The sequence below is a fragment of the Pongo pygmaeus genome, chromosome 10 (assembly GCF_028885625.2).
Source record: "Pongo pygmaeus isolate AG05252 chromosome 10, NHGRI_mPonPyg2-v2.0_pri, whole genome shotgun sequence".
Lineage (NCBI taxonomy): Eukaryota > Metazoa > Chordata > Mammalia > Primates > Hominidae > Pongo > Pongo pygmaeus.
Window position 1 is genome coordinate 67220763 of NC_072383.2, and position 60948 is coordinate 67281710.

General features: G+C 39.2%; 2 protein-coding genes across 3 annotated transcripts; both read left to right on the forward strand.

Moving 5' to 3' along the window:
• The first annotated feature begins 17005 nt into the window (after window positions 1-17005).
• On the forward strand, window positions 17006-22844 carry LYZ (lysozyme). The gene is made up of 4 exons (XM_054443435.1): window positions 17006-17175; window positions 18729-18893; window positions 20817-20895; window positions 21747-22844. Exons 1-4 carry the CDS (start codon window positions 17040-17042, stop codon window positions 21811-21813), a joined length of 447 nt encoding a protein of 148 aa, XP_054299410.1. The 5' UTR covers window positions 17006-17039; the 3' UTR covers window positions 21814-22844.
• A 5453-nt stretch (window positions 22845-28297) lies between these two features.
• YEATS4 (YEATS domain containing 4) lies at window positions 28298-58052 on the forward strand. 2 transcript variants are annotated; one of them, XM_054443230.2, is made up of 7 exons: window positions 28298-28631; window positions 31565-31684; window positions 34411-34477; window positions 34567-34661; window positions 39471-39563; window positions 39653-39740; window positions 57399-58052. In XM_054443230.2, the coding sequence occupies exons 1-7, from the start codon at window positions 28581-28583 to the stop codon at window positions 57566-57568; spliced, it is 684 nt and encodes a 227-aa protein (XP_054299205.1). In that variant the 5' UTR covers window positions 28298-28580; the 3' UTR covers window positions 57569-58052. The 2 variants fall into 2 exon arrangements, with proteins under 2 accessions (XP_054299205.1, XP_054299206.1); XM_054443231.2 differs by lacking the exons at window positions 34411-34477; window positions 34567-34661 and having other exon boundaries at window positions 28314-28631.
• Window positions 58053-60948: the final 2896 nt, after the last annotated feature.

A 60948-nucleotide genomic window follows, 5' to 3' on the forward strand; every position in this document is an offset into this window, starting at 1 on the left:
GTTTTCTCCTCCTTGCTCTTTTTAGGCTCTTCTGCGTGTAACAGAGCTAAGGCTGCTCTAATTAAAGCCTATAACGTTAAAGCTGTTACTGGGACCTGTTCCCTTTGCACATGTTAAGATTTCTCCCCATTTGTTCCCAGAGTTCTACGTCTAGCGTTCCTTCTTCCGGGAACCATGGGCTTGGGATCACAACAGTTTGCATTACAACAGTTTGTCTAGCACGGATGATTAGGTCCCTTAACTGAGCCTGTGAAACTGAGGCTCCGCTACCCTTAAGCAACTGTTTTAATCCTTTTATATAATGTTTCTGCTGTGCTAATAACTGTGGTCCCATGATGAAAACTCAGCTTGACCCAACTTCCCCCAGAACTTGGTAACCTTGAGTGGGCACCAATGACTTACTGATTACTCACTGACTTGACGGCGCGGTTCCTTTCTTCACCTTTGTTTTCCGGGGTGCCCGTTGCTTTTCCTTCACGCTTCCTTCGTAGCTTTCCTCATGAGGGCGGTCCTCACACTTCCTGGGCAGCTTGCCTCAGGGGGGGCTCCAACTGGGGGGAGTCTGTTTCTGCAGACCCCTGACTGGCCTCACACGGGTTTCCTCACAGGGCTTTCCTCACATGGGTTTCCTCACACAGGCCACCAGTTGAGGTATTGCTCCTCACACGTGAGGGCATTAGCTGCGGGGTCTGCCCTCAGACCCTGACCCAAACGACAGATGAATAAAACGTACACTGACACACAGATATTCTGTTTTGCCAGTCCAGCTGGAGTGCACACCTAGAGAGGTTTGTCACTGTGGCCGGCCCTGAGCAGCTCCAACTCCAGGTATTTATTTAGTATACAATTAACAACAGAAGCTTTGAGTAAACTTGAGTAAACACACTTTGAGTAAACTTGAGTAAACACACTTGTGGATAATTAACATGGTTAAGAGAGTAGTTCTAGGAATGATTAAAGCTCAGGTACCACGGTCTCAGGTAAATACTGTCAGGCCTCTGAGCCCAAGCTAAGCCAGATGGCCTGAAGCAACTGAGGATCCACAAAAGAAGTGAAAATAGCCTTAACTGATGACATTCCACCATTGTGATTTGTTTCTGCCCCACCCTAACTGATCAATGTACTTTGTAATCTCCCCGACCCTTAAGAAGGTTCTTTGTAGTTCTCCCCACCCTTGAGAATGTACTTTGTGAGATCCACCCCCTGCCTGCAAAACATTGCTCCTAACTCCACCACCTATCCCAAAACCTTTAAGAACTAATGATAATCCCACCACCCTTTGCTGACTCTCTTTTCAGACTTAGCCCGCCTGCACCCTGGTGAAATAAACAGCCTTGTTACTCACACAAAGCCTGTTTGGTGGTCTCTTCACAGGGACGCGCGTGACCATTAGGGGAGCAATATCCTTGGTCACCCTCTCCAGAGAAGGTTATCTGGCTCAAAGGTTAGTTCATTGAAGTTGGGTAAACAGACTTAACTGGGGAAGCCTCTGTTGTCCCTTGTATTTACCCTATGACCTAATGCTCTAAGGTAAGAACCAGCCGCCTTGGCCTGTTCAATTATTATAAGCTATGTAAACTTTCGGCTTTCTAAAAGGTTTGTGACTATTTCCTGTAACTTTCCCTAATATTTCCCTTTCCTCTTTCTGCCACCATCCTGAGTGAATCCCAACAGTTTCCTTGCAAAATGTACCACGTTCAAAAGTTTGAAGATCACTGTCTTTATTATCATCTTGCCTTTAATTTTGGCCTTCCTTCTCCAAACACGCACACACCCCCACACACACCAAATCACTTTAGTCTGTCTTACCAAAAAGTGATCTATGGTCCTTTTCAGCACACAAAAAAATACAATTGTGTCATTTCTTTTACTCAGAAGACTTCAGTTTTTACATTGCCTTCAGCAACGATTATTAACATATTTTAGGTACTTACACTTTTGAGAATAAACAATAAAGCTTTTTACTTTCTTCTGAGAAAAATATGCAATATAATTTTATATAATTTTGGAGGTTTAGCAACACCTCTGAAGCCTATCCATAGATCTAGGGATCCTTCACCTAACTTATACAATAAAAAAGGAATCTCCTGTTAATAGCATAAAAGATTCTTCATTTACCTAGCCAAGCTCTTCACTTCCACTTCCTACTTTGAAAGGAACTTCCACAGCATACCATGTTCTTTCTTATACCTTTTTTCCTTTCTTTTCTTTTCTTTTTTTTTTTTTTTTTTTGAGTCAGAGATTCCTTCTGCAAGCCAGGCTGGAGTGAGTGCAGTGGCACAATGACGGCTCTACCTCCTGAGCTCAGGTGATCCTCCTACCTCAGCTTCCAGAGTAGCTAGGACTACAGGCATGTAACATCATGCCTGGCCAATTTTTTTTTTAAGAGACAGAGTCTCACTATGTTGCCCAGGCAGTGTCTATTTTTAAATAAACTTTTAATTTCAGCATAGTTTGAGATTTACAAAAAAATCCTGAAGATAAGACAGTTCATTTCTGTATTCCCCACACCCACTTTCCCTTATTACTAACATCTTACATCAATAAGGTACCTTTGTTACAACTAATGAACCAATATTGATATGTTATTATTAGCTAAAGTTCATACTCTATTCAGATTTTTTAGTTTTTACCTAATGCCCCTTTTCTGTTACAGGATCCTATCCAGGGTGGCATATAACATTTTGTTGTTGTATCTCTTCTGGCTTCTCTTGGCTGTAACAGTTTCTCAGACTTTCCTTGTTTTGATGAGCTTGGCAGTTTTGAGTACTCATCAGGTATTTTGTAGAATAATCTTCAGTTGAGGTTTGTCTGATGTTTTTCTTATGGTGAGACTGGGGTTATATGTTTTGGAGAGAAAGACCACAGAGGCAAATACCATTTTCATCACATCATATCAAGGATGCATACTTATCAATGCGGCTTATCACTGTTGATGTTAACATTGATCTACTGACTGAAGTAGAATTTGTCAGGTTTCTCTTCTGTGAAATTATTCTTTTCCCTCGTTTCCATACTGTATTCTTTGGAAGGAAGTCACTATGCACAGCCTCAATACTTCCTTGAGGGCACAGTATCTACATAAAGTACTTGAAATTCTCCTGCATGGAAGATTTGTCTATTCTTCCTTTCTTTTATTTTTAAATATGTTTACCTCTACCTGGAATGCTGAAATAACACAATTTCAAAATTTCAGTAGCTTAACGTGCATTTTATTCCTTATTCATTCCAAAATGCCTATCACAGTTTAGCAAGTGGCTCTGCTCCACATAGTCACTCAGACACTTAGGCTGCCGGAGGTTCCACCATCAGGTAGCTACATTTTCTGAAACACACAACTTCATCAGTTGCCAAGGAAAAGTAAGAGCACTGGAGTGTTTTGCACCAGCAATTAAATGTTTCTGCTTAGAAATGACATTTCTACCCATAGCTCATTGCCTAGATTTAGCTACATCACTCTGCCTAACTCTACAAGGGGACAGGGAAGTATAATCCTCCCCTGTGCCTGGAAGGAGAGGGAACTAGATATGGGTGAGTATTGGAAGTTTCTACCACAAGTCTTCTAGCCCACTTGTCCACTAAACAAAATTCTATTCTTCCCCCAATTCTCATTCAGCTGAAATTCTATGAAGCATTCACCATCTCTTCCAGACAGACTTCAGGTTCCCTCCATGCTCCATCATCACTTTGTAGCTATCACCATTAAAACTATTACATTGGATTATAATTGTTGGTTTGCATGTTCTGTAGAAGAAAACAACCATGTTTTTTCACCTTGGTATCCTCAGCATCAATACAGTGCCTCTTACATAGAAAAATATTCAGTCAATTTTTATTATTGGCTGGGTGCAGTGGCTCACACCTGTAATCCCAGCACTTTGGGACGCTGAGATGGGAGGATTGCTTGAGCCCAGGAGTTTGAGACCAGTCTGGGCAACGTAGTGAGACCCTATCTCTACAAAAAATGAGAAATCAGCTGGGTGTGCTGGTGGTGCACCTGTAGTCCCAGCTACTCAGGAGGTTGAGGCAGGAGGATCCCTTGAGCCCAGGAGGTTGAGGCTGCAGTGAACTATGATCATGCCACTGTACTTCAGTCTGGGCAATAAAGCAAGACCCTGTCTCAATTAAAAAAAACTTTTATTATATTGAATTAATGAATAGATAAATTCTTAAACTTTGTAACCAAATGTTATATAGGACCTTATTCTATAATAAAATTATAGTGTTCTTAGCAATGAAAGTGGAATTTTTTTGTCCATATTAACTTTTTTTTTTTTTTTTTTGAGACAGGGTCTCACTGTGTCACCCTGGCTGGAGTGCAGTGGTACAATCTCAGCTCATTGCAACCTCTGTTCCTCCTGGGCTCAAGCAATCCTCTTGCCTCAGCCTCCCGAGTAGCTGGGACTAAGGCGCATGCCACCACACCCAGCTAATTATTTGTATTTTTTGTAGAGATGGGGTTTTGCCATGTTGCTCAGGCTGGTCTCGAACTCCTGGGCTTACATGATTTGCCCACCTCTGCCTCCCAAAGAGCTGGGATTACAGGTGTGAGCCATGGCACCCAATCCCTTATTAACTTTAAATGAAGTATTGAATCATACCTTCAACTAGTTTCTACCTAGATTGGTATGAGAAATCCTGTGCCTCAAACATATGGTCTTATTTCTAATGTATTCCAGAGGATTAAGTTAACTGTATTTTTAAAAATTATTCTCTCGGCCAGGCACAGTGGCTCACATGGTGGATCATACCTATAATCCCAGCACTTTGAGAGGCTGAGGTGGGCGGATCACTTGAGGTCAGGAGTTTGAGACCATCCTGGCCTGGTGAAACCCTGTCCCTACTAAAAATACAAAAATTAGCTGGGCATGGTGGTGGGCGCCTGTAATCCCAGCTACTCAGGGAGGTTGAGGCAGGAGAATTGCTTGAATCCAGGAGGCGGAAGTTGCAGTGAGCTGAGATTGTGCCACTGTATTCCAGCCTGGGTGACAGAGCAAGACTCCATCTCAAAAAAAAAAAAAAAAAAAAAAAAATTTAATTAAATAAATAAATAAAAACTATTCTCTCTCTCTCTTTTTTTTTAACTCTAAGCTATATTTTGTAATTATTTTCTAATAATAAAAAAAAATTCCTCTGTAGTTTGTGGTTGGCTTTTATTTAGAACTTTGTGTTACTTCATTGCATCATGTGTAATGTCAGAATCCTGTTTTAAAACACATGTTCAGAAGAGAAGAGCAACAATTTAATTGTAGGTGGGATGTATTTTTTATACAGTGACTTTACCAAATTTGTTGAGTGTCTACATTGTACAAGTGAAGGCTTCTTACTGGGAAGGCAGAAGCAAAGGTTTAAAGGAGCATAAGCCCTCGAAAAGCTCGTGATAGCAGTTATAAAGACAATACAACAGCAAACAACAATAATAGAAAATGAAGTCATGGATGATATGTAATGACATATGTGTGTTTTTAACATTAAGTCCTCTGAGTTCAAGAATGGCATGTTCTGGGTGTGGAGTGGGTCAGAAGAGAGAAAACCTGGATTTAAGGGGATTAGTAAGAAAGCCATGTACTAACATGAAGTTATCATGAAGTCCATACATGAAATTCAGGTCCCAAATAGATTCTACACTCCACAGAGGAGATTTAACTTGCAGTGTGATTGAATTCCTTACATAGATATGATAATTCTAAGTGTAGTTTTTATGTGTTTAGGTTTATTTTACTACCTTTTTTTCCCCACAAAAATTAGTAGTCAAGTGTGTGTATGTGTGTGTATAAACTTTTCTGTTTTAGAAGATAGCACATTTACCATGGAAACTTAAATATCTTTACTTCCTTAAATGTTAAAAAAATCCTTTTTTTTTTTTTTTTAGCAGATTAGGGTTTAGCATCCTATTTTTAAAATAACATTTCTAATTTACTGTTAGTTTTCAATTACATGTCAGTTTGAAACAGCAGTCAAGGAAATCATTTTCTAAAATAAATGTGTGATCTCAACACAGTGTTTCTGGAACTAAAAAAACCCACACAAAATAGATGTGTGAGACACTGATACCAGCCCTCAGCCTCTTTGGGTCAGGCTGACTTGATTGCAAGGCCTGGGTGTAAATGGCACTACATTTGTGAGTTCAGTTTCTACTTGACTGAGGTGGAAATAGAGTATTTCCATGCTGGCAACCAGCTACCTCACAGAGGTATTGAGTACTGGAGTTGGAAATAGAGTATTTCCATGCTGGCAAACAGCCACCTCACAGAGGTATTGTGTGCTAGAGTTGGGGGAGTGAGGGAGGAAAGAATAAGATAGTGTAGCTGCACCCAAAACAACTTAGAGTGATGCCAAAAAGGAGACCAGCATCATCTTCAAGTAAATGTGTGTATACAAATCATCGATAATAGGAAGTTAAGCATTTTAACTTATTTGCTTTCTAAGGGTTGCAGTAAAATGTTTGTCAAGAGGGAGTAAAATGCAACCCACATATATGACCCCATTATCCTATTTACAACAATTTCTTCCCTCTTTCATCAACACTTTGTGATGTTACCAGAGCTCATTTACAGGTTGAAATCACTAGTTCAGTGAGAGGGAATTTAATAAATATACAATTAGATAGGCACAAATGAAAAGATTATACAGAACCTAGCTTACAAAAACAAAATGGTAAAAATAAAAACAAAATTTTAAAAATACAAAATGAAAAGATTATACACAACTTATATCCAAAGATCTTATTTAATACAGAAATGAAATCAGAATGCCCTTCTAGAAAGAGGAAGTTAAAATGGGAACACTTCTGTTTCTTTGCAAACAAGACTGCATTTCATCACATCTGAAAAATCAGTTGATGATTTCATTATAATTTCTCAATGTTGAATGCCCAGTTATTGTGTAAATTAAGGAAAGATCTTTGTAACTTGACCAAAGTGGGAAGAAAAGTGTTTGTTTATAATGGGAAAGGGGGAAGTGAGATCCAGCCAAAGTTCTAATTACTTTGGCCTTGGAAGCTTAAAGATAATGGAAATAATAGAGCATTGAGAAAGAAATCAAAAGCCCTTCAGAATTATTTTATCAGTTGTTCAACACTGACAGCCTCTAAGCATTCAATGGCATTGCCTGCTGTTAGACCAACCTCTTAGAGAAAACTCACACCTTTAAAATAAATATATAAACCAGGTGTGGTGGTGTCTGGCCTACAGCCCCAACTGCTCTGGAGGCTGAGGTGAAAGGATCACTTGAGCCCAGGAGTTCAAGGCTGTAGCGTACTATACCCATGCCTGTGAATAACCACTGCACTCCAGCCTGGGCCACATAGCAAGACCCATCTACAAAATATAACAAAATAAAATAAAATTAAAAAGAATATAATGGGTTGACACAACTATATCAGGAACTGAAATCAATGTTATAGCTTGTCAAAGTGTGAGAATTGGGTCTTAACAGAATTTATTCCTTTTTCACTTCAATTTTTACAAGGTAGTATGGTAGACTGAAAAAAGGATGTAACTGAACCTGAATCCAAATCCCTGCTCTCACATTTATTAGCTATATTTCTTTACTTATTTGTAAAATTGAAATAATACTTATAAAATCCCTGTAAGAATTATAGGTAATGTTTATTAATGGACTAGCACTTTGTAAGTATGTGATAAACAAAAGCTAGTATTGTTTCCTTTCCCTTTTTTCTTAATCTCCAAACAGTCTGAGTAATCACCAGTTTAGGAGGCTGACTATTCAACCTCCTAAATATCTCTTGAGCTCTCTCAGTTCTCTCCATAGGCAATCATCACCTGCCATCTGGATTATTTGTCAGTTCTCTAGCAATTCTCTCTGAAGTCAATATGGAGTGATTTCTTTAAAAATTTTGAGGCTGTTACTCTCCACTTTAATACTCATGAATAGTTTCTCATTGTCTTTGGGATTAAATCCTAAATCCCACTGTCTTTGGGATTAAGTGCCTAGATGTGGCCCTGCCCCTGCCACCCTGACCTCAATCTCATTTCTCTTTGCCACTTTATCCAGTGGCAAATGTCTTTCACCAGACATTCTAGCACTTACAGACTTAAAGTCCAAATGTCTTTTTATTTTATTTTACTTTATTTTATTTTATTTTTGAGATGGAGTCTCGCTCTGTGGCCCAGGCTGGAGTGCAGTGGTGTGATCTCTGCTCACTGCAAGGTCCGCCTCCCGGGTTCACGCCATTCTCCTGCCTCAGCCTCCCAAGTAGCTGGGACTACAGGTGCCCGCCACCATGCCTGGCTAATTTTTTGTATTTTTTAGTAAAGACAGAGTTTCATCGTATTAGCCAGGATGGTCTCCATCTCCTGACCTCATGATCTGCCCGCCTCGGCCTCCCAGAGTGCTGGGATTACAGGCGTGAGCCACCACACCCAGCCAAGTCTAAATGTCTTTACCAGACATTCTAGCACTTCTTTCAGGGTCTTCATCAACCTGTTCTTGCCTCTTGCTTCTTGCCTCTGGGTTTTAGAACATGCTGTTTCAGCCCCACTCTCTCTCCACAATTTCCCTACCTTTCTCATTTGGCTAACTACAACTCATCATTCAGGTCTCAATTAGAACCTCCTAGACAGGTTTATCACTTTTGTTAATTTCTTCTATAAATACATTGCTTCTATTCTGAAGTACTCACCACACTTAAAATTGTTTTCAATCAGCATGACTTACTATTCTATAAACTCTATTAGGGCAAGGATGTTACCTGCCTAGTTCCTACCAGAACCTGAGTTCCTTGCACGGTGCTGCCTAGCAGATAGTAGCTGCTAGATAAACATTGTCAAACAAATTATTTCCCAATAAGTGCATGAGAGTATGGCACACGGCAAAGGCAACAACTGTAAGAAGCATATTAAAAGCAATTTAAGAGCATAAAAGCCAGGATGCCTTTACAAAAGTGTTTTTGAACTTTAAACATAACTCTGAAAGAGCCTTAACTCTAAATATCCCTTTAACAGAAATGTTGTTACTTTTTAAAAACTATTTTCAGTGATTCTTTCAGATATGGCCTACTCTCCTTGCTCTCTGCCTTTGCTTATATGACTTTCTCTATTTAGAACACTGCCCACCTAACTTCAATTCCTCCAGTCCCCTGGCTGGCTTGTACTTCTTGAAGACTTTGCAGAATTAAGAGGCTTTCCATAGGCAGAGTAGGTGGGGAAGGGCATAGGAGATTGAAGAAATAGCAAGAGAGAAGGCAAAGAACACAGTAAATGCACAGCAAATACCAGAAATGGTGAATTCTCCTCTGTGGGTGGAGGTAAAATGCATGGCAGAGCCTAGCAATACCCTTACTAGGCTAGTGCTACTTATTAGGCCAAGTGATCAAGTGACAGATTTTAAATACAGTAACATGTGGCTTTTGCTAGAGACTATTGTAGCACAGTATTGGCAATATAGTAGAAATAATTCCCTATTACCCAGTCCTCGGATATATGGTGAATAGTATTATTTCCTTTCAGAATTAACCAGTTATCTGACCCAAAATGCAGCAGCAGCAAGACCATAGCATAAATCAAAGTTCGATGATTTCTGGAGTTTGGATGGTGTCAGAAAACCTGGGAAGGAAATTATCTAGCTTGTTTGATCTATTTTGCAATGAGCAGGACCTCAAATTACAGGGATATTGAGTGCTAAAAGAACAGATTGCACGCCAGTCACAACGGGAAGAAAGAAGACAAAAAAAAACATGCTGTGATCACTAATCCTTGGGAAAAAACACACTAATCTGAATTAGCCAAGCCTAAATTAGTTACCATTTCCTAGCAACCCATGTGCTTCAGGAGCCAACGAAATGCCACCTTTGGATTGGGGTCAAGCCCTACTCCTCCTCCTCATAGGGACTGCTCCTACAGGAAGCCATTCTGACCCGTGGCCAGGCTCCTGGACTTGCAGGGGGCAGCTGGTAGGGGTGCTCGTCCTGTTTCACGAGACTGGTACACAGCAGCTCCACTAGTTGAGAGAGTAATTACTTCACTTTAACCTTTCAGCATCTAGTTTCCCCCAGAGAGTCAGAAGGTATTGCTCCCTACACCCCAACTCTCTCACTCCCTGCATATTCGGCTAGCAGCCATGCTGCCACAACAGAAATGAGACTAAGTCCTCTGCACCCCTAAGCCAAATCCCACAGGGCAGCCTCAGCTGAGTCATGAGTGAAATGCTGCTGTCCTAACCACAGTATCCCAATGTCCTCAATAACTTGGAGGAAGCAGCACTGCTTCACTACCAAGTGGTTATTTGCACACCCTGACAAAAGCCATGCCAATGCTTCTCTCCATTAATACAATTTAGATTTACCTGCATCAGTGACATTCTGAAGTTTTTTTAATTCATTTTTCTCAGATACTGACACAGGTAATATTTTAATTACTGAATACTAATAGCAAAAACAAGATTGCAGGAACAAAAAATATATAGTAGTGACATAAATTATAGTGAAACAAGATTATAAAGACAAGAGAGGTCTGTCTCACTAGTGTGAGCTATTGAAAATCCAAACACTGGCCGGGCATAGTGGTTCACACCTACAAGCTCAGCACTTTGGGAGGCCAAGGTGGGAAGCTCACTTGAGCCCAGGAGTTCGAGACCAGCCTGAGCAACAAAGTGAGACCCTGTCTATACAAAAATTAAAATAATTAGCCAGGTGTGTGGTACGTGCCTGTAGTCTCAGCTACTCCGGAGGCTGAGGCAGGAGGGTGGCTTGAGCCCAGGAGTTCACGGATGTAGTGAGTTATGTTGTGCCACTGCACTCCAGCCTGGGTGACAGAGTGAGAATCTGTCTCTAAAAAAAAAGAAAAAAAGAAAGAAAAAAAAAACGACCTAGGGTTACCTCTGGAGCTAACGGTGACCTAAATCATGACACCAACGAGCTAGTTTCAGGAAAATAGTTTAATCCCTAGAGCCCCCAGGAATCATCTCATTTTCTGCTTTCCAATCACATTCTAATCAGAGCAAGCAAGTCTATATCAAATAGTGTGGTTAGTATAGATCTGATATACTATAAATGGACGTAAGAAACATCACTTTGCTTTCTTCCCAAATCTAACAAAATATGTCTCTAAGCACCTCTTCCCCCGTGTGGTGAGGCAATGTTAGTTTTTGTTAAACTTTTCAAGCTGATCTCCTGTCCAGGAGTTTCCAGGAGTCTCAAAAAACTATGAAGTTCAGAAAACCTGGGGAAGACCTTAGAGCTTCAGCCTGTCGTGGTCATGCCTGAGCTATTCAGACAGTGGTTATTGCCCAAGCTGACGTGGTCATTCAAAGGCAGGAGGCTCCTTTTCCAAGCTTTGCTGATGCCCAAGGCAGGGCAATTTGTGTTCAATTTCTCCAGCAACTACATGCCATCCAAGAGACCTCTTGCCATTGCCCTGGACCCCATGTGGGAGTGAGATGCAGAGTGCTACCAGTCTTGGAATCTGCTACCACTATCACCCTAGATATGAGCAAATTTGCCTCGTTAATACCCAATGGCCTCAGAAAGTCCCTCCCCAGCCTATCCTCTCTCAGTGGAATTTGTTTCCCAAACAACAGCCTTGATAGGAGGTAGCATTCTGGAAGCACGGCAACTTGTGTTTCTTCCAGGAAACATAAATGCTATTCTTGCAAGAGTTTTAAATCTTTTTTTTTTTAAACGATGTAATAAAAGTGACCCTACCAAAAGAACACTGTACTGAGATATTCTTTCTAGTTACTTTTTACATGGCTTATATGTTATCTGAATGCTGCTCATGAAGCTCTGTGAAAATATTTCACTTATTACCATTGAAATTTAAGAGAACACAGATCAGGGTACAGATGAGCTGCAGAAGAAAGATGATTATAAAGGAACATGACTGCCTCAACAAATATGACAGAGTTCATATATGCAGATGAATGAGGAAGCCTTCAAAATAATCACCCTTACTTTAGTAATTCCACTATCGATTAAAATATTTTTGGAACTTCTCTCTTAGAGTTCCGAAACTTCAAGGCCTAAAACACACTCTTCTCTTTCTCCCTCCCTTTCTTTCTCTTATTTTCTCTTATCTCCCTGAGATATTCGTTATAGCTTATGTCTTATTTTGTTTTGCCTCAGTTTCCTTTGAGTTCTTCTTCTTGAAATGTTTCTTTTGATATTAATGTCACTCTGTCTTTCACAATAGTGTCTTTCATCAAGTATCCTCCACTGATTGTGTAAGAGTAACACAAAGCACCAAGGAGCTGAGCAGAAAATCTGTAAGCCAGCGTACGTCTCACCACAGGCAATTGATCAAGACTGGCCATTTCACTGTGGGCCCCAAATATTAATATCTATAGGTCTTTTCTCCTGGTTCAGACATTTACTCCAGAGAGGATCCTATTGGCTCCTGCCTGGGAGGTGGTTTTGGCAGCCAGACATTAAGGAGCTCAGTTCAGGCAGGTTGAGAGCTGGGTGACTGGCTTACTGCTCAGAATGCAGATTTGTATTTAATGCCCCTATTTTCATTATGGCATTATCCCCTGTCTTTAGTCATGCCTTGAGTCCTAAGTCCAGAGTCTCTGGTTCATCCTCTCCAAAGAGTGATCTTCTCATCCTTCTTCTAGGGTTGGGAAAAGACACCAACCTGGTTTCCTGGTCTGGGGGAGAAAATCTGGGGCTTAACTGTTCCGTATACAGATTTCCAACCTGTCTTCCTGTTTATAGCACTGCCGTGCAGTCCTGCCTTCAGAATTACTGAGTTTTTTCCCAGGATCTAGGGCACAAACTAGTTTGCTTTGTATTGATTTCCCTTTTTCCAGGCACTCAGGTGTCAGCTTTCTCCATTATCCTAAGTTAATTACTACTCAACCGCTCTGTATTATAGACTTTTATTGACATTTCTCATCTATTATCATCTCTTCTGCCTTTCCTTTGCCCTTATTGGTTTATACCTTTTCAAACTCCTTTTGTTGATACTTTAATGGAATTTGGAAAGTGAACGGAGAGAAACCTGTGTGCCCAACCCACCACTTTCAACAGAAGGCCTAGTGGCTTATGCTTGTAATCCCAGCACTTTGGGAGGCCAAGACAGGAGGATTGCTTGAGCCCAGGAATTCAAGACCAGCCTTGGCAACATAGCGAGACTCTGTCTCTACAAAAAATGAAAAATTAGCTGTGTGTGGTGGTACATGCCTGTAGGTGGGAGGATCACCTGAGCCTGAGAAATCAAAGCTGAAAAAACAGATTGCACTGCTTCACTCCAGTCTGGGCAACAGAGTGAGACCCTGTGATATAGTTTGGTTATTTGTGCCCATCCAAATCTCCTGTTGAATTATAATCCCCAGTGTTGGAGGTGGGGCCTGGTGGGAGGTGTTTGGGTCATGGGCGCAGATCCATCGTGGCTTGGTGCTATCCTGGTGATAGTGAGTGAGTTCTCACGAGATCTGGTTGTTGTAAAGTGTGGCACCCCCCCAACCCCTGGCAACTCTCTTGCTCCTGCTCCACCACGTGAAATACCTGTTCCTCCTTCACCTTCCTCCATAATTGTAAGCTCCCTGAGGCCTCTCCAGAAGCAGATGCTGATGCCATGCTTCCTGAACAGCCTGCAGAACCATGAGCCAATTAAATCTCTTTTCTTATAAATTTTCCAGTGTCAGGTATTTCTTTATAGCAACACAAGAATGGCCTAACAGAGCTGCGTGCAGTGGCTCCTGCTTGTAATCCAAGCATTTTGGGAGGCTGAGGCAGGAGGATTGCTTAAGTCCAAGAGTTCAAGACCAGCCTGGGCAACACAGCAAGACTGTGTTTCTACTAAAAATTTAAAAAGTTGGCCAGGTGTGGTGGCACACACCTGTGGTCCCAGCTACTCGCCTGTGGTCCCAGCTACTTGGAAGGCTGAGGCAGGAGGATTGCTTGAGCCCAGGAGTTCATGCTGCAGTGAGCCAAGATTGTGCCCCTGCACTGTAGCCTGGGCAACAGAGAAAGACCCTGTCTCCAAAAAAACAAAACAAAACAAAACTGACCCAACACCCTATCTAAAAACAAAACAAAACAGAGGGCTATAGCACATTCTTTAGAATATCTTAAATTATGGCAAATCTTCATCTTTTCAGGATGGTTTTAGTTTTGGGGAATAGTCAAAAGTGTGAGAAACCCTTGGTCAAATTCCCTTTCCTAGGCCTGAAGCCCCCAACACTCACCATAAATAATTATTTTTCTCTATCTTGAGAAACAAATAAGTTGAGTAAATCATGACTATTGCCCATTGTAATACAACAAAGTAATCTAGGGTCTGTAAGCAACTTTCCTAAAAAGATAAAATGCATACATTGCATCAAAAAGAACACGCAGTACATACAAAATTTCTGAGGAAGAAAAATTATCTCTGCCCTCAAATCATGCTTACTTGTTATTTTATTTTTAAATAGATTGCTCATTAAACCTACCTCAAATGGAATGACAGGATTATAAATGGATGTTATAACTGTCCTTAACTTCTTCCCCAGGGGAGATAATTAAGGGGATCAAAAACACTTCTTCCCTTTGCAGTAGTCACATGATAACATGCTATCACTTTGGTTCAGGTTGGCAAGCAAATATTTGCTTGTTCCACTTCCAAGAAAGTATAAAGTCATAACTATTTAAACATTTGAAAACAAAAATTAATCTTATCAGCATAAGGCTGAAACCAGCATATGTAATAACTGGCTGTTCTTTAGTATTGAGTTGGGAATGGCATAAAGGGGACCAAAGACTAACTCTTTTTTTTCTTCTTTCTTTTTTTTTTTTTTATTTTTGAGACACAGTCTCACTCTAGTTGCCCAGGCTGGAGTGCAGTGGCACGATCTCAGCTAACTGCAGCCTCAACCTCCTGGATTCAAGTGATCCTCTGACCCTCAACCTCCCGAGTAGCTGGGACTACAAGCACATTTTTTTATTTTTATTTTTATTTTTAGTAAAGGTAGGGTTTTGCCGTGTTGCCCAGGCTGGTCTCCAACTCCTGGTCTCAAGCAATCCTCCTGCCTCAGCCTCCCATAGTGCTGGAAATACAGGCATGAGCCACTGCGCCCAGCCAACACTAACTCTTTTAATTGGTTTCTGTCTCTTTGGGTCCTGAAAATCTGTCTCACTATTTATTATTATTATTATTATTATTATTATTTGAGACAGAGTCTCACTCTCTTGCCCAGGCTGGAGTGCAATGGCACAATCTCGGCTCACCGCAACCTCTGTCTCCTGGGTTCAAGCGATTCTCCTGCCTCAGCGTCCCAGGTAGCTGGGATTATAGGCACCCACCACCATGCCCAACTAATTTTTCTATTTTTAGTAGAGAGGGGGTTTCACCATGCTGGCCAGGCTGGTCTCAAACTCCTGACCTCAGGTGATCCGCCCGCCTCGGCCTTTCAAAGTGCTGGGATTACAGGCATGAGCCACTGCAGCCGGCCATTTTTTTTTCTTTCTTTCTTTTTTTTTTTTTTTTTTTTGAGACAGAGTCTCACTCTGTTGCCCAGGCTGGAGTGCAGTGGCGTGATCTCAGCTCACCACAACCTCCACCTCCCAGGTTCAAGTAATTCTCCTGCCTCAGCCTCCCAAGTAGCTGGAATTATAGGAGCACCACCACCCCCAGCTAATTTTGTATTTTTAGTAGAGATGGAGTTTCACCACGTTGGCCAGGCTGGTCTTGAACGCCTGACCTCAGGTGATCCACCCGCCTCGGCCTCCCAAAGTGCTGGGATTACAGGCATGAGCCACCGCACCTGGCCCTATTTATTATTGAAGAATCAAAATTAGGCCTAGCCTGAAAAATGAGATTTTTCTTGATTTTTGAACAGGGTCCTTGAACTGTCATTTAAAACCAAATCTGGTAATCTTTAGAGGCCATTGATGAAAAATAAGGGTAACTACAAAGTGATGGCACTTTGTGTGGCTCAGAATCTGTCCTCATAAGCAGATACAGAGGTGCAGTTCTTTTTGAGTTCTGGTAGCATTGTTTTAAAAGCTGTGCACAGCCTCCTGAGATTGCTATTTTCAAAGGTAGCATTTAGTTGGATATATGTTTGGGTAGGTTTTATTTTAAAAATGCTGTTGCTTTCTAATGACCCCTTGTGTTCTAATATGGAAATGGGAGGCAAAGTGTTGTGAAAAGTAGTTGGTAAAGTAGGCCAGATGTGGTGGCTCACACCTGTAATCCCAGCACTTTGGAAGGCCAAGGCGGGCGGATCACGAGGTCAAGAGATCCAGACCATCCTGGCCAACATGGTGAAACCCTGTCTCTACTAAAAATACAAAAATTAGCTGGGCATGGTGGCACGTGCCTGTAGTCCCAGCTACCTGGGAGGCTGAGGCAGGAGAATTGCTTGAACCCGGGAGGCAGAGGTTGCAATGAGCTGGGATTGCACCACTGCACTCCAGCCTGGCGACAGAGTAAGACTTTATCTCAAAAAAAAAAAAAAAAAAAAAAGGTAGTTGGTAAAGTTGTTCACATGAACCTTATTTATAATAGTAAAACACTGATTTATAATAATAAAAAATTTGCAATAGTAACAAAAGAGTCTAGAGTAAGAAACTAGCTGAGCAACGTGGTGTCACACTATACACCCATTAAGACAACAGGCACATGTGTCATGTCCATTTTGTGGAAAAGATATGTAAAATAATTTTAAGTAAAAAAGAAATATAAAAAAGTGAATGCATACAAAACAATTTCACAAAATTGAATGTTACTCAAAAATCACAGCTCATTTTAAGCTGTACAAAATAGTCATTTTTTCTTTATAATTGCTCAAATTCATAATCAAACAGAAGAAAGTTCCTGTCTTGGAAACAGTGCTACGCCCCAATTCTTCCAGAGCCAGTACTTTAAACAATTCCATTTCATTATTTTCCTGTAGACTAATTCTTAGGAAATCAATGTATCTCTCTTCAAGCATTAAAAAATCTCTTTAGAGTCAGTAGATCAATAGACAGTTTCTGTTTTCCACACAGCTGAAAGGGTGGAGCCCCCAAACCACAAGGGGAAGAAGGAAGTTAAAAGATGTTAAATACTGGGGCCAGCTCACCCTGGTCAGCCTAGCACTCTGACCTAGCAGTCAACATGAAGGCTCTCATTATTCTGGGGCTTGTCCTCCTTTCTGTTACAGTCCAGAGCAAGGTCTTTGAAAGGTGTGAGTTGGCCAGAACTCTGAAAAGATTGGGAATGGATGGCTACAGGGGAATCAGCCTAGCAAACTGTAAGTCTACTCTCCATACTTCCAGAGAATTAGCTACATATGGAACAGACACTAGGAGAGAAGGAAGAAGAAGAAGGGGCTTTGAGTGAATAGATGTTTTATTTCTTTGTGGGTTTGTATACTTACAATGGCTAAAAACATCAGTTTGGTTCTTTATAACCAGAGATACCTGATAAAGGAATAAGGGCATGGCAGGGGAAAATTCCATTCTAAGTAAAACAGGACCTGTTGTACTGTTCTAGTGCTAGGAAGTTTGCTGGGTGCCTGAGATTAAATGGCACATGTAAGCTGACTGAAAGATATATTTGAGGACCTGACAGAGCTCTCTCAAGTCCTTGGTATGTAACTCCAGTTATTTCCCATTTCGAACTTGGGCTCTGAGAGCCTAGAGTGATGCAGTATTTTTCTTGTCTTCAAGTCCCCTGCCGTGACGTGGGATTTTTTTTTTTTTTTTTTTTTTTTAAGACAGTCTCACTCTGTGGCCCAGGCTGGAGTGCAGTGGCATGATCTCAGCTCACTGCAACCTCTGCCTTCTGGGCTCAAGTGATTCTCGTGCTTCAGCCTTCTGAGTAGCTGTGACTACAGGTGTATACCACAGCACCCAGCTAATTTTTTGTATTTTCAGTAGAGATGGGGTTTCACCATGTTGGCCAGGCTGGTCTTGAACTCCTCGCCTCAAATGATCCGCCCACCTCAGCCTCCCAAAGTGGTAGGAATACAGGTGTGAACCACTGCACCCAGCCAACGTGGGATTTTTAACAGTGACGTTTTTAAAGAATATATTGAATTCCCTACACAAGGGCAGTAGGAACCTAGTTACCTTCAGTCACTCTTTGTTTAGGATCCCAGAAACTCAGCATGAAATGTTTTATTATTTTTATCTACTCTACTTGATTAACTATCTTTCATTTTCTCCCACACAATTCAAGATGTGCCATGAGGAAAAGTTATTTTACAGTTTAGTACATAGTTGTCAATGTAATAATCTCTGTAGTTTTCAGATTTAATTCAGACATTTCCCCTCAATAGCTATTTTTGAATGAATGAGTGAAGGGATGAAATCACAGAATAGTCTTGTTTTCAAGATTCTAACTTGATATCCAAATTCACCTTTAGATTTTATAAGAAAATTTCTCTCTGCCAGAAAATCCTTATGATTTTCTGATTAAAAAAAGCATTTTTCCATCAGCCTATGTATCTGCTATGAATTTACAAAATCTACTCAACAGCTCTGTTGATTATTCTGTTCTTGGCTGAATGTTGCCTGAGGGATGGGAGCACGGGAAGGGTAAAAGCAATGGAAGAAACATGTATTTTAATATTTTTAAAAGTATGTTATATTGTTCATTAGTGTTACAAGATGATTTGCATTACAAAAGGATTCTCTTACAAGTCCCTTATCTTAACACTAAAGTGCTAAGATATTTTATAAGTAAATCTTTATACTTATAAAACAAATCAGTAAAATAGAAGTAGCTAAGTAGAACTGATTTTGCTATAGAGTATAAGTCACTTAGTGTTGCTGTTTATTACTAAAAATAAGTTCTTTTCAGGGATGTGTTTGGCCAAATGGGAGAGTGGTTATAACACACGAGCTACAAACTACAATCCTGGAGACAGAAGCACTGATTATGGGATATTTCAGATCAATAGCCGCTACTGGTGTAATGATGGCAAAACCCCAGGAGCAGTTAATGCCTGTCATTTATCCTGCAGTGGTAAGACAAGCTAATATTTGACCAATCTGGTTATACTTACAAGAATTGAGATTCAATACAAATGAAAAAGCCTTGAAAGGTTCATGAGGGACCTAGAAAAACTACATCTCAACTTTCAGAAAGTCATTATTATTTTCCTCATAATTCCCTGAGTAAGAAATTAAAGAAGTGGTATCATAAAAGGTTGATGTTTTTTAATATACAGAAGTTTCTGGAATGACCTATTAATTTACTGTCAATGGCCTTACTGATGCTTTGTCCAGAACAATGCCATTGCTCCTGCTTACTTTGGGGAGGTTTAGGGATACTTTAGTTGTATTGTCCTTTTTCAATTGTTTTACTTTTTTTTTATGAAATGTTCTAAATGTATAGAAAATTAGAGACATTAGTATAATAAACAACCATATGCCCATTACGCACTTTAAAAATTGTTAACATTTTGCCATAGTTTCTTCTTCTATGTCTTTTTTTTTTGCTGAGAGTTTTTTGTTTTGTTTTGTTTTGTTTTGTTTTGAGACAGGGTCTCACTATCCCCCAGGCTGTAGTGCAGTGGCACCATCACAGCTCACTGCAGCCTCAAGTGATCATCCCACGACAGCCTCCCAAGTAGCTGGGACTACAGGTGTGCACCACCATGCCTGGCTCATTTTTGAAATTTTTAGTACAGGCAAATTCTGTGTTGCCCAGGCTGGTCTTGAACTCCTGAGCTCAAGCAATCTTCCCACCTCAGCCTCCTTAAGTGCTGGAAATCAGGCGTGAGCCACTGTACCTGGCTACTGCTGAGAGACTTTTAAGTGAATTAGGAACATGATGATATTCCATTTCTAAATTCTTTAGTTTACATCTTCAAAAAATACAGTTCCTGTAGAATTATTATTGTAAATAACAAATTAACTTAAGGATTTATTTATTTGGGGTGAAACAAATATTTTATTGAACTCATAAAAATAGAAATACCATGTGGAATCTTCAGTGTCAAAAATATTGCAGAAATCTTGCAAAGTTGATATTATTAAATTGTTAAATATTAAAATTCCCAATAGAGAACATTAATCTTATTTTTAAAATCCAGTTAATTAAAAAATTTATATTATATAATAATCTTTGGTCATTAAGTAAAAATTAGAAAATACAAATAAGAAAAATAACACCCATAATCTTACTACCCAGAGGTTTATAACCATGGGTAAATTCTGGTATATATTCTTCCAGAATGTATATCAGTCATGTGTATGAATGTTAAATCATATCATACACATATATACTCACATACAAACATGTAAATAATGTGGGCTTTTGCAAAAATTAAATTCTATTATACACACTGCTTTACAATTTGCTTCTTATCACACAAAATTATTTGCATGTCAGCAAATACAAATCGGTTTTTAATGATCTTTTGCTCCATTTTCCAGATGAGAAAAAAATACAAATCTGTATCATCATTTTAAAAGAATGACTAGAATTTTAATATATGAATATTCTATAATTTACTGATCCAACTGTTACTATTGAGCACTTAGGTTGTTTCCATTTTTCCCTCATAAATTGCTATGAATAGCTTTGTGTATACATCTTTGGGTGCATTTCTTATTTCTTTTGGATAAATTTTTAATAATAGAACTGCTGAGTAAAATATCACTAGGTGTTTTTTTACAGTGTCTAGTACAAAGAAGACCTTTAATCATTTCATTAATACTTCCAGCGCTTCCAATGACTTTGGTAAATGAAGAAAAAAATGCTTCATTTCATGCTGAATGGGAGAGAATGAAGACAGTTTTCCCCAACAATCACACATATATGGACTCATAGAAAATAATATCTTAGCATTCTTTCCACAGCCTAACAGAAAAAAGCTGGCTAAACCTAAATTTAAAATAAAATATCTATTCAAGTTTTTATTCCTTACCACCTGTCTTTCAGCTTTGCTGCAAGATAACATCGCTGATGCTGTAGCTTGTGCAAAGAGGGTTGTCCGTGATCCACAAGGCATTAGAGCATGGTATGTTTTAAGTGTTAAAAGGGAAAACTATTTTACTCTACTGTTGATACATACAACGAGAGCAGACTTTTAAAGACCAAAGTATGCTAATGACACCTAAAAATTGCAGCTTTTGGCTTATGCTAAATGATGTATTACCTACATCCTTGAAGAAACAATCTACTTTAACTGATCCAGAATCTTACTCTTTTACTCCTCAATTTATTTTAGGGGATTTCTAGAGTTTTAAGATGCTTCACACTCTATCAGTTCCTTGTCATATTTTGAAATTCCTTTTAGAATAAGTAAATGTGGGCCGGGCACGGTGGCACACGCCTGTAATCCCAGCACTTTGGGAGACTGAGGCAGATGGATCACCTGAGGTCAGGAGTTCGAGACCAGCCTGCCTAGCATGGCAAAACCCCATCTCTACTAAAAATACAAAAAATTAGCTGGGTGTGGTGGCAGGTGCCTGTAATCCCAGCTCGGGAGGCTGAGGCAGGAGACTTGCTTGAACCCGGGAGGTGGAGGTTGCAGAGGACTGCACCACTGCACTTCAGCCTGGGCAACAGAGTGAGACTCTGTCTCAGATAAATAAATAAATAAATAATGTGGAATTCACTTTGCAGTTGCTGCTGTACAACGCACATTACTCAATCTTTATGTTCAGCATTCTATGCTCTACTGAGAAATTCGGGTAGGAGTGAAGTATTTTGTATACATATCTTCATTTAATAAATAGCAATAGCTGGGTCTATCTTACTATTTTATCTATTGATAAAATATTTTGTTTCCCCAAGGAGTGTGAAGTATGTATATTACAATGAAGATATGTTTTAACCTTTCACCATTTGCTTCATCTTTTTCTACAGGGTGGCATGGAGAAATCGTTGTCAAAACAGAGATGTCCGTCAGTATGTTCAAGGTTGTGGAGTATAACTCCAGAATTTTCCTTCTTCAGCTCATTTTGTCTCTTTCTCACATTAAGGGAGTAGTAATTAAGTGAAAGGTCACACTACCATTATTTCCCCTTCAAACAAATAATATTTTTACAGAAGCAGGAGCAAAATATGGCCTTTCTTCTAAGAGACATAATGTTCACTAATGTGGTTATTTTATATTAAGCCTACAACATTTTTCAGTTTGCAAATAGAACTAATACTGGTGAAAATTTATCTAAAACCTTGGTTATCAAATACATCTCCAGTACATTCAGTTCTTTTTTTTTTTTTTTTTTTTTTTGAGACGGAGTCTCGCTCTGTCGCCCAGGCTGGAGTGCAATGGCGCAATCTTGGCTCACTGCAATCTCCACCTCCCAGGTTCATGCCATTTTCCTGCCTCAGCCTCCCGAGTAGTTGGGATTACGGGCGCCCGCCACCACGCCCGGCTAATTTTTTGTACTTTTAGTAGAGATGGGGTTTCACCGTGTTAGCCAGGATGGTCTCGATCTCCTGACCTTGTGATCCACCCACCTCGGCCTCCCAAAGTGCTGGGATTACAGGCGTGAGCCACCGCACCTGGCCACATTCAGTTCTTATCAAAGAAATAACCCAGACTTAATCTTGAATGATACAATTATGCCCAATATTAAGTAAAAAATATAAGAAAAGGTTATCTTAAATTGATCTTAGGCAAAATACCAGCTGATGAAGGCATCTGATGCCTCCATCTGTTCAGTCATCTCCAAAAACAGTAAAAATAACCACTTTTTGTTGGGCAATATGAAATTTTTAAAGGAGTAGAATACCAAATGATAGAAACAGACTGCCTGAGTTGAGAATTTTGATTTCTTAAAGTGTGTTTCTTTCTAAATTGCTGTTCCTTAATTTGATTAATTTAATTCATGTATTATGATTGAATCTGAGGCAGATGAGCTTATAAGTATTGAAATAATTACTAATTAATCACAAATGTGAAGTTATGCATGATGTAAAAAATACAAACATTCTAATTAAAGACTTTGCAACACATACCTTGTCTGTTTTTATTTAGACTCCTATAGTGTCTCTGAAGAAAAGAATACAGATATTTGAAAAAATATGATTTGGTGCTCTTAATATCTCTTATATCCTCACTTACCTCACTTAAATAGTCAGATATTGCTGGAGAAAAATCCATAAGCATGCTGACAGGTCTCACTTTAAATTCATAACCATAAATCTCAAATGAGCCCTCAAGTCTGCCTGACCATTTTAGTTACTTCTCTACAATCCTTCCATTTTTATGTCCCTAGTCTCCAAAATGACTGTTACTATTTTACTTTTCCTCTTCTCTCTTCAAAGCCTCAAGACACACATTCAGCCTCCTCCTCTGCCCCCTTATCCTCCACCCTCCTCTGCTCTCAGCAGATAACCTGGCCTCATATTACACTTATAAAACAAAAGCAACTTCATAGCAAGCTTTCCCCTCCACATCCCAAAGCAGCAGTCATACCTTCCCATAGGCCCATCCTTCCTTCCTTCCCTCCTATTATCAGGATGAAGAGCCTCTGCTCCTGCCAACAGCACTGACTCCACATGCAGTTTCCCTCCCATCCCTCTCACTACTCCAAGTTAGGCTGTTTCCTGCATCCCTAGTTTGTCCCTTTTAGCTGGATCACCTCCATCATTCTACAGTCTGCCCTAGTAACCTTCCATCTTACAACAAATACTCCACTGACCCTACATAATCCTCCAACTGCAACTCCATTCTCTGCTCCCTTTACAGCAAGACTTCTGGGGAAGGATGTCTGTACTTACCAATTCCATGACCTCACCTCCCATTGTCTTTTCAACCCTCTCTAATCCGGCTTCCATCCTCACCCAGCTGAAACTGCTCCTCCAGGATTTCTCCCATGACTCTTCAGTGCTAATTCCAGTGATCATCTTGTTCATCTCAGCAGCATTTGACAAAGTGAACCGCTTCATACTTTTAGCAGTTTTTTAATCCCTTGGCTTTTCCTTATTTACATCCTACCTCACTGACTGTTCTTTCTCAGTCCTTCTTGCTCACTCTTTCTCTGCTATTTAATTTCTAAATGTGAGAGTGCCTCAGGGCTCAAGTCTATAATAATTTTATATACTACATATTTTACTTATTTGTCTCTTCTCACCAAAATATAACTTCCGAAATGACAGAGGTTTTTCCATTTTTTAAAAAAACATTGAAATAATCTCAATCTTTCAAAAAATGTAAAAGTACTGTACAAAGATCTTTTATTTTTCGGAACTGTTTTGAGAGTAAATAGCCAACATGATACCCAATGGCCCTGATTATATCAGTGTGTAATTCCTATAATGACATTTTTCTACATAAAACCTCAAAACAATTATCCAAATTAGGAAATTAACACTGATACACTACTACCACCTAGTCATCAGATTCCACTCAATTTCATCGATTGTCCCAATAAGACCTTCATAACAAAAGCATCTAATTCAGAATCATGTTGTATTTGGTTGTCATGTTTTTTAAGTCTCTTTGAATCTGGATTATTTCCTCAGTTGTTTCTTTCTGGACTTTTATGACCTTGCCACTTTTGAAGACCACAGACTGGTTATGTTATAGAAAGTTCCGAAGGTTTTTCTGGTGTTCTCTCGATTCCATTAAGTTATGCATCTTTGGTAGGAATAACACAGAAGTGATGTTCTCACTGCATCCTTTGAGGTGGCATTCAGTTTTTGCAGTTTTGATTTGCCCCATTATTGATGATGTTCACTTGATCACTTGATTAAGGTGAGGCCTGCAAGCCATCTTCACTGTAAAGTATTTGGGGAGGAGGTGCCTTGAGACTACTGCTCATCAAATTTTCAGTTTGTTTGTTTATTTATTTAGAGGCAGGATTTCACTCTGTTGCCTAGGCTGGAGTGCAGTGGCGCGATCTCGGCTCACTGCAACCTCTGCCTCCCAGGCTCAAGCAATCCTCCCGCCTCAGCCTCCTGAGTAGCTGGGACTACTGGCACGCGTCACCATGCCTGGCTAATTTTTGTAATTTTAGTAGAGATGGGGTTTTGCCATGTTGCCCAGGCTTGTCTGGAACTCCTGAGCTCAAGCAATCTGCCTGCCTTGGCCTCCCAAGTGCTGGATTACAGGTGTGAACCACCGTGCCTGGTCATGCATTTATTTATTATATCAGTATGGACCCATGGCTTCTATTTTATTCAAATCATAAGGAGTTATAGTCCATTACTATTATTTATTTTGATGTTCACACTGTCCTCGATTTGGCCAGTGAGCCCCTGCAAGTTGTCTTCTGTGCCATTTCGACATATTTCCATCATTCTTCAAGCACTTTCTTGTTTTCTGGCAAAGATATTCTAAGGCTCACCTTGTTCCTTCCTTGCTTCCAAAAATGGAATAGGCATTTCTCCAAGGAGCCCTGATTCCTCAAAGTGCATAATAGTATTAAAAAACAGGATCTGGGCACTAGGGTATCCCTGTTCCCAGGCCCTATCAGTGAACAGAGCTGGAAGATATATGTATTTACACTATATTTATCTCTATATCTATCTATTTATATTGAAAATCATGAATCCACACCAATATTTCCAATTCTAATCTCACACCACAGGATTCACTCTAGTTTTCTTCTTTCGCATGTTTTAACTCTCTTCTCTGAGAGTAAGAAACTTAGCATCCATTATACTCATTATCCTTAAAATGTATCCTTAGTACATTTACATATTTGATGGGTTTGCCTGTATGTAACCAATTCCTGAACTCTGCCCAACATTGAGTGCTCTCCACTCAGGCTCTGACATCCCTCAGTGGGTTGCTTCCTTCCCCAACACCTGGACACCCTCCTTACCATGATACATCTCTGATTTTATAATATGCTGAACCACCGTCCTGATAGGAAGAATAGAAATTTTTCACTCATTCCACTTCTGTATTCTAAACACCTAGAAGAGTGACTAGAACATGGTACATGCTCAATCAATATCAGTTGATCGAATAAATCTCTCGCTAATTATTTAGTATGTTCCCTCCAAGATGAACATTCTAAGCTTTTTGTTTTTGAGACGGAGTCTCGCTCTGTCACCCAGGCTGGAGTGCAGTGGCGCGATCTCGGCTCACTGCAACGTCCGCCTCCCGGGTTCAAGCGATTCTCCTGCCTCAGCCTCCCGAGTAGTTGGGACTACAGGCACGCGCCACCACGCCTGGCTCATTTTTGTATTTTTAGTAGAGAGGGGGTTTCACCATGTCAGGAGGTCGATCTCCTGACCTCGTGATCCGCCCGCCTCGGCCTCCCAAAGTGCTGGGATTACAGGCGTGAGCCACCGCGCCCAGCCTTTTTTTTTTTTTTTTTTTTAATTAACTCTTCAAGGCCACATGATTCCAGTACAACAGCTTGCGGGGTTCCAAGCCATGTCTTGGCTATGTAAATGCAGCACATAGACTAGCCATGGGAGGGCAGCAGAGGGCCACTACATAGGTGCAACCTTAGGCTTCAAATTCTTGGACCATTCTGATGTGATTAAACTAAAAAAAAATGAGTTTATGCATATCGAGATACCCTGAGGTGTACTAAGGATGAGTCAAGGTAGGGGAGAGAGAGTTGAAGAGTGACAGCTGAGAAACAGAGATAGGACATGTCCAAGAAGTGCCAGGATAACCCAACAACACAGGCTGATTGAGGAAACTGCCAGAGATTAGACAAAGTAGACTGAAGAGAGAAAGCAATGTTTGTTGGAGATTTTGTTTTAGTTTTTGATAAATATTTCTTAGTCATACCAATTGTTTTAAATATAATTACGCCCCCAAACCAAATTTCTACTCTTATTCTGGCAACAGAATAAAAATCAATATCAACGTTTGATCATTTTCAAAGAAACTCGGTTCCTATCTTGGTTGAAATGCAGTGACATCCACATGGCAATTGAGCTCTTCATGTGGCACTAATATAACTAAGCCCTGAGCACATCCCTTGCACTTCTATTTAGTGAAGTCTTTTAAAAAATATTTTCTTAAGAGTTGTTAAATGGAATTACTAAAAATTACAATCAGCAGTATTTTCTACTCTTTTAGCTTATTTTTTTAAAATATTTACCTCCATGCTTTTCAATATTGCACTTACATTGCTTCTTCTTGATTTTTCCATTTTAAGATACTGACTTCCTACTATGGAAGTTAAAGATTAAGCTCTATTTCCTCCTCCTCCATCCCCATCAAGCATAGTACCCTTCTCCAAAGCCCATCCTTCCAAATATAATTCTTTTTTTGAGGGGGAGGGGGGATCAATACTCAGTTTTTTTTGTTGTTGTTTGTTTGTTTGTTTTTGAGACGGAGTCTCACTCTGTCACCCAGGCTGGAGTGCAGTGGTGCGATCTCGGCTCACTGCAAGCTCCGCCTCCCGGGTTCACGCCATTCTCCTGCCTCAGCTTCCCAAGTAGCTGGGACTACAGGCGCCCGCCACCACGCCCGGCTAATTTTTTTGTGTTTTTAGTAGAGACGGGGTTTCACCGTGTTAGCCAGGATGGTCTCGATCTCCTGACCTCGTGATCCGCCCACCTCGGCCTCGCAAAGTGCTGGCATTACAGGTGTGAGCCACCGCGCCCGGCCAATACTCAGTATTTATGTAACCATAAATACAATTACTTTCCTTTCTTGCACAAGATTTTGCTTTCCCTAGAATTAATAGCTGCATAATTCTTACAGCCGCTTAGTTTTCTGTGTACCTGTCATGAGTTAAACTCCAAACTCTTGGTCAAATCTCCTCTTGAGGATTCAACGCCAGCTGGAATTTTGTCAATTCCATCCTTTTGAAGCAGTGTCTCCCAAAGATTTCTGACCGAATCTAATCTGGATGCATTGCCGTCTATGCCCGTACACAGCTATTGTTCCCGGAGCTCTTTCAGTATCATCTTGGGATCTTACTATTTTCTGTGTTTGTTATTTATTGTATTTCCTGTATTTCATAATTTCCTCCTTGGATTATTCCCTCATTTTGGTGGATCAGATCTACAGGATCTTCCTGGAGGTACTGAGAAAAGTAAGATAGGTACTATTTTTTGTGTGTAGTGATTTAGCACGTCTGAAACTATTCACACACTAGATTGGTAGTTGGATGAGTATTGAAGACTAAATCGGAAGTAATTTTCCCTCAGAGTTTTGAAGACAGTACCGTATGGTTTCCTAGATTCTAACTGAGCAATCTGAAGCCACTCTGATTCTACAGTCTGTATAACCTGGAAGGGTGTGGGATCTCTTTTTCCTCGATGTTCAGAAAATTCACAATGATATGCCTTGACGTGGATGCTTTAATATTTGTGTTGGGTGCTTAGTAGGATCTTTCAGTGTGGAAACTCATCTCCTTAACATCTGGACAACTTTCTGAAGTCATTTATTGATTATTTCCTTCCCTTCATTTTTTTTTTTTTTGTTTGGAACTCCTGGACTGGTCCTGTGATGTGACTGCGGCCGCCAGGCGCGTGCGCAGTGTACACTGCGTGCGCATACGCTAGCCCGTTGCGCCTGCGCCTGGTGCCGCCGTCGCCCCTCCTTCCGCGGCGCTCTCCACCTGCGCGGGCCTGAATGGCCTTCAGGAGCGCAGTCGGCCTGAGGAGTTGACGGTTACTCAGCGCCGCGAGCCCTAGTAACTCGCCCTCCCTCGGCCAGAAACCCTCCGCCTGGGCCCGCGCGAGAGAAGCGCGGCCTCTGAGGGGAGCGGCGACCCCGCCAGCCCCGGTCTCTTTCCCTGGCGGCGGCGGCTTCTTCCGTGGGACAATATGTTCAAGAGAATGGCCGAATTTGGGCCTGACTCCGGCGGGAGAGTAAAGGTCAGTGCCCGGACCGCCCCTCTTCCGGGGTGGCTCTCCCGCCCCGGCTCCTCCCTGCGCGGCGCGGGGAGGGCCCACTGGGTTTCCTTTCGCGCCTTCTCTCCTCGGGTTTGAACCGTGGTTTCAGGGCGGAGAGCGAGTCAGAGCCAATGAGCGAAAAACCGGCGTTCATTGGGCCCCAACTTCCTCGCGTCACTGCCAACTCCCATCCCCGTCAAAAAACAAACAGATCAATGGTGGCTTGGGGAAACCCGGACGTGGCTGCCAGGGAAACGGGCGACTCCGAGGGCTGGGAAAGCTCAGCTTGGTGTACATTCGCTGCCAATCTAGGTTATTGGTGAAGCGGTGACGCCACCCTCCTGGTGTGAAGATAACAATAACTGTAGCAAACAGTTGCTGAGCGCTTACCCGCAGTATTTCCAAGTGCGGTAACTGAGGCACCGAGGCATACGAAAGCTAAGAAAATTTGCCGGAGTTCATGGTGTTCACAAAGCCGCAAAGCAAGAGCATAACACTGTGCCTGGCACATGGGGAACATTCAGTAAATGTCAACTTCTTTTGTTTTTGATGAAATTACCATAGAGCCCAGCGTAATGTTTGACATTGTGATATTTATTTCCCTCACACATCCCCTGGCACGTTAATTTTTTTTTTTTTTTTTTTTTTTTTTTTTTTTGTGACGAAGTGTCTCTCTTGTTGCCCAGGCTGGAGCGCAATGGCACGATCTCGGCTCACTGCAACCTCCGCCTCTTGGGTTCAAGCGATTCTCCTGCCTCAGCCCCTCTAGTAGCTGGGATTACAGGTGCCCGCCACCGCGCCCGGCTAATTTTTGTATATTTAGTAGAGACGGGGTTTCACCATGTTGACCAGCCTGGTCTTGAACTTCTGACCTCAGGTGATCCACCTTCCTCGGCCTTCCAAAGTGCTGGGATTACAGGCGTGAGCCACCTTTCCCGGCCTTGCACGTTAATTTTTAAGGCAGGACCCACTGGCTCCTGATAAAACAACTATTTGTACCCCTTCTGATTTTTATTTATAAAGGAAAGGAAATTTTTCTTTAAAAAGAATCAACCACGGCTGGGCGCGGTGGCTCACGCCTGTAATCCCAGCACTTTAGGAGGCCGAGATGGGTGGATCACCTGAGGTCAGGAGTTTGAGACCAGCCTGGTCAAGATGGGTGAAACCCCGTCTGTACTAAAGATACAAAAATTAGCCAGGTGTAGTGGTGGGCGCCTGTAATCCCAGCTACTCGGGAGGCTGAGGCAGGAGAGTCGCTTGAACCTGCGAGGCAGAAGTTGAAGTGAGCTGAGATCGCGCCACTGCACTCTAGCCTGGGCGACAGAGCAAGACTCTGTTTCTTTAAAAAAAATAATAATAATTAGTAGATTTTAAAAATACTTATCTGTGTGTGTGGTTTTTTTTGTTTTTGTTTTTGTTTTTGTTTTTGTTTGTTTTGAGACGGAGTTTTGCTCTTGTTGCCCAGGCTGGAGTGCAATAGCGCCATCTCGGCTCACCGCAACCTCCACCTCCTGGATTCAAGCGATTCTCCTGCCTCAGCCTCCTGAATAGCTGGAATTACAGGCACGCGCCACCATGCCCGACTAATTTTGTATTTTTAGTAGAGACGGGGGCTTCTCCGTGTTGGTCAGGCTGGTCTCGAACTCCCGACCTCAGGTGATCTGCCCGCCTCGGCCTCCCAAAGTGCTGGGATTACAGGCGTGAGCCACCGTGCCTGGCCGCTTTTCTTCATTTTTATTGTTGTTGGTTACATTCGCTCAGCACTTTTCACATGTGGTAAATCGTGCTCATTGTTCTTCAGATACATTTCTGTAACTGAGCCATTGGTTTCAGATTCATGTGCAACATTCAATATTTTCACTTCAATTGAAATTTTTTATCTTTCCAACATAATCTGTCAATACTCACTGCCTTTGCACTTATCAGATATAAGAAATATGTATGTTAAACTAAGGACAAATGTAGCAAACATGTCATCAGCTGCTATTTACCAAGCTTCAGTCATCCAAGTGACACTTGGCCATTTTTGCCATGTCTGAATTCAACTGTAATATTTATTGTAACATTTACATTTAAATCAATTTATTTTTTAAAAGCCTCTTTCTAAGCATTAACGTTTTTTAAATTGTAGGGTGTTTGTTTTTTTGTTATTTTTTTCCTTGGAGACAGAGTCTTGCTCTGTTGCCCAGGCTGGAGTGCAATGGTATGATCTCGGCTCACTGCAACCTCTGCCTCCTAGGTTCGAGCAATTCTCCTGCTTCAGCCTCCCAAGTAGCTGGGATTACAGATGCACACCACCAAGCCCAGCTAATTTTTGTATTTTTAGTAGAGACGGGGTTTCACCATCTTGGCCAGGCTGGTCTTGAACCTCTGACCTCAGGTGATCCACCTGCCTTGGTGAAATTGTAGGTTTTAATTTCTAGTTACAGTTATTACTATTTTTTAATACTGATTAAACACGTAAGTAAAAAAGTGAAAAATGTTTGACCTTTATTCTACCTCTCACAAATTACTCTTAATATTTATACTATACTTTGGGAAACACTGCCACAGGCTAGGTGATAAGGACATTACCACAGGTGATGCCAGTCACAATTGGCAATTTTTATTTCAATGCCTAGCTTTCAGGTGTTTAAGTAAAGGCCTTTTGCATTTCTTTTAACAACACTAAAAGCGCCTTACATGGTAATTTAAATAAAAGCATTTTCAAAGAGGGAACATTGTAATTATTCTGGTGTTTTTTGTGTTAATATGAAATGAGGATGTGTCTGAAATTGATTTGAGAGAAATCCGTAATATAAGCAAACTATAGATTGTTAGACTGCCATTCTTTAAAACAAGTTTTCAGAGCTCTTATTCTGCATATTTAGCTAATGGTACAATATTCATTTATTTTAAAATTATTTTTCTTTTAGGGTGTTACTATCGTTAAACCAATAGTTTACGGTAATGTTGCTCGGTATTTTGGAAAGAAAAGAGAAGAAGATGGGCACACTCATCAGTGGACAGTATATGTAAAACCATATAGAAATGAGGTAGGCACTCGTTTTTTCTGTAACTGTTTTGCTTAAAGTTGTCTGTAATTTGTTTTGCTTAAAGACAACCTGTAATTTTTTTTTTTTTTTTTTTTTTGAGACGGAGTCTTGCTCTGTCGCCCAGTCTGGAGTGCAGTGGCGCTATCTCGGCTCACTGCAAGCTCCGCCTCCCGGGTTCACGCCATTCTCCTGCCTCAGCCTCTCGAGTAGCTGGGACTACAGGCGCCCGCCACCACGCTCGGCTAATTTTTTGTATTTTTTGGTAGAGACGGGGTTTCACCGTGTTAGCCAGGATGGTCTCAATCTCCTGACCTCGTTATCTGCCCGCCTCGGCCTCCCAAAGTGCTGGGATTACAGGTGTGAGCCACCGCGCCTGGCCAACAACCTGTTATCTTTTATAGTAACTTTCTGATTATAAAATTGGTCCATTGTAGGAATGTTGTCAAAAAATGTTTGAAAAAATAGAGAACTGTCATCTTCATATAATACTAAAAATCAATTTTCCAAAAATGTTTCCTAATTAAAATTAAGATAACAAGAACTATTTATGCTATAAATACAGTACATCTTCCTAACATCATATCTAAGTTAATGTAGTATTTAATCAGGAGTTTCAGGAATAAGCAGCTAATTCTTAAAGTAATAATGTGGTAATAAGAATGTGAAAGACAGCTCTGCCGTGTCATCTGATTGCTAGTAATTTTGTTTCACTGCTGAATCTTCAATGCCTGGAACATAGCCAGTACATAGTAGGTATTTAACAGATATTTATTGAGTGAGTAAATTATTCCTCTATTTAAAACCCTTCAGAGTCTACCCAAAAACTTGCGTGTGAATATTGATACCAGTGTTATTCATAATAGCCAAAAAGTGGAAACAATTCATTTGTCTATCAACTGATGAATGGATAAATAAAATGTGGTATAGCCATACAATTGAATATTATCAAGCAATAAAAAGTAAAGTACTGATAAAGTAAAGATGCTACTACATGGATGAAACTTGAAAGCATTGTGCTAAGTAAAAGAAGCCAAATATTAAAAAGGCCACATATTATATGCTTTTATTTATATGAAATGTCCAGAAGGGGCAAATCCATAGACAAAGAAAATAGATAAGTGGTTGCTAGTGGGTGGGGGAGAAAGGGTATTGAGGTAAGTGCTAACGGATATGGCTTTCTTTTGTGTGATAAAAATGTTCTAAAATTGTAGTGATTCTTATGAGACTCTGTAAATATAACTAAAAACCATTGGCTAGGCAAAATGGCTCATTCCTGTAATCTCAGCACTTTGGGAGGCCCAAGCGGGAGGATTGCTTGAGCCCAGGAGTTTGAGACCAGACTGGCAACATAGTAAGACTCCATTTCTACAGAAAAAAAAAGGTATCATTATAGTAAGATTCCAGTTTATTTTGTAAATAATAAAGTTAGATATGAATGTAGATATAAGTAATTTAAAAATTCCTAAAAGTAAATTAAAAAGTTAATAAATGTTACTATTGAATGTGACTTATTGCTTTGCGTTTTTTTATTCTTCTATAATGAATTATATATTTTAAAAGCCACCTTTGCCAACAGAAGCCTTTTTATTTGCCATAACTAATGAATATGCTTCTGTACTTTTAAAATAAAGTTAAGAAAATGAGGAGTTTTTCTACTCAACAGTCTTAGATTGCTTTAAATTAGTTGTCCTTAGCTTTATGTAATATAATTTTTTGTTTGTTTGAGATGGAGTTTCTCTCTTATTGCCCAGGCTGGAATGCAATGGTGCGATCTCAGCTTACTGCAACCTCCGCCGCCTGGGTTTAAGCGATTCTCCTGCCTCAGCCTCCTGAGTAGCTGGGATTACAGGCTCCCACCACCATGCTTGGCTAATTTTTTGTATTTTTAGTAGAGATGGAGTTTCACCATGTTGGCCAGGCTGGTCTCGAACTCCTGACCCAGGTGATCCACCTGCCTTGGCCTCCCAAAGTGCTGGGATTACAGGCGTGAGCCACCGTGCCTGGCATATGTGATATAATTTTGTTCTTTGAAATTGACTATAGATTTGCCTTATATTTCTGTAACAGTACCAGATATGTACTGTTGTTTTAATGGAAAAAAATCAAAATTGATTTAGAATATTATCTATAGGGGTGTATTAAAACAAGATTTGCCAAAAAAAAAGTGAATTTGGGATGTGTATTTCTATATATTACAAATCATAAAAGAATTCAACACAGGCTTCCTTGGTTTTTGTTTTTGTTTTTTAAAAAAAGCAAAATAGGCCAGGTGTGGTGGCTCACGCCTGTAATTCCAGCACACTGGTAGGCCGAGGCAGGTGGATCACCTGAGGTCAAGAGTTCGAGACCAGCCTGGCCAACATGGTGAAACCCCCATCTCTACTAAAAATACAAAAAATTAGCCAGGCATGGTGGCAGCCGCCTGTAATCCCAGCTACTTAGGAGGCTGAGGCAGGAGAATTGCTTGAACCTGGATCAGGGAAGTTGCAGTGAGCCAAGATCATGCCACTGTACTCCAGCCTGGGCAACAAAGCGAGACTCCATCTCAGGAAAAAAAAAAAAAGCAAAATAACTTCCCAGGTATAATTCATGTTTTTTAGAAAATTAGATTCCATAAAATTTGAAGGGAAGTATGTTTTTTATAAAATTAAGTATATATGCTCAGTGTATTTTTTTCCTAGTTTTCATTTGTAGATCATGAAACTAATTAATTCCTTATATTTTAGGATATGTCAGCATATGTGAAGAAAATCCAGTTTAAATTACATGAAAGCTATGGCAATCCTTTAAGAGGTACAATATAGTCTTTTGAGTCACAATATCCAAAGTTAAAAATGGCTAGGAAACTAAACCGATAATTTACTTTTTTTTTCTGTCTTTAGTTGTTACTAAACCTCCATATGAAATTACTGAAACAGGATGGGGTGAATTCGAAATAATCATCAAAATATTTTTCATTGACCCTAATGAAAGACCTGTGAGTAGCATTAATCTTTGTAAATATAAAATAGATTTCTTAGTAAATGTGAACATGTAATAATACTTAATGAATAGTGTTCATTCAGATGTGTTTTATGTAAATTTATGGCACAATGTATCTTGCCATGAGTTAAGTTTTTCATTTTTAAATGTAGCGCCTTTCAAAATCCTTTTTTTTTCAAGTATGGAAAAAAACATATAATATGAACATATATTGGAAAGAAACCATGGAAATCAGATGATTACTGCAGCAAAAAAACTTAAAACTATTATTGTCATTCAGTTATTAATAATAAACAAGTTGAGCCCATATGCTGTGTAAAATGGTTTTTATAGTTTTTGGTAGTTAAACCCTAAGAAACAGTGTTTTTGCTTCTTTAAGCTGTCATCAGTACTAGCGCTTCATTTTATATCTTATTTATGAGTCTTTTTTTTATAGCCATTGGCTTTTTCATCTTTTGATCTCTTCTTATCAGATTGTTGCTTGATAATGTAAAAAAAAATCCCTCCAGGCTTTTGCTTTGATCCTTCAGCAACTTTGTTAGGTTGTGATACCCTCATTTTAGAGATCAGGATACCAAGGCTCAGAGGTCAAGTCACTGCTCAAAAACACTCAGTTAATTATGGTAGAGCTAGTTTTTGAACCCAGATATTTGCATTCATACCTTTTTCTAGTATTTTTTCTTTTGAGTAAAACCACTAGGCCTTTTTTTTCTTAAGCCTGCAGGGTCAAAACTCAGTAATGGCTCTCACATTCCACATATGTGGCTGGGGTTTAACTCCAGTTTCAAGGCTTTCACATTCATCACCATTTTATCTTGTTAGAATCACGTCATTCTTTTAGCACCAAACATTTACATTTTAATTATCAGATTATATTTTTTAAACTCTGTGTGTATTTTTAAAGGAGCTGAGTGTCACCTGGACCAGTATTTCAGCAAACCGGTTCCTAACTGGCTGCATCAGAAACACCTGAGGTGCTTGCTTATTTATTTATTAATTTTTGTGAGGTGCTTTTTAAAAATTCAAGTTCCTAGGCCTCACCTTTTGGAGAGTCTGATTCAGTAGGTTGGGAATGGGGCCAGCACCCTCGGTGATTTTGATGCACAGTGGGATTTGGGACCCAATGGCGTAGACTTACTCTTTTCTTCCTACGTAGGAATTTATTTAGGCAATCTCTCAAATGAGAATCTAGTTTGGGCTTGCATATCTCCAATATGGAGAATTAACTTATGTCACTAAGTAAAACATCGTATTCAAGGTTGGGGTAGTTTTAGTTTTAAGAAAGCTGTACTTCGTTACGCTTCCCTGAACTTTTTACTGATTACTATTCCTACCTTAGTTTTCTTTTCTCGTGAGTAAGCATCCATAGCTCATTTAAACATTTTTTGTGTTTTCATGTGATGAAGTTTTTAGATCTCCTACCATCTGTGTTGCTCTTCAGGGAAACACACTCATGTTATATTTTGTTTGGCAATAATTTTTTTTTTCTTTTGAGACAGAGTTACACTCTGCTGCCCAGGCTGGAGTACAGTGGCATAAACACAACTCACTGCAGCCTCCACCTCCTGGCCTCAAACAGTCCTCTGCCTCAGCCTCCCCGGTAGATGGGACCACAGATGCATGCCACCATGCTGAGTTAATTTTTTATTTTCTGTAGAGATGGGGGCTCACCATGTTGCCCAGGCTGATCTCAAACTCCTGAGCTCAAGCATTCCTCTCGCCTTGCCCTCCCAAGGTGCTGGGATTACAGGCATGAGCCACCATGACTGGCCAAGAAATTATTAAATATTATAGCTGCTATTTGCAAGATATTGTTTAAGGGATTGAGAAGGATACAAAAATGAGACACTGACCTTAATGAGAATAGTTTATTAGGGAAAAGAGAGCATAGAATTTAGCAGATGTTGAGAGGGAGGAGAGAAGCAGCCCATATGTTACTAGAGTAGAAGCTCTTTTTAACTTTGTAAGATTGCTGGGTTTTCATTTTTATTTTGAGAATACGCTGCCTTACCTCCTTGTCTCCTCATCTGTTACCCCTTATCCCCAGTTGGAAAATAAATCTATGAAAGAAATCATTGTATCCTGTAACCTCATTATGAGACAGCTCTTGAAGTCACTCTTAGAAAGGTATAACCTATTGCACTGCTGTAGTAATTAATCTGTTGAATAGATTCCCATATAGATTTACATAGGCCTGAATTTTATTCTCTAAAAAGTATTATAGGGTTTTTTAGTATTATTAAACTATTGTACTTTTTCAGTAGTTGGCTCTTACAGAAAATGTCCAGTGAAGGTTTATTTAAAATATCTAAGAAAGACAACTTGGTTGGAAGGTAACTTGTGATTTACTTCTGCTACCCAGTAACCTATTATACAGATCAAGCCACTATAAAAACAATGGTTGTTTCTAAAAGCAAAATGTCAAATTGAGTTTTCATTCCTAGAAATAGGGATTTCTAGGCAAGTATAGGCAGTTTCATTGTTCTAAGAATTTTCAAACACCACTCAAAATTACAGACATCTGTCTTGAAATGTTTTTATTGCCTATATCTGCATGAATGCCTCTGGAAGTCTGAATAATAAATTTAGGGAAGGACAGTTTTACGATGTAATTGTAAGAATTTTTTAATTGTGAAAGTCAGATGTGCACATGGTTTTAAGAGAAGATTTTTGAAATAAGTATAAGTCTTCTGTATTAGTTTTCTGGTACCATAAACTGGGTGGATTAAAACAACAGAAATTTATTCCCACAGATCTGGAGGCTAGAAGTCCGAAATCAAGGTGTTGGCCATGATTTTTCCAAAGCCTTTAGGGGAGCATCTTTCCTTGCCTCTTCCAGCCCCAGATGTTCCTTGGCTTTTGGCAACATATCTCTAATATCTTCCTCCATTGTCACATGGACTTATCTTTCTCCCTGGTCTCTGTGTCTTCTTCTCTTAGAAGGACACCAGTCATATTGGATTGTGGTCCACCCTAATGACTTCATTGTAATTACACCTGCGAAGACCCTGTTTCCAAATAATGTCACATCCACAGGTACTGAGAATTAGGGCTTCATATCTTTTGCCTGCATTTATAGTCCCAGTTACTTGGGAGGCTGAGGCAGGAGTATCATTTGAGATCAGGAATTCAAGACCAGCCTGGGCAACATAGTAAGACCCCATCTCAAACAAAATACACCTTTTGCAGGGAGGTCACAATTAGCCAATAACATCTTTATCCCATCTTTGACCTCTTTTCCAAGAAAACTGCTTTTTAACAGTTACCTGTTTTCAATTCCTCTAGAAATTACTCACTCCCATGCATCTCATATATTTAAATCCCTAATATTGGATTTCTCAGCTTCAGATAGTATCTTTCAGTGCCTAATGATTGATTATAGGTGATCCTTTTTCTTCCTCTTTCCAAGTTTCTTTTTTTCATTTTGCTGAAGGAATTTTTTCAGAAAGGATGCCTGAGAAATAAACTTTCAGAGATATTGCCCATCTGAAATGTCCTTATTTTTTCTTCATACTTCATTGTTGGGGAGAAAAATTCTAGGCATTAAAGGTAGATATGCTTTCTTGTCTATGAGTGGAGAGAGAAGGGAAGGTCAAGAGGCCCAGCTACCCCATAGCATTCTTGACTTTGATACTTGCCAGTTCTGAGCTTGGAGCACTGTAGGGCTCTTGGGAGCTCTGGCTCACACCTCTGAGGCAGTTTTCTTAAGTTTTCAGGTTGTGGTTTTTCTCCGTTATTGTTTATTATCCTTCTTGGTAGACTCACCTGCTTTCTGTCTGTTCCAGAAATTTGTTAAATTATTTGCTTTAAATAATTTGATATGTAATTCATGCTCTCTTATTTTGCTGTTATTTTAGTAGAATTCTGTGCATTTCCCTCCTCCCCTTTCTACATTCTTAGTGCATCATCTTGAGCCTGGAAGATGTCCTTTAAGTAGGATATTTCCACTTGCTGAGCCATGTCCAGGGAAATCTGACATTCTGTTAATTGAGCTAGATTGTCTTTAGGGGGAGTTGATGGTGCTTGTTTAAATTCAGTTGCAAGAAATTTTATATTTTCTGACTTTTTCAGTGTACCCTTCCTTGCTCCCTATTTCATGACTTTTTTGAAGAGTAGCATTCTCTTACAATTATGCTAGCTAACTTTTTGGAAAATTATTTGAGGTCTGGTTTTCAGAACTTCAACATGAACTCTGATGTTTTCCCAACTAGATTTTATTTTGCTAAAATAATCACACGTTGTGCTGCAAAGCTTTTCCCTTGATGTCTTACTATACCTGTTTTTAAGTATTTGAAGACATGTTGCTCTTCCCAAAGTGAATTATTACTGACCAACTTGTTATTTATTTATTATGTCATTTATGTAATAATTGTATAGATCCCCAAAGAAATTATCTTTCCCTCGCTGAACTTTTTCATTCCCCACAGTAAATTTGTAAACTCTAATCTTCAAAGCAGTCACAATCCACTTGTGTAAGTAAAAGAATTCATGTTTTAGTGATTTCTCAGTTTAATTTGTATAGCTTTATCTTGTGTTATTTTTAGTTTCCTCTCTAGAGATTCTTGGACAGATTCTTAATTACCCTCTAAAGAGTGTTCATGTTAGGTAGATATGATTGGATCTAATAGGAAAATAAAGGTACAGAAAATTTGGGTGATTTACTGCAATAAGTTGCGGTTGAAACAAGATCATGAATTTGACATGTATATACTTATTCCAGTCTCTATTTCAGTTAAAAAAAATGCCAGTGTCTTGTGATGATAAAAACCATTGCACAGATTTGACATCTGTTTTTATTTCACAGGTAACCCTGTATCATTTGCTAAAGCTGTTTCAATCAGACACCAATGCAATGCTGGGGAAAAAGACAGTGGTTTCAGAGTTCTATGATGAAATGGTAAGAAGATTTTATAATGATAGTTTTAAAAGCATTTGAAGTTGGAGAACTTTGAAGTTATTGGGTTTTTGTTCATTCTATCCCATTAGATATTTCAAGACCCAACAGCAATGATGCAACAATTATTGACAACATCTCGTCAGCTAACATTAGGAGCCTATAAGCATGAAACAGAATGTAAGTGCTATGCATTCATAATTCTGAAAAATAATATATTCTGTAATAGTGAAAGGGTTGTAAGATTAGTGCCTTTTACACTTTAAAAAAAATGATATAGGTAAGTTTTTTAGGTGTTAAAAAACACAGTTTGTATTACAGTAGAACATGTAAAAAGGATGTTTTAAATTGTTCCCAAGTAGGCCTGCTTTCAAGAAGGGTGAAAGACAGCCTCTCACATTCTCTGAAATACTGTTTGTCTGTTTTATTCCCTAATTACATTTAAGTGTAGTTTTTTATTAGTCTTGCTTAGCCTATCATTTTCTGTTTACTAGTCTTTGCTAACAAAATCTGTGTGAAGAACCTTGCAAACCATAATTATACTTTTATGTACTGTGAGCTAGTTTATCTTGTATTTTTGCTGATGTCATTTTACATAGTTTCAGATTAATGCTCAAGTGTTGACTACCTGAATGCCACATTGATAATCGGTCATGTTGTATTTTCTCTCTAAGCTGACATGGTCTCAGAATCCTGTACGCATTAATCTGTGCATCTATTCTCAGTCATTTACAATTGGCATTTAATATGAAATCTATTTGACATCCCTGTGTTAACACTGATGTTACTGTTCAGTCATTTCTTTGATTATTCATTCGTTACAATATATAGTGAGTACCAGTTAATGCCAACCATTGTTCTAGGTGCTAGCTGCTGAGGTTAGAGCAGTGCCTGAATCAGACAAAAAGCCCTATCCTCATGGGCCCTACATTCTAGTGGGAGGAAAACAGGTATTAAATAAACAGAACAAGGAAGTATAAGGTAGTGATTAGGTGCTATAGAGACAAAGTGGGGCAGGGAGCATCTTTGGTGGGAGGAGATGGTTGGAGTTTTAAATACTGATATCAAAATATCAGTCAGGAAATGCTTTCTGAGCATTTGGAGACCTAAAGGGGTAAAGGAGTGATCTAAGGGAAGGATATTATATGTAGAGGGAGCAGTGAGGACAAAGGCCCTCAGGTAAGTGCATGGCTGAAAAACAGCAAGAAGTCCAGTGTGACTAGAGTAGAGTGAACAAGAGGATGAGGAGTGGGAGATGAGATCAGAGAAGTTAATAGGGGACTAGGTCATATAGGGACTTGTGGGTAACTATGAGGACTTCAGATTATTAAACTGAGGTGTGAAGTCATTTATCAGTTTTGATCAAAGGAATGACATCAGATTTAACTTATTTAAAATGTTTAATTTTGTGGGTATATAGTAGGTATATATATTTACTGGGTACATGGGATATTTTGATACAGGCGTACAATGTCTAAAAATTACATCCAGGAAATGAGATATCTATCACCTCAAGCATTTACACTTTTTGTTACAAATAATCCAAATATACTCTTTTAGTTATTTTTAAATGTACAATTACATTATTATTGACTATAGTCACCCTGTTGTGCTATCAAATACTTAATTTATTCATTCTTTCTATTTTTTGTACCAATAATCATCTTTCACCCACCTACCCACTACCCTTCCTACCCTCTGGTAACCGTCATTCTACTCTGTTTTCTCTATCATCTGAGTTCAGTTTTTTTTTGTTTTGTGTTGTTTTTTTTGAGACAGAACCTCGCTCTATTGGCCTGGCTGGAGGGCAGTGGCATGATCTCGGCTCACTGCAACCTCTGTCTCCCAGGCTCAAGTGATTCTCCTCCCTCAGCCTCCCGAGTAGCTGGGATTACAGGTGTGTACCACCACACCTGGCTAATTTTTTTTATATTTTTAGTAGAGACAGGGTTTCACCATGTTGGCCAAGCTGGTCTCGAACTCCTGACCTCAGGTAATCCACCCACCTTGGCCTCCCAAAGTACTAGGATTACAGGCATGAGCCACCACGCCCGGCCTAGTTGTTTTAATTTTTAGCTCCCACAAATGAGTGAGAATATATGATGTTTATCTTTCTGTGCCTGGCTTACTTCACTTAATATAATGACCTTCAGTTCCATCCATGTTGTTTGGAATGACAGGATTTCATTCCTTTTTTATGGCTGAATAGTACTCTGTTGTGTATATGTACCATATTTTCTTTATCCATTCATCTGTTGATGGACACTTGGGTTGCTTTCAAATCTTGGCTATTGTGAATAGTACTGCAATAACATAAACATGGAAGTGCAGATATCTTTTTGATATACTGACTTATTTTCTTTTGGATATATACCTAGCAGTGGGATTGCTGGATCATATAGCTCTCTTTTTAGTTTTTTGAGGAATCTCCAAACTGTTGGTCATAGTGGTTTTACTAATTTACATTCCCACCAACAGTATATAAGGGTTCCCTTTTCTCTGCATCCTCACCTGCATTTGTTGTTGCCTGTCTTTTTGATAACAGCCATTTTAACAGGCATGAGATGACATCTCATTGTAGTTTTAATTTGCATTTTTCTGATGATCAGTGATGTTGAGCACCTTTTCATATACCTGTTTGCCATTTGTATGTCATCTTTTGATAAATGTCTATTCAGATCTTTTGCCCATTTTAAAATCAGATTCTTAAGGAGTTGTTTGAGCTCCTTATATATTCTGATTATTAATTCTTTGACAGATGGGTAGTTTGCAGATATTTTCTCCCATTCTGTGTGTTGTCTCTTCACTTTGTTAATTGTTTCCTTTGTGGTACAGAAGTTTTTTAACTTGATGTGATCCCATTAATCCATTTTTGCCTTGGTTGCCTGTGTTTATAGGGTATTACACAAGAAATCTTTGCCCAGTCCAATGTCCTAGAGAGTTTCCCCAATGTTTTCTTTTAGTAGTTTAATAGTTTGAGATCTTAGATTTAAGTCTTTAATCCATTTTAATTTCATTTTTGTATATGGCGAGAGATAGGAGTCTAGTTTCATTCTTCTGCATATAGATATACAGATTTCCTGGCATTATTTATTGAAGAGACCATTTTTTCCTCAAGTATATGTTCTTGGCACCTTTGTCAAAAATGAATTCCCCGTAAGTGTGTGGATTTGTTTTTGGGTTCTGTAGTCTGTTCCGTTGGTTTATGTGTCTCTTTTTCTGCAAGTACCATGCTGTTGTGGTTACTATAGCTCTATAGTATAATTTGAAGTCAGGTGATTCCTCCAGTTTTGTTCTTTTTGCTGAGGATAACTTAGGCTATTCTGGATCTTTTGTGGTTCCACATAAATTTTAGGTTTTTTTTTTTTTTTTTTTTCTATTTCTGTGAAGAATGTCATTTGTATTTTGATAGGGATTGCAGTGAATCTGTAGATTGCTTTGGGAAGTATGGGCATTTTAACAATATTGATTTTCCAGTTCATGAACATGGAATATCTTTCCTTTTCTGTGTGTTCTCTTCCATTTCTTTCATTACTGTTTTATATTTCTCATTGTACATATCTTTCACTTCTTTGGTTAATTCCTAGTTATTTAATTTGTAGCTGTGGTAAATGAGATTACTTTCTTGATTTCTTTTTCAGATTGTTCACTGTTGGCATATAGAGATGCTACTGATTTTTTTGTATGTTGATTTTGTGTCCTGCAACTTTACTGAATTTGTTTATCAACTCTTAATAGCTTTTTTGGTGGAGCCTTTAGGTTTTTCCAAATATAATATCATCTACAGGCTGGGCGTGGTGGCTCATGCCTGTAATCCCAGCACTTTGGGAGGCCAAGGCAGACGGATCACCTGAGGTCAGGAGTTGAAGACCAGCCTGGCCAACATGGCGAAACCCTGTCTCTACTAAAACTACAAAAATCAGCCAAGCGTGGTGGCATGTGCCTGTAATCCCAGCTACTCGGGTGGCAGAGGCAGGAGAATTGCTTGAACCTGGGAGGCGGAGGTTGCAATGAGCCGAGATTGCACCACTGCACTCCAGCCTAGGCAACAGAGTGAGACTCTGTCTCAAAATAAATAAATAAATAATGATAATATCATCTACAAACAAGGCTAATTTGACTTCTGCTGAATTTTATCAGGTCCTTTTTCAGCATCAATTGAAATGATCATATGGTTTTTGTCCATTATTCTGTTGATATGATGTATCACATTGATTTGCTCATGTTGAGCGATTCTTACATCCCTGGGATAAATCCCGCTTGGTCATGATGAATGATCTTTTTAAGGTGTTGTTGAATTCTTTTTGCTAGTGTTTTGTTATGAATTTTTGCATCAATGTTCATCGGGGATATTGGCCTGTGGTTTTCTTTTTTTGATGTGCCTTTGGTTTTGGTGTCTAGGTAATACTGGCCTCATAGAATGAGTTTGGAAGTATTATTTTCTCAATTTTTTGGAATAGTTTGAGTAGGGTTGGTATTAGTTCTTCTTCAAATGTTTGGTAAAATTCAACAGTGAAGCCATTGGGTCCTGGGCTTTTCTTTGCTGGGAGACTTTTTACTACAGCTTCAATCTTGTTGCTTGTTACTGGTCTGTTCAGGTTTTGGATTTCTTCATGATTCAATCTTGGTAGGTTGTATGTGTCTAGGAATTTATCCATTTCTTCTAGATTTTCCAATTTATTGGCATATAATTGCTCATAGTGGCCACTAATGATCCTTTGAATTTCTGCACTATCAGTTTTAATGTCTCCTTTTTCATCCTTTATTTTGAGTTTTCTCTTTTTTCTTAATCTGGCTAAAAATTTGTCAGTTTTGTTTATCTTTTCAGAAAACCAACTTCTGGTTTCATTGGGCTTGTATTTTTTCTTCATTTCAATTTTATTTATTTTTACTCTGATCTTTTTTCTTCTACTAACTTTGGGTTTGGTTTGCTCTTGCTTTTCTCATTTTTTACAATACATCGTTAGATATTTTATTTGAAGTTTTTCCTCTATTTTGCTACAGACATTTAAAGCTACACATTTCCCTCTTAGTACTGCTTTTGCCGTGTTGTGTTTCCATTATGTTTCAATAAATTTTTCAGTTTCCGTCTTTCCTTCCTTCCTTCCTTCTTTTCTTTCTAACTTTTTTGGAGTTGGGGATCTCGCTGTGTTTACCAGGCTGGTCTTGAACTCTTGCCCTCAAGCGATCCTCCCATCTCAGCCTCCCAAAATGCTGGGATTACAGGTGTGAGCCTCCGCACCTGACCCAATTTTTCAATTCTTAATCTCTTCATTGACCCACTGGTCATTCAAAAGCATATTGTTTAAATTCCATGTGTGTGTATAGTTTCCAGAATTCCTCTTGTTATTGATTTCTAATTTTATTCCATTGTAGTCAGAGAAGATACTTCACATTACTTGTTTTTTTTTAAAAAATGTTTTATGACTTGTTTTGTGGCCTAACATATGGTCTTTATCCTTGAGAATGATCCATGAGGTCAGGAGAAGTATGTGTATTCTGTAGCCATTTGATGAAATGTTCTGTAAATGCCTATTAGGTCCATTTGGCCTATTTTGCAGATTAAGTCCAATGGTATTTTTTGTTGATTTTCTGTCTGGATGATCTGTTCAGTGCTGAAAGTTGGATGTTGAAGATGCCAGGTATTGCTGTATTGGGGTCTATCTCTCTTAAACTCTAATATTATTTGCTTTATGTATCTGACTGCTCCACTGTTGGGTGCATATATGTTTACAATTGTTATATCCTCTTGCTGAATTGACTCCTTTATCATTATATAACGACCCTGTCTCTTTTTATAGTTTTTGTTTTGCAATCTGTTTGTCTGATATCAGTATTGCTACTCCTGCTCTTTTTTGATTTTGCATGCAATATCTTTTTTTTTTCATTTGCACACAATATCTTTTTCCATCCCTTTATTTTCAGTCTATGTGTGTCTTTATAGGTGAAGTGTGTTTCTTGGAGGCAGTACATCATTGGGTCTTGTTTTTTCATCCATTCAGCCACTCTATGTCTTTTGATTGGAGACTTTAGTCTATTTACATTCATTGATATTGATATTTACATTCATTAGTATTGATAAGTAAGGACTTCTGCCATTTTATTTTTCTGATTGTTTGATGGTCTTCTCTTTCTTCTTTCCTTCCTTCCTGTTTTCCTTTTAGTGAAGGTGATTTTCTCTGGTGGTATATTTTAATTTCTTTTTATTTTTTGTGTTTCTCTTTTATGTTTCTAGGTTTGAGCTTACCATGAAGCTTGCAAATAATATCCTATAACCCATTGTTTTAAACTGCTGACAGCTTAACACTGATTGCATAAACAAGCAAGCAAAAAGAAAGCAATAAACACTTTATATTTTAACTTCATCTCCCCACTTTTAACTTTTTGTTTCTATTTATATCTTATTGCTATCTATGTCTTGAAAAATTGTAGTTACTATTTTTGATCGGTTCATCTTTTCATATTTCCACCTAAGACTTGTGTAGTTTACAAACTGCAATTACAATGTAATAATATTCTTTGTTTTTCTCTTTACTTGCCAGTGAGTTTTGTATCTTCAGATGATTTCACATTACTTATCAACATGCTTTTCTTTCAGATTGAAGAACTCTTCAGCATTTCTTGTAGGGCAGCTCTGGTGTTGATGAAATCTCTCAGCTTTTGTTTGGGAAAGTATTTCTCCATGTTCGAAGGCTATTTTCACCAGATGTACTATTCTAGGACAAAAGGCTTTTTTTCCTTCAGCACTTTAAATGTCATGCCACTTTCTACTGGCCTATAAAGTTTCCACTGAAAAGTCCACTACGAGATGTATTAGAGCTCCATTGTATGTTACTTCTTTTTGTGTTTATTTTCTCTTGTTGTTTTTAGGATCCTTTCTTTATCCTTGAGATTTATGAGTTTGATTATAAACTGCCTTGAGGTAGTCTTCTTTGTGTTAAATCTCCTTGGTGTTCTATAACCATCTTTTACTTGAATACTGATATTTTTCCCTGAGTTTAGGAAGTTCTCTATTATTATCGCTTTGAATAAACTTTCTACTCCTATCTCTGTCTATCTCCTCTTTAATTAAGGTCAATAACTCTAAGATTCTACCCCCACCCTGCCTTTTTATTTTGAGACAGGTCCTGACTTTGTTGCCCAGGCTGGAGTGCAGTGGCATGATCTTGGCTCACTGCAACCTCCACCTCCTGGGTTCAAGCACTCCTCTCACCTCAGCCTCCTGAGTAGCTGGGACCCACAGGCACATGCCACCACTATGCCCAGCTAATTTTTATTTTTTTTTTGGTGGAGATGGTGTTTTGCCACGTTGCCCAGGCTAGTCTTGAACTCCTGGGCTCAAGCAGTCCTCCATCCTTGGCCTCCCAAAGTGCTGGGATCATAGGTGTGAGCTGCTGCACCTGGCCTGGATTTCCCCTTTTCTAGGTTATTTTCTAGAACTTGTAGATGTGCTTCATTTTCTCTTGTCTCATCTCACTGTGAATTTGCAAATAGCCTGTCTTCAAGCCCACTAATTCTGTGTTCTGCTTGATCAGTTCTGCTATTAAGTGACTGATGCATTCTTCCGTATGTCAGTGGTGTTTTCAACTCCAGAATTTCTGCTCAATTCTTTTAATTTCCATTTATTTATTAAATTTATGTGATAGGATTCTAAATTCTTTATCTGTGTTATCTTGAATTTCTTTTGAGTTTCCTCAAAACAGCTATTTTGAGTTATCTTTCTGAAAGGTCACATATCTCTGTCTGTTAGAGATTGGTCACTGATGCCTTGTTTAGCTCGTTTGGTGAGGTCATGTTTTCTGGATGGTCTTGATACTTGTTGATATTCATCAATGTCTGGGCATTGCAGAGTTAGGTTTTTGTTGTAGTCTTTGTAATCTAGGCTTGTTTGTACCTGTCCTTGGGTAGGCTTTCCAGGTATTTGAAGGAACTTAGGTGCTGTCATCTGAATTTTTGGTCACTGCAGCCATATCTGCATTAGGGGATACCCCAAGGCCCAGTAATGCTGTGGTTCTTGCAGATTTGTAGGGTACCACTTTGGTGGTCTTGGATAAGATCCAGAAGAATCCTCTGGATTAGCAGGCAGAGACTCTTGTTCTCATCCCTTACTTTCTCCCAAACAAACGGAGTTTCTGTTTCTGTGCTGAACTGCCTGGACCTGAGAAGGGATGACACAAGCACCCCTTTGGCCACCACCACTGGGACTGCCTTAGGTCAGACTTGAAGCCAGCACAGCACTGGGTCTTGCCCAAGGCCCACTGTAACCGCTGCCTGGCTGCCACCTATGTTTGCATGAGGCCCTAAGGCTCTATAATCAGCAGGTGATGAAGTCAGCCAGTATCGGGAAATTCAGCCAGATATCGGGCGAAATTCACCCCCAATATTTCACGTAGGTTCTTTTCTATTTTCCCTAAGTGTCAGCCGGTCTGAGAAATAAAGGGACAGAGTACAAAAGAGAGAAATTTTAAAGCTGGGTGTCCAGGGGAGACATCACATGTCGGCAGGTTCCGTGATGCCCCACAAGCCGCAAAACCAGCAAGTTTTTATTAGTGATTTTCGAAAGGGGAGGGAGTGTATGAATAGGGTGTGGGTCACAGAGATCACGTGCTTCACAAGGTAATAGAATATCACAAGGCAAATGGAGGCAGGGCGAGATCACAGGACCACAGGACCGGGGCGAAATTAAAATTGCTAATGAAGTTTTGGGCACACATTGTCATTGATAACATCTTATCAGGAGACAGGGTTTGAGAGCAGGCAGCCGGTCTGACCAAAATTTATTAGGTGGGAATTTCCTAGTCCTAATAAGCCTGGGAGTGCTACGGGAGACTGGAGCTTATTTCATCCCTACAGCTGCGACCGTGAAAGACAGCCGCCCCTGAAGTGGCCATTTCAGAGACCTACCCTCAGGGATGCATTCTCTTTCTCAGGGATGTTCCTTGCTGAGAAAAAGAATTCAGCGATATTTCTGCCATTTGCTTTTGAAAGAAGAGAAATATGGCTCTGTTCTGCCCGGCTCACCGGCAGTCAGAGTTTAAGGTTATCTCTCTTGTTCCTTGAACATTGCTGTTATCCTGTTCTTTTTTCAAGGTGCCCAGATTTCATATTGTTCAAACACACATGCTCTACAAACAATTTGTGCAGTTAATGCAATCATCACAGGGTCCTGAGGCGACATACATCCTCCTCAGCTTACGAAGATGACAGGATTAAGAGATTAAAGTAAAGACAGGCATAGGAAATCACAAGGGTATTGATTGGGGAAGTGATAAGTGTCCATGAAATCTTCACAGTTTATGTTTAGAGATTGTAGTAAAGACAGGTGTAAGAAATTATAAAAGTATTAATTTGGGGAACTAATAAATGTCCATGAAATCTTCACAATTTATGTTCTTCTGCCATGGCTTCAGCCGTTCCCTCCATTCGGGGTGCCTGACTTCCTGCAACATCTCTCCCTTTCTTTGTATATAAATGTGCCATGGTGATGAAGGCTTGTTCATTCTCTTGATTTTTACGCAGGATTCTTTGACTGGTCTGGCACACTAAAAACAAGCCGATTAAACAGAGAAACATAATTCCAAAATTTACTACAGTGGAGCCCCCAATAGACTTAATCCAAGTCGTGGAGTTTAATCCATAAAGATTTTCTGCCACCTGATCTAACGCCTCAGTTCCAGGCACAATGGATAAGTGAGCTTGAGAGGCTTCAAAAATTTGTTTCTTTAGTTTAGTTATGTCAGTGATAAATTATCTTCCCTACCCAGAAGGTGTCCTTTGACCATTTCCCATGAATGATCAGTCTCATTATAGGAATATGGGGTGATACAGAAATCCAAAGTATTCCAGTTGCACTGCATTTGCATGCGATGTTCGAGACTCACCACCCAATCTCCAAGCCAAATAACAGACTGTCTTAAATCATTCATTTGATTAGCTTGTGTCCATCCCTTAAGGGCACTGAGTTTCCCTGGGCCGCAGGTAGGTCCAGAGATTCTGTCCAGGAGCCAGGGCCTGGAGTTGGAAACCTTAGGAATAATCCTGGTGCTCTGTTTTACTGTGGCCGAGCTGGCACCCAAGCTACAAGACAGCATCCTTCCCATTCTTCCCTCCCCTTTTTCCAGGCAGATATTCTTTCCCTGTGTCCACCACTACCATAGGCCCACGAGGAGTTCTGTCAGGGTACCACCAATATTTACTTAAGGCCCAAGGGCTCCTCAGTCAGCTTGTGTTGAATACTGCCAGGCCTGGGACTTTCCCTTCAGGGCAGTGGGCTCCTCTCTGGCCTAGGTAGGTCCAGAGATGCTATCCAAGGGCCAAGGCATGGAATTGGGGAGTTGGTACCAAAGCTTAAGACGAAGTCCCCTTTACTCTTTCCTGTGTGTGGAGGCTGTCCCAATAATTCAGATTTGGTAGAATGGTGGCTTGGACCAGAGTGATAGCAATGGGAGAAGACATTAGATTTTGGACCTGTTTTGAAAATAGGTACAGTAGGATTTGTTGATGCTTTGAATAATGAGGTATTGGAGAAAGAAAAGCAAAGGATGACTTACATGGTTTTGGGCCTGAGGAACTCCAAAAAAGTCATTGCTTTTTACACAGGTGGGAAGTCTTGGAGGAACAGGTTTTTGCAATTCAGAGTACAGCTTTGGCTGGCCAGGTGTGATGGCTCATGCCTATAATCGCAGCACTTTAGGGGGGCCAGGATGGGAGGATTGCCTGAGCCCAGGACTTCAAGACTAGCCTGAGCAATGTAGCAAGACCCCATCTCTACAAAAAAAATTTTTTTAATTTTCTGGGTGTGGTGGCACATTCGTGTAGTACCAGCTACTCAGGAGGCTGAGGTGGGGGGATTACTGGAGCCCAGGAGGGCAAGGCTTTAATGAGCTGTTATCATGCGACTGCACACCAGACTGAGCAATACAACAAGATTCTGTCTCAAAAAAAAAAAAGTGCAAGTTTGGACATGATGGGTGTGGGATGTCTGTAAGACATGTAAGTTGAGATGTTGAGAAGGATGTTGCACCCTGGCATTCAAAGAGAGGAGAGGTCTAGGCTGGAGACATAAATTTGAAAGTTAATACAATTATAAATTATGAGACCAAATGGTATCATCAAAGGAGTAAGTGAAGATAGAAAAGAGGTCCAAAGACTGAGAGACCTGGGCACTCCAAAATTTAAAGATTGAGGAGATAACCAGCAAAGGGAATGAAGAACAAACAGCAAATATGGAGGGAGAAAAATTAGGTGCATGTAATGTCCTCATAGCCAAGTGAAAAAAGTGTATCAGGAACTAGAGAGTGTCTAATACTCCTGATAGGTCAAGTAAGATGAGGGCCCAGTAATTGGATAGAGTAAGATGGAGCTTCTTGATGACTTTAACAGGAGCAGTGTAAGGAGAACAGTAAGGTCAGAAGATCACTTACTATATTCTTATAGTAAGGTCAGAAGTGGATAAGAGAACATCAGATAAGATAAATTGGAGACAGACACTGTAGACAACTCTGTCTTGAAGCCTGGCTGTAAAGGGGAGCAGTAATCTTTGAAGCAGTAGCAGAAGGAAGATACGGGGTCAAGAGGGTATTGTTTTCAGGGGGAAATAAACTAGTATATTTGTAGGCTGAAAGGGAGTGATTCAATAAAAGAAGAGATGGAGGGATGGTAATGAAGTGGGGAGGGAATTGCTGTTTAACAATTAGTGGTTATAGAAGTGTTTTGTTTATATTTTCATAAAACACTTGATTAGGACTTAAAAGATCTGGGTACTAATTATAATTTTGTGACTTAGGTAGTCATTGAAAATTTGTATGCTTTAATTTCTTTATCTGCAAAAATGTTATGAACATAAAACAGTTAAGTATATGATCACTTTGAAAAGGTAAAAAGCACTACTGTGCTTCATTATTGATCACTCTCTTCTTTCTCTCATACCGTGAAATGTGCCCATTCATGGCAGAAAATTCTCTTAAAATTCAAGTGCTCACATTTTTGTTTTTAACAAAACTATCATCATTTATTTATGTATAACAAGTAGGTATAAATAATGTGTTTTGTGAAAAGGCTATAAATCTGTTTCAATGTGTTAAATCTTATGTATGGAGCTGTATAACCTTGGGAAGTTTTTATCAATAAATTACGTTTTCTGTGTGATCTTTAGTTCATTTTCTTAACAGTACCAAATCAATAAGGAAGAAAAGTCTAATTCCATAAATGGTGTTGGCATAATTGGTAAGCTTTTGGGAAGAAAACTTAATTTTGATCATCACTTCATAGTACTTACCAAAACAAATTCCAGTTTAGTTAAAGATATTTAAATGTTTTTTTGAAAATCAGTCAGCCTGTTTTTTGAAAAATTAGATTACTGGCTATCCTGGCTAGGAAGGACTTTCTATATTTAAAGTGTTAGGAAAAATCACATTAAAATAAGGATAGACTTTATTAAGTATATTTAATTTCTGCATTTCCAAAAGGCAAAGAAGAAAAGTTTGCAGAAAATATGGCAAAGAATTCATGTTTTTTTAAATGCTAAAATTGATAAATAGAAAAACATGTTAAACCTCAGTAGATAAATGGGCAGAAGATATGGACAGACAGATAGAATAAGAGATCACCAGTAAATAAAATGGTAAAATATCTGGCCCTGCTAATAATTTTAAAAATGCAAACCAAACAGTAGTGAATGACTATATTTGTCCTATTAAATTAGCAAAAGCATTTTTTTTTCCCTTAGAGACAGGGTCTCGCTCTGTCACTCAGGCTGGGTTGCAGTGGCATGATCATAGCTCACTGCAGCCTCAAACTTGTGGGCTCACATGATCCTCCTGCCTTGGCCCCCTAACAGTAGCTAGGACTACAGGTATGTGCCACCATGTCTGGCTAATTTTTTTTTTTTTTTTTTTAGAGGCAGGTTTCTCCCACCTCAGACTCCCAAAGTACTGGTATTACAGGCATGAATCACCATGCCAGCCAGGAATTTTAAATAGTTGTACCGATTAAGAATATAGTAAACTTTGCATTCTCATGAATTGTTTTGTGAGTATAAATTTAGCTCTTTAGGAAAGGTATCTGGGAATATTAATCAAAGGTCTAAAAAATGTATGTGTAGTTTTAATAATTTGAGGGCATATGATAATCAATATTTAGTAATAATAAAATGCCAGACTTATTCAGTGCTTTACTATTTGTGCTCTTCTGAGTCTGTACATGTATAAACTCACTTAATTCTATAACAACTTTATTAGGTAATATTTAGAAAAGGAAACCGAGGTATAAGGAGGTTAAGAAACTTGCCCAGGGTCACACAGCTAGTTAGTAGTAGAATCAGAACTTGATCCCTGGCAGTCCTCAGAACTTAGGCTCCAAAAATTTAATAGTAGTTTTATAGAGAGAATATTTATTATGGAGTATATTGGAAGTTTAAGCACTAATGATCTAGCTTTTTAGTTGCTTCTTCAAGAAATAGTAAAAATGATAGTGAACACTTACTGAGAGCTTACTATGTACCTGACAAGCACTTTCCATTTCTTAACTTATTGAATACTCTAAATAACCCTAGGAGGAAGATACTATGATTAGCACCATTTTGTAGGTAAATACTCTAGAAAGATTTGATAACTTGCCCAAAATTACCCAGTAGAGCCTGCATTTTAAACCCAGAATCTGTCCACTTAACTAATAAGTTGTAAAAAGCCTGATAGTCTGTCTCCTAACCAGTACGTTGAACTGACTTTATAAAAGTAGTTAATTCTTTGGATTTGTTTTCTCAAAATTGAGACTTCATTGGGAAATTAAAAACAGAAACTTTTCTTTTTTGGTATAAGCATTTAACACATAGGGAGCAGAACACTGGAACAAGCTAAAAGAAGTTTTAAAATGTTTTCCCCCAGTATCTCATTGCTAATTAACTCATGTCTTCTTCCAAACATTTAGTGCCCTTCGCAGTCTTACAAGTTGTCAAAAATAAAAGTATCATGAATCAAACAACATGAATCTATGTTATATGTACAGTGAATGCTGTCCTTCTGACAATTGAGTTAATAAGGTCTCCCTGGCTAGTTTTAAAACTACTGCTTACAGCTATACAGTACTCCTGGTTTTTATGCTGCTTCCTGGGCCTGTATGCCCACTTCATTTACCTAACTCCTTTCTCATTGTTTAAAATTCAGTTTAGATGTTACTACTACCAAGAAGCCCTCCTTCATAAAACTCACCCTTTCTACTTGATTTGAATCCAGTCTACTCTTGTCGTTCCCTATGATTACCTCATAACATTAGTCCATTTTTTTCTTACCTGTTTCCTGCCTCTGTACCCCAGCATCTAACAAAGCGCATATCATTCAGTGTGTTTTTTAAATTGATGTGGGGAAAGAGGGTATAGGGGAATACAAATTTCTGCATAGTAAAAAGCACTGGGAACAAAGTCGAAAGACTGACAAGCCATAGAAAAATGTACTCATGTCACAAATGACTAGTTTCTTAACATGCAGTAGGCCCCTTTATCTGGAGAGGACACATTCCAAGAACCCCAGTGGATGCCTAAAACTACAGATAGTACCAAGCCCTATACACTGTTTTTTCCTATACATATATACCTATGATAAAGTTTAATTTATAAATTAGGCACAATAAAAGATTAACAATAATTAATAAAATAGAACAATTATAACAATGAACTCTAATAAAAGTTATGTAAATGTGTGCTCTTTCCCCACCCCACCCCCCAAAAAAATCTTATTCTACTTTTTACTCACCTATTTTCAGACCGCTATTGACAGTGGCTAACTGTAAGCATGGAAAATGAAACCATGGATGAGGGGGGACTACTGTATAAAGCTGTATATAGCTCCTACAAATCAATAAGAAAGGCCAATAACCCAATAGGAAAATTAGCAAAAGGAAAACAGATCATTTGTAGAAAGGGAGGAATGTCTCAAACATTATAAAAAAGACGAGTCAGCCCCAATAGTAATAAGATGAATGCGAATTACACTGAAATACTGTTTTTAACCTTTCAGGTTAGGTAAGACCAAAAAGTTGATGCAGTAGGGAAACAGACACAATGCTAATGGGATTATAAATTGGTAGATCCTTTTGAGTTGCTTGACGTTCTTCCAGAATTACAAGTACATATATATTCTGTAACAATTCCACTTCCGGGAATTTATCCTACAAATATACTAAAATGATTATTCACAGCATACACATTATTGCATTGTTTGTAAAAGGAAAAAAATGGAGATACTCTGAGTGTACATCAGTAGGGGGCAGACTAAATGAATTTTGTATATCCATTCAATTAGGTCCTCTGTAGTAATTAAAAAGAATGAGACAGCTCTGTGTTATAGGATGAGCTTCCAGATATAATGTTAAGTGAAACAGCAAGGTGCAAAACAATGTGTATAGAATGATACCACTTGTGTTGAGAAGAAGAAGCAACTGCACTTGGGTGTATGCTTTGTATATCAGCAGACTATTTCTGGGAAGATATCAGAGAACACAACAGTGATTATCTCTGGGAAGAAGCACTGATTGGTCGTGGCAGGCTGGGGAACAAGTGTAGTAGAAGGGCATATTTTTTCACTGTCTACTCTGTAATCTTTTAATTTGTAATCTTGTGTGTACTACCTATGCATAAAAATAATTTTTAAAAGAATGGAAAGAATTACAAAGTAAAATATGAATTGTTTTGGCAATCACAAAAAGCAAGTCACCAGCAATGAGCAAAATAAGGAAAGAACTCATTAATATTCATTGAATTTTTTTTTGAGACAGAGTCTCGCTCTGTCACCCAGACTGGATGGAGTGCAGTGGCGCGATCTCGTCTCACTGCAAGCTCCGCCTCCTGCGTTCACGCCATTCTCCCGCCTCAGCCTCCCGCGTAGCTGGGACTACAGGCGCCCGCCAGCATGCCCAGCTAATTTTTTGTATTTTTAGTAGAGACAGGGTTTCACCGTGTATTGCATGTTTTTTATGTGCTGGATGCTTTACATATAATTACTTCATGTAATCCTCGTAAATCCTCTGAGAAATACCTAGTTTTAGCTGTATCGTACAGACAAAGAGATTGATGGAGCCTTAGAAACGTCAGCGTTCGGCTAATAAGGAAGCAAGGGTTTATCTGAACTTAGATCTTTTCTGATTCCATAGTTGGGTTTTTTCCCACCAAACCATCTGGCTTCCAATTAGTGACCATCTTTTATTAGTGAAAGTAAGTATAAGTGTACTTTAATAGTGAGCAGCAGTTACCAAAAATGTCCACAAGATGGAAATGTTAGACACAAGCAGATATTTTTCTTTGTAAAACATCATGCTACATATCCAAGTGGCATATTTAAATAGATGTGTCCTGTTTTGCAGTAACGTTTCTTTAGTACTTTGTTATACATAGATAGTTTCAGATATCACTTAATGTTTCTCTTTCCTCATAACAATAGTTGATAGGGCTTTTTCTGTACCAGGCAGTATTCTGGGTACTTTACATAAATTAATTCATTAAGTCTTCTCAACAGGCTGGGTGTGGTGGCTCACACCTGTAATCCCAGCTGCTTGGGAAGCTGAAGTGGGATGATCAGTTGAACCCGGGAGTCAGAGTTTGCAGTGAGCCAAGGTCACACCACTGCACTTCAGCCTGGGTGACAGAGTAAGATCCTGTCTCAAAAGTTTTCTCAACAAATAATATTATGAAGTATTTGCCATTATCATTTCTGTTTCATAAGTGAGGAACGTAGGTGAAATAGCTTACAGTGTCACAGCTAGTAAGTGGCAGAGCTGGGATTCAAATTTTAGCAGTTATTGCTACCTATTTGGAAAAAAAAGATATTGGCTTGTTTTGATAGTGTGATTTTGTTTATAAGTTTCACCTGGGCCCGGCGCGGTGGCTTATGCCTGTAATCCCCGCACTTTGGGAGGCTAAGGAGGGCGGATTTCCTGAGCTCAGGAGTTCGCAGTCAGCCTGGGCAACACGGTGAAACCCCGTCTCTACTAAAATACAAAAAATTAGCCGGGCATGGCAGCATGCACCTGTAGTCCCAACTACTCGGGAGGTTGAGGCAGGAGAATTGCTTGAACCTGGGAGGCAGAGGTTGCAGTGAGCTGAGATCGTGCCACTGCTCTCCAGCCTGGGCGACAAGAGCGAGACTCCATCTCAAAAAAAAAAAAAAAGAAGTTTTGCCTGTATATAAATTTAAGAATACTTGTAGTTAACGCTTCCCCCCCCCCCCACCCATTAAGACAGAGTCTCACTCTGTCGCCCAGGCTGGAGTGCACTAGCATTATCTCAGCTCACTGCAACCTCTGCCTCCCAAGTTCAAGTGATTCTCATGCCTCAGCCACCAGAGTAGCTGGGATTACAGGTGTGCACCACCATGCCCTGCTAATTTTGTATTTTTGATAGAGATGAGGTTTTGCTATGTTGGCCAGGTTGGTCTCGAACTCCTGGCCTCAAGTGATCCACCTGCCTTAGCCTCCCAAAGTGCTGGTATTACGGACATAAGCCACTGTGCCCAGTCACCTCTCATTAGCTGATGTATCTTGGGTTTGTGTGCCCCCTTATTTCAGTCTTAATATGTGTATGGAAAAAAGGACATTACGTCTTAAAATTTTAACTGTGAGTTGGTGACCAGAATTTTATTTTTAGTCATAGGAAACATCTTAGATCCTCTCTTGGGAATTCAGACATTCTTCCCCTCCCACAACCTGCACCCATGTTTAATGTTGTAATTCTTAAGTTATCCACATTTCATCATGGAAACATTGTCGTCAGGAAATGCCATATTTATTACCCTGTCATATATTTTAAACATGTGAGAAAAATACTTTAGTAAAAGTATTTGTTTTCTTTAGTTGCAGAGCTTGAAGTGAAAACCAGAGAAAAATTAGAAGCTGCTAAGAAAAAAACAAGCTTTGAGATTGCAGAGCTTAAGGAGAGATTAAAAGCAAGTCGTGAAACTATAAATTGTTTAAAAAATGAAATCAGAAAACTTGAAGAAGATGACCAAGCAAAGGACATATAAACAGTTCTCATGAGAACTTGGTAGTAAGCTAAACTGAAAATAAGGTGGGCTTCACTGGAGAAATGGACTTACTGCAAATGCTGTGATGTTTCTTAGAGGAACTTCATATACAGCTGTTGACCATGAATTTCTTAGCAATAGGAATTTGTACTATTTAAGCAATCTTTAATGGAAAATATGTGTGTAAGAATGGATGCTATATAGGTATTTTACCAACCCATTTTAAGAAAATTCTATGATATTAAGCACAGTTTTTAAAAATGTTTATTGTAGTATACGTATAGCTTATTACCCTTTTGACAGGCATCAAAATTTCATTATAAAGTATTACTTGTACAAATTTTGTACTTCTTTAGTGGCTAGAATTAGTGAAGAAGCTTAATGTGTATATTTAATTTCTTCAAGTTCTTACCTGCCCCCATCCTATCTTTTTTGTATATGATGTGTCCAGTAAGTATTCAATAAATGTAGTTTACAGATCCTATTTCTCCCTCCTGATGTGTTTCTTCCTCTTTGAAGACTTTCTGGAACTCCCTCAATACAATTAAAGTATCTTTATAGTATTGTGACGTCACATCTCTTATTGGCACTCATTGTCACATATAGAAGCTCTTTGATGGTAAAGATTATATCTTAAGTTTTGTTCTGCCTATATCACAGTGTCATTATTCTTCACATACAAATATATTAATTCTTAGGGGCCAGGCACAGTGGCTTACGCCTGTAATACCAGCACTTTGGGAGTCCAAGGCAGGTGGATCACCTGAGGTCAGGAGTTCGAGACCAGCCTGGCCAACATGGTAAAATCCCATCTCTACTAAAAATACAAAAATTAGCCAGGCATGGTGGCACATGCCTGTAATCCCAGCTACTTGGGAGGCTGAGGCAGGAGAATTGCTTGAACCCAGGAGGCAGAGGTTGCAATGAGCTGAGATCATGCCACTGCACTCCAGCCTGGGCGGCAGAATGAGACTTCATCTCAAAAAAAAAAAAAAATTAATTAAATCTTTCATAGAGACATATGGGAAGCAGCTGCAGCTGTGCGTTAGCTTCATGTACTACTCCTACCCTCTCCTCTTTAGCCTCTTCTGTTCAAATCCACACAGCAAGTCCTCTACTTTTAGACTTACCTACTTTTAACGTTCATTAATACCTAATCTTTAAAGGTATGTTGGCTGAACCATCTTGGCAACCTAGGAACAAAAATACTTTTTTATCTGTCTGCCCTGATAGATTGGTTACTTTTTACTTTGTGGCTTTTTTTTAAAGTTGTGACTTTTGCAATTATTATGGAGGCTGTACAAAGGCCTCTGTGGTCTGAAATTTCGGCCAGAGCCCTCTGGGGCTTGATGGTGGTACTTTTAATTGTGCCAGGCATCATTCATTTTCTCCGCACCTTTTATCCCCATGCCTACCTGCCAGGCTTATCATGATAAGATTCCCCAAGTATAGCATAGAGCCTGGGGATAGATCAGGAAAATGACATGAGGGAAAAGCCCCATTCTACTTGAGGAGTTGGCACAGGCAATCCTTATTCTAGTCAGCTCCCCAAGAATGTATTGGTTCAAATGTATTGGTTCATAAAACTAAAGTCCATGTAGGTAGGTCTGACTTGATGCATGCATACAAGGGTTCAAAATATGTGGTCATGGCTCAATCTTTCTATTGGCTCTTATTTCTTTGTTGGCTTTAATCTTGGTAGGATTTCACTGTGACATTGCAAACAACTCCTATAACTCGATAAAAATTTTTTTAATGGGCAAAGGATTTGAACAGAGATTTCTCCAAGGAAGGTATCAAAATGGTCAATAAGCATATGAGGAGATGCTCAGCATCATTCATCATTAGGAAAATGTGAAATGTATAGCATTTCACTTCACATCCACCATTGTGGCTATAATTTTAAACAAAATACCCAAAAAAGTTGGTGAGGATATGGAAAAATTGGAACCCTCATATATTGCTGGTGGGAACGTAAAATGGTTCAGCCACTTTGGAAAACAGCTTGGCAATTCTTCAAAAAGTTAAGCATAGTTATCCAATGACACAACAATTCCACTCCTAGATATATACCCAAGAGAAATGAAAACATGTTCACACAAAAACTTGTACATCAATGTTCATAGCATCATGCATGATTGCCAAAAAGGAAACAATTCAAAATGTCCATCAACTAATGAATGCATTTTTTAAATGTGGTATCTCCATATGATAGATTTTCCCATTCTTTTATAAGTAGAAAGAGAATATTTCCCAAGGGATAATTTCTTCATCTAGACAAGAAGAAGAATTAAAGAAACTCAGCTAATTAGGCAGCTCACTTCTTGAAAGAAGATCCAAGTATTAGTCTCATTTTTTCTAACCAATGTAGGTGGTTGGTGCTGTTATTCATATTTTACAGATAGGAGATTAAGGAACTATAGCTTGGTGTTGAGTCAACCATCAGTGACTAGATGAGTAATCTGCTATGGACTTTTCTGTCTCATTAATACTTAATTCTCATGTTCAAAGTGTTAGCATTTTTAATTGTCTGTTGCTCATGCCTAAATACTTCTCAAACCTCCTTCCTTTAACTAATTGGAGTAACTTAATACTATATCAAATATGAACATCAGGTAGCATAAATGCAAAACACTGTAGATAAAAATCTTGCTAGCCGTTAATAACATGTAAGAAAATTCTAGTGTTAATTCTGTTGGATGGAATACTAAAGCATAGATATTTGAAATCTCTTTAGAAAACATTTCAGGTACCTGTTGCTTAGCATTACCCCTAATGTTTTCAGTTTTGTTTTGTTTTGTTTTTTAGTAATAATAGATTTCAAACTCTTGAGATCGAAACCAAGAAAATGACTGGGCATGATGGCTCACGCCTGTAGTCCCAACACTTTGTGGGGCTGAGGATCTCTTGAGGCCAGGAGTTTGAAACTAGCCTAGGTCACATAGTGAGACCTGGTCTCTACAAAAAAAAAAAAACAACCAAACAAACAAAAAACAAAAACAACAGAAAAATTGGCCAGGTGTGGTGGCATCCACCTGTAGTCCTAGCTGCTCGGGAGGCTGAGGCAGGAGGATTGCTTGAGCCCAAGAGTTTGAGACTACAGTGAGCTATGTGTGGGTCACTGCATTGCAGCCTGGTAACAGAGCAAGACCTTGTCTCTTTTAAAAAAAGAAAGAAAATGAGATCATAGAAGTACCAGCTAGGAAAAAAAAAGAGTAAATTGCTTCCCATCAACCCAGCCCCTGCCAACAATTGATAAAGAAAAGAAAAAAAAAAGTAAATATTATTTTCTTGGAGTTGGAAAGTACAATGCAAAACCCAGAAATCATAAAGTTTTGGATCTCAAATTTGAATGAGTTTAGGAATCTCTTGAGAGTTGC

Bases quoted from the DNA above. Each gene is read 5' to 3' on its own strand.
- LYZ (XM_054443435.1), top strand. From the start codon at position 17,040: ATGAAGGCTCTCATTATTCTGGGGCTTGTCCTCCTTTCTGTTACAGTC. The intron at 18,894-20,816 runs GTAAGACAAGCT...CCTGTCTTTCAG, and splicing joins CTGTCATTTATCCTGCAGTG to CTTTGCTGCAAGATAACATC. The intron at 20,896-21,746 runs GTATGTTTTAAG...CTTTTTCTACAG, and splicing joins CCACAAGGCATTAGAGCATG to GGTGGCATGGAGAAATCGTT.
- YEATS4 (XM_054443230.2), top strand. From the start codon at position 28,581: ATGTTCAAGAGAATGGCCGAATTTGGGCCTGACTCCGGCGGGAGAGTA. The intron at 28,632-31,564 runs GTCAGTGCCCGG...TTTTTCTTTTAG, and splicing joins ACTCCGGCGGGAGAGTAAAG to GGTGTTACTATCGTTAAACC. The intron at 39,741-57,398 runs GTAAGTGCTATG...TGTTTTCTTTAG, and splicing joins CTATAAGCATGAAACAGAAT to TTGCAGAGCTTGAAGTGAAA.